The 72,089-nt window shown below is 44.5% G+C and overlaps 1 protein-coding gene across 3 annotated transcripts; it reads left to right on the top strand.

Moving 5' to 3' along the window:
- The first annotated feature begins 26,832 nt into the window (after positions 1–26,832).
- Positions 26,833–46,321, top strand: LOC135054706 (uncharacterized). 3 transcript variants are annotated; one of them, XM_063957989.1, is made up of 15 exons: positions 26,995–27,223; positions 32,500–32,726; positions 32,860–33,043; positions 33,751–35,743; positions 36,950–37,181; positions 37,331–37,655; positions 40,591–40,677; positions 42,214–42,352; positions 42,686–42,987; positions 43,148–43,355; positions 43,459–43,599; positions 43,897–44,030; positions 44,377–44,610; positions 44,758–44,852; positions 45,582–46,321. In XM_063957989.1, the coding sequence occupies exons 6-15, from the start codon at positions 37,624–37,626 to the stop codon at positions 46,121–46,123; spliced, it is 1,914 nt and encodes a 637-aa protein (XP_063814059.1). In that variant the 5' UTR covers positions 26,995–27,223; positions 32,500–32,726; positions 32,860–33,043; positions 33,751–35,743; positions 36,950–37,181; positions 37,331–37,623; the 3' UTR covers positions 46,124–46,321. The 3 variants fall into 3 exon arrangements, with proteins under 3 accessions (XP_063814057.1, XP_063814059.1, XP_063814058.1); XM_063957988.1 differs by having other exon boundaries at positions 26,996–27,223; positions 33,751–33,860; positions 35,628–37,181; XM_063957987.1 differs by having other exon boundaries at positions 26,833–27,223; positions 33,751–37,181.
- The last annotated feature ends 25,768 nt before the right edge of the window (positions 46,322–72,089 follow it).

The following is a 72,089-nucleotide window of genomic DNA, read 5'->3' as shown; positions in this document are numbered from 1 at the left end:
CATATGGTAGATTATGTCTGTACATTTTAGGGCCTCTGGGCCCTCAGGGTATTCATCAGCTGCTGATCCCAAAAGCTATGCAAAGTTGGATTATTCCACGTTACAGTTTAGGCCCCAGGGATACCAGGGGCCCCACGTTTTGGAGCTTGCATTAACAAATCAATATGAGTGTACCCTTCAATTTGTGGGACACTTGCACCAATGGTTAGACCAGAAGACCATTTTAAATAACCACTACTTGGATGAACTGCATGGTAAAATGCATAGATATATATATATGTTGATCCAGCTTGGGCCCCTAAAGATAGTGGCCCCCAAATTTTGCAGATTGCATGGGCATATGCATGGGAGTGCACCCTTAAATTTTAGGATCTATAGCCCCAGTGGTTGGACCAGAAGACTTTGATAAGCAAACCTCTATTTCAAATAACATTAAGGCATTGTGTCTTTATTTTTATGTAGGATAATCTGGTCCCCTGGGCAGTTCTTTAATGCCAGGGACCCCATACTATCAGGAGGCCCTAGGTTCATATTGTAGATGATGTCTGTACATTTTGGGGCCTCTGGGCCCTCAGGGTATTCATCAGCTGCTTATCCCAAAAGCTATGCAAAGTTGGATTATTCTACATGTTACAGTTTAGGCCCCAGGGTTACCAGGGGCCCCACGTTTTGCAGCTTGCATTAACAAATCAATATGAGTGTACCCTTCAATTTGTGGGACACTTGCCCCAATGGTTAGACCAGAAGACCATTTTAAATAACCACTACTTGGATGAACTGCATGGTAAAATGCATAGATATATATATGTTGAACCAGCTTGGGCCCCTAAAGATAATGGGTCCCCAAATTTGCAGATTGCATGGGCATATGAATGGGAGTGCACCCTTAAATTTTAGGATCTATAGCCCCAGTGGTTGGACCAGAAGACTTTGATAAGCAAACCTCTATTTCAAATAACATTAAGGCCTCATGTCTTTATTTTTATGTAGGATTCTCGGGTCCCCTGGGCAGTTCTTTAATGCCACGGACCCCATACTATCAGGAGGCCCTAGGGTCATATGGTAGATGATGTCTGTACATTTTGGGGCCTCTGGGACCACAGGGTATTCATCAGCTGCTGATCCCAAAAGCTATGCAAAGTTGGATTATTCCACATGTTACAGTTTAGGCCCCAGGGATACCAGGGGCCCCACGTTTTGAAGCTTGCATTAACAAATCAATATGAGTGTACCCTTCAATTTGTGGGACACTAGCCCCAATGGTTAGACCAGAAGACCATTTTAAATAACCACTACTTGGATGAACTGCATGGTAAAATGCATAGATATATATGTTGATCCAGCTTGGGCCTCTAAAGATAATGGGCCCCCAAATTTTGCAGATTGCATGGGCATATGAATGGGAGTGCACCCTTAAATTTTAGGATCTATAGCCCCAGTGATTGGACCAGAAGACTTTGATAAGCAAACCTCTATTTAAATAACATTAAGGCCTCATGTCTTTATTTTTATGTAGGATAATCGGGACCCCTGGGCAGTTCTTTAATGCCACGGACCCCATACTATCAGGAGGCCCTAGGGTCATATGGTAGATGATGTCTGTACATTTTGGGGCCTCTGGGCCCTCAGGGTATTCATCAGCTGCTGATTCCAAAAGCTATGCAAAGTTGGATTATTCCACATGTTACAGTTTAGGCCCCAGGGATACCAGGGGCACCACTTTTTGCAGCTTGCATTAACAAATCAATATGAGTGTACCCTTCAATTTGTGGGACACTAGCCCAAATGGTTAGACCAGAAGACCATTTTAAATAACCACTACTTGGTTGAACTGCATGGTAAAATGCATAGATATATATGTTGATCCAGCTTGGGCCCCTAAAGATAATGGGCCCCCAAATTGTGCAGGCTGCATGGGCATATGAATGGGCGTGTACCCTTAAATTTTAGGACATATAGCCTAAGTAGTTGGACCAGAAGACTTTGATAAGCAAACCTCTATTTTAAATAACATTAAGGCCTCATGTCTTTATTTTTATGTAGGATAATCGGGTCCCCTGGGCAGTTCTTTAATGCCACGGACCCCATACTATCAGGAGGCTCTAGGTTCATATGGTAGATGTCTGTACATTATGAGGGCCTCTGGGCCCTCAGGGTATTCATCAGCTGCTGATCCCAAAAGCTATGCAAAGTTGGATTATTCTACATGTTACAGTTTAGGCCCCAGGGTTACCAGGGGCCCCACGTTTTGCAGCTTGCATTTACAAATCAATATAAGTGTACCCTTCAATTTGTGGGACACTTGCCCCAATGGTTAGACCAGAAGACCATTTTAAATAACCACTACTTGGATAAACTGCATGGTAAAATGCATAGATATATATGTTGAACCAGCTTGGGCCCCTAAAGATAAAGGGCCCACAAATTTTGCAGATTTCATCGGCATATGAATGGGAGAGTGCCCTTAAATTTTAGGACATATAGCCCCAGTAGTTGGACCAGAAGACTTTGATAAGCAAACCTCTATTTTAAATAACATTAAGGCCTCATGTCTTTATTTTTATGTAGGATAATCGGGTCCCCTGGGCAGTTCTTTAATGCCAGGGACCCCATACTATCAGGAGGCCCTAGGGTCATATGGTAGATGATGTCTGTACATTTTGGGGATTCTGGGCCCTCAGGGTATTCATCAGCTGCTGATCCCAAAAGCTATGCAAAGTTGGATTATTCCACATGTTACAGTTTAGGCCCCAGGGATACCAGGGGCCCCACATTTTGGAGCTTGCATTAACAAATCAATATGAGTGTACCCTTCAATTTGTGGGACACTTGCCCCAATGGTTAGACCAGAAGACCATTTTAAATAACCACTACTTGGATAAACTGCATGGTAAAATGCATAGATATATATGTTGAACCAGCTTGGGCCCCTAAAGATAAAGGGCCCACAAATTTTGCAGATTTCATCGGCATATGAATGGGAGAGTGCCCTTAAATTTTAGGACATATAGCCCCAGTAGTTGGACCAGAAGACTTTGATAAGCAAACCTCTATTTTAAATAACATTAAGGCCTCATGACTTTATTTTTATGTAGGATAATCGGGTCCCCTGGGCAGTTCTTTAATGCCAGGGACCCCATACTATCAGGAGGCCCTAGGTTCATATGGTAGATGATGTCTGTACATTTTGGGGATTCTGGGCCCTCAGGGTATTCATCAGCTGCTGATCCCAAAATCTATGCAAAGTTGGATTATTCTATATGTTACAGTTTAGGCCCCAGGAATACCAGGGGCCCCACGTTTTGCAGCTAGCATTAACAAATCAATATGATTGTACCCTCCAATTTGTGGGACACTTGCCACAATGGTTAGACCAGAAGACCATTTTAAATAACCACTACTTGGATAAACTGCATGGTAAAATGCATAGATATATATGTTGATCCAGCTTGGGCCCCTAAAGATAGTGGGCCCCCAAATTTTGCAGGCTGCATGGGCATATGAATGGGCGTGTACCCTTAAATTTTAGGATCTATAGCCCCAGTGGTTGGACCAGAAGACTTTGATAAGCAAACCTCTATTTCAAATAACATTAAGGCCTCATGTCTTTATTTTTATGTAGGATAATCGGGTCCCCTGGGCAGTTCTTTAATGCCACGGACCCCATACGATCAGGAGGCCCTAGGTTCATATGGTAGATCAGGGCTGGCCAAACCAGTCCTCGAGATCTACCAACAGTTCACATTTTCCAGACCACCTAGCTGGTGCACAGGTGTAGTCATTACTAATTAAGATGTGCTGCATTCATTCCTAACTGACAATTCTACAGATCTCCAGGAGGCCTGGAAAACATGAACTGTTGGTAGATCTCGAGGACCGGTTTGGCCAGCCCTGTGGTAGATGATGTCTGTACATTTTGGGGCCTCTGGGCCCTCAGGGTATTCATCAGCTGCTGATCCCAAAAGCTATGCAAAGTTGGATTATTCTACATGTTACAGTTAAGGCCGCAGGGTTACCAGGGGCCCCACGTTTTGCAGCTTGCATTAACAAATCAATATGAGTGTACCCTTCAATTTGTGGCAAACTAACCCCATTGGTTAGACCAAAAGACCATTTTAAATAACCACTACTTGGATGAACTGCATGGTAAAATGCATAGATATATATATGTTGAACCAGCTTGGGCCCCTAAAGATAATGGGTCCCCAAATTTGCAGATTGCATGGGCATATGAATGGGAGTGCACCCTTAAATTTTAGGATCTATAGCCCCAGTGGTTGGACCAGAAGACTTTGATAAGCAAACCTCTATTTCAAATAACATTAAGGCCTCATGTCTTTATTTTTATGTAGGATTCTCGGGTCCCCTGGGCAGTTCTTTAATGCCACGGACCCCATACTATCAGGAGGCCCTAGGGTCATATGGTAGATGATGTCTGTACATTTTGGGGCCTCTGGGACCTCAGGGTATTCATCAGCTGCTGATCCCAAAAGCTATGCAAAGTTGGATTATTCCACATGTTACAGTTTAGGCCCCAGGGATACCAGGGGCCCCACGTTTTGAAGCTTGCATTAACAAATCAATATGAGTGTACCCTTCAATTTGTGGGACACTAGCCCCAATGGTTAGACCAGAAGACCATTTTAAATAACCACTACTTGGATGAACTGCATGGTAAAATGCATAGATATATATGTTGATCCAGCTTGGGCCTCTAAAGATAATGGGCCCCCAAATTTTGCAGATTGCATGGGCATATGAATGGGAGTGCACCCTTAAATTTTAGGATCTATAGCCCCAGTGATTGGACCAGAAGACTTTGATAAGCAAACCTCTATTTAAATAACATTAAGGCCTCATGTCTTTATTTTTATGTAGGATAATCGGGACCCCTGGGCAGTTCTTTAATGCCACGGACCCCATACTATCAGGAGGCCCTAGGGTCATATGGTAGATGATGTCTGTACATTTTGGGGCCTCTGGGCCCTCAGGGTATTCATCAGCTGCTGATTCCAAAAGCTATGCAAAGTTGGATTATTCCACATGTTACAGTTTAGGCCCCAGGGATACCAGGGGCACCACTTTTTGCAGCTTGCATTAACAAATCAATATGAGTGTACCCTTCAATTTGTGGGACACTAGCCCAAATGGTTAGACCAGAAGACCATTTTAAATAACCACTACTTGGTTGAACTGCATGGTAAAATGCATAGATATATATGTTGATCCAGCTTGGGCCCCTAAAGATAATGGGCCCCCAAATTGTGCAGGCTGCATGGGCATATGAATGGGCGTGTACCCTTAAATTTTAGGACATATAGCCTAAGTAGTTGGACCAGAAGACTTTGATAAGCAAACCTCTATTTTAAATAACATTAAGGCCTCATGTCTTTATTTTTATGTAGGATAATCGGGTCCCCTGGGCAGTTCTTTAATGCCACGGACCCCATACTATCAGGAGGCTCTAGGTTCATATGGTAGATGTCTGTACATTATGAGGGCCTCTGGGCCCTCAGGGTATTCATCAGCTGCTGATCCCAAAAGCTATGCAAAGTTGGATTATTCTACATGTTACAGTTTAGGCCCCAGGGTTACCAGGGGCCCCACGTTTTGCAGCTTGCATTTACAAATCAATATAAGTGTACCCTTCAATTTGTGGGACACTTGCCCCAATGGTTAGACCAGAAGACCATTTTAAATAACCACTACTTGGATAAACTGCATGGTAAAATGCATAGATATATATGTTGAACCAGCTTGGGCCCCTAAAGATAAAGGGCCCACAAATTTTGCAGATTTCATCGGCATATGAATGGGAGAGTGCCCTTAAATTTTAGGACATATAGCCCCAGTAGTTGGACCAGAAGACTTTGATAAGCAAACCTCTATTTTAAATAACATTAAGGCCTCATGTCTTTATTTTTATGTAGGATAATCGGGTCCCCTGGGCAGTTCTTTAATGCCAGGGACCCCATACTATCAGGAGGCCCTAGGGTCATATGGTAGATGATGTCTGTACATTTTGGGGATTCTGGGCCCTCAGGGTATTCATCAGCTGCTGATCCCAAAAGCTATGCAAAGTTGGATTATTCCACATGTTACAGTTTAGGCCCCAGGGATACCAGGGGCCCCACATTTTGGAGCTTGCATTAACAAATCAATATGAGTGTACCCTTCAATTTGTGGGACACTTGCCCCAATGGTTAGACCAGAAGACCATTTTAAATAACCACTACTTGGATAAACTGCATGGTAAAATGCATAGATATATATGTTGAACCAGCTTGGGCCCCTAAAGATAAAGGGCCCACAAATTTTGCAGATTTCATCGGCATATGAATGGGAGAGTGCCCTTAAATTTTAGGACATATAGCCCCAGTAGTTGGACCAGAAGACTTTGATAAGCAAACCTCTATTTTAAATAACATTAAGGCCTCATGACTTTATTTTTATGTAGGATAATCGGGTCCCCTGGGCAGTTCTTTAATGCCAGGGACCCCATACTATCAGGAGGCCCTAGGTTCATATGGTAGATGATGTCTGTACATTTTGGGGATTCTGGGCCCTCAGGGTATTCATCAGCTGCTGATCCCAAAATCTATGCAAAGTTGGATTATTCTATATGTTACAGTTTAGGCCCCAGGAATACCAGGGGCCCCACGTTTTGCAGCTAGCATTAACAAATCAATATGATTGTACCCTCCAATTTGTGGGACACTTGCCACAATGGTTAGACCAGAAGACCATTTTAAATAACCACTACTTGGATAAACTGCATGGTAAAATGCATAGATATATATGTTGATCCAGCTTGGGCCCCTAAAGATAGTGGGCCCCCAAATTTTGCAGGCTGCATGGGCATATGAATGGGCGTGTACCCTTAAATTTTAGGATCTATAGCCCCAGTGGTTGGACCAGAAGACTTTGATAAGCAAACCTCTATTTCAAATAACATTAAGGCCTCATGTCTTTATTTTTATGTAGGATAATCGGGTCCCCTGGGCAGTTCTTTAATGCCACGGACCCCATACGATCAGGAGGCCCTAGGTTCATATGGTAGATCAGGGCTGGCCAAACCAGTCCTCGAGATCTACCAACAGTTCACATTTTCCAGACCACCTAGCTGGTGCACAGGTGTAGTCATTACTAATTAAGATGTGCTGCATTCATTCCTAACTGACAATTCTACAGATCTCCAGGAGGCCTGGAAAACATGAACTGTTGGTAGATCTCGAGGACCGGTTTGGCCAGCCCTGTGGTAGATGATGTCTGTACATTTTGGGGCCTCTGGGCCCTCAGGGTATTCATCAGCTGCTGATCCCAAAAGCTATGCAAAGTTGGATTATTCTACATGTTACAGTTAAGGCCGCAGGGTTACCAGGGGCCCCACGTTTTGCAGCTTGCATTAACAAATCAATATGAGTGTACCCTTCAATTTGTGGCAAACTAACCCCATTGGTTAGACCAAAAGACCATTTTAAATAACCACTACTTGGATGAACTGCATGGTAAAATGCATAGATATATATGTTGATCCAGCTTGGGCCCCTAAAGATAATGGGCCCCCAAATTTTGCAGGCTGCATGGGCATATGAATGGGCGTGTACCCTTAAATTTTAGGATCTATAGCCCCAGTGGTTGGACCAGAAGACTTTGATAAGCAAACCTTTATTTCAAATAACATTAAGGCATTGTGTCTTTATTTTTATGTAGGATAATCGGGTCCCCTGGGCAGTTCTTTAATGCCACGGACCACATACTATCAGGAGGCCCTAGGGTCATATTGTAGACGATGTCTGTACATTTTAGGGCCTCTGGGCCCTCAGGGTATTCATCAGCTGCTGATCCCAAAAGCTATGCAAAGTTGGATTATTCTATATGTTACAGTTTAGGCCCCAGGAATACCAGGGGCCCCACGTTTTGCAGCTTGCATTAACAAATCAATATGAGTGTACCCTTCAATTTGTGGGACACTTGCCCCAATGGTTAGACCAGAAGACCATTTTAAATAACCACTACTTGGATGAACTGCATGGTAAAATGCATAGATATATATGTTGATCCAGCTTGGGCCCCTAAAGATAATGGGTCCCCAAATTTTGAAGATTGCATGGGCATATGAATGGGAGTGCACCCTTAAATTTTAGGATCTATAGCCCCAGTGGTTGGACCAGAAGACTTTGATAATCAAACCTCTATTTCAAATAACATTAAGGCCTCATGTCTTTATTTTTATGTAGGATAATCGGGTCCCCTGGGCAGTTCTTTAATGCCAGGGACCCCATACTATCAGGAGGCCCTAGGGTCATATGGTAGATGATGTCTGTACATTATGAGGGCCTCTGGGCCCTCAGGGTATTCAACAGCTGCTGATCCCCAATACTTTGCAAAGTTGGATAATTCCACATGTTACAGTTTAGGCCCCAGGGTTACAAGGGGCCCCACGTTTTGCAGCTTGCATTAACAAATCAATATGAGTGTACCCTTCAATTTGTGGGACACTTGCCACAATGGTTAGACCAGAAGACCATTTTAAATAACCACTACTTGGATGAACTGCATGGTAAAATGCATAGATATATATGTTGAACCAGCTTGGGCCCCTAAAGATAATGGGCCCCCAAATGTTGCAGATTGCATGGGCATATGAATGGGAGTGTACCCTTAAATTTTAGGATCTATAGCCCCAGTGGTTGGACCAGAAGACTTTGATAAGCAAACCTCTATTTCAAATAACATTAAGGCCTCATGTCTTTATTTTTATGTAGGATAATCGGGTCCCCTGGGCAGTTCTTTAATGCCACGGACCCCATACTATCAGGAGGCCCTAGGTTCATATGGTAGATGATGTCTGTACATTTTGGGGCCTCTGGGCCCTCAGGGTATTCATCAGCTGCTGATCCCAAAAGCTATGCAAAGTTGGATTATTCTACATGTTACAGTTTAGGCCCCAGGGTTACCAGGGGCACCACGTTTTGCAGCTTGCATTTACAAATCAATATGAGTGTACCCTTCAATTTGTGGGACACTTGCCCCAATGGTTAGACCAGAAGACCATTTTAAATAACCACTACTTGGATGAACTGCATGGTAAAATGCATAGATATATATGTTGATCCAGCTTGGGCCCCTAAAGATAATGGGCCCCCAAATTTTGCAGGTTGCATGGGCATATGAATGGGAGTGCACCCTTACATTATAGGATCTATAGCACCAGTGGTTGGACCAGAAGACTTTGATATGCACACCTCTATTTCAAATAAAATTAAGGCCTCATGTCTTTATTTTTATGCAGGATAATCGGGTCCCCTGGGCAGTTCTTTAATGCCAGGGACCCCATACTATCAGGAGGCCCTAGGGTCATATGGTAGATGATGTCTGTACATTATGGGGGCCTCTGGGCCCTCAGGGTATTCATCAGCTGCTGATCCCAAAAGCTATGCAAAGTTGGATTATTCCACATGTTACAGTTTAGGCCCCAGGGATACCAGGGGCCCCATGTTTTGGAGCTTGCATTAACAAATCAATATGAGTGTACCCTTCAATTTGTGGGACACTTGCCCCAATGGTTAGACCAGAAGACCATTTTAAATAACCACTACTTGGATGAACTGCATGGTAAAATGCATAGATATATATGTTGAACCAGCTTGGGCCCCTAAAGATAATGGGCCCCCAAATGTTGCAGATTGCATGGGCATATAAATGGGAGTGCACCCTTAAATTTTAGGATCTATAGCCCCTGTGGTTGGACCAGAAGACTTTGATAAGCAAACCTCTATTTCAAATAACATTAAGGCCTCATGTCTTTATTTTTATGTAGGATAATCGGGTCCCCTGGGCAGTTCTTTAATGCCACGGACCCCATACTATCAGGAGGCCCTAGGTTCATATGGTAGATGATGTCTGTACATTTTGGGGCCTCTGGGCCCTCAGGGTATTCATCAGCTGCTGATCCCAAAAGCTATGCAAAGTTGGATTATTCTACATGTTACAGTTTAGGCCCCAGGGTTACCAGGGGCCCCACGTTTTGCAGCATGCATTTACAAATCAATATGAGTGTACCCTTCAATTTGTGGGACACTTGCCCCAATGGTTAGACCAGAAGACCATTTTAAATAACCACTACTTGGATGAACTGCATGGTAAAATGCAAAGATATATATATGTTGATCCAGCTTGCGCCCCTAAAGATAGTGGGCCCCCAAATTTTGCAGATTGCATGGGCATATGCATGGGAGTGCACCCTTAAATTTTAGGATCTATAGCCCCAGTGGTTGGATCAGAGGACTTTGATAAGCAAACCTCTATTTCAAATAACATTAAGGCCTCATGTCTTTATTTTTATGTAGGATAATCGGGTCCCCTGGGCAGTTCTTTAATGCCATGGACCCCATACTATCAGGAGGCCCTAGGTTCATATGGTAGATGATGTCTGTACATTTTGGGGCCTCTGGGCCCTCAGGGTATTCATCAGCTGCTGATCCCAAAAGCTATGCAAAGTTGGATTATTCTACATGTTACAGTTTAGGCCCCAGGGTTACCAGGGGCCCCACGTTTTGCAGCTTGCATTAACAAATCAATATGAGTGTACCCTTCAATTTGTGGGACACTTGCCACAATGGTTAGACCAGAAGACCATTTTAAATAACTACTACTTGGATGAACTGCATGGTAAAATGCATAGATATATATGTTGAACCAGCTTGGGCCCCTAAAGATAATGGGCCCCCAAATTTTGCAGATTGCATGGGCATATGAATGGGAGTGCACCCTTAAATTTTAGGATCTATAGCCCCAGTGGTTGGACCAGAAGACTTTGATAAGCAAACCTCTATTTCAAATAACATTAAGGCCTCATGTCTTTATTTTTATGTAGGATAATCGGGTCCCCTGGGCAGTTCTTTAATGCCACGGACCCCATACTATCAGGAGGCCCTAGGTTCATATGGTAGATGATGTCTGTACATTTTGGGGCCTCTGGGCCCTCAGGGTATTCATCAGCTGCTGATCCCAAAAGCTATGCAAAGTTGGATTATTCTACATGTTACAGTTTAGGCCCCAGGGTTACTAGGGGCCCCACGTTTTGCAGCTTGCATTAACAAATCAATATGAGTGTACCCTTCAATTTGTGGGACACTTGCCACAATGGTTAGACCAGAAGACCATTTTAAATAACCACTACTTGGATGAACTGCATGGTAAAATGCATAGATATATATGTTGAACCAGCTTGGGCCCCTAAAGATAATGGGCCCCCATATTTTGCAGATTGCATGGGCATATGAATGGGAGTGCACCCTTAAATTTTAGGATCTATAGCCCCAGTGGTTGGACCAGAAGACTTTGATAAGCAAACCTCTATTTCAAATAACATTAAGGCCTCGTGTCTTTATTTTTATGTAGGATAATCGGGTCCCCTGGGCAGTTCTTTAATGCCAGGGACCCCATACTATCAGGAGGCCCTAGGGTCATATGGTAGATGATGTCTGTACATTATGAGGGCCTCTGGGCCCTCAGGGTATTCAACAGCTGCTGATCCCCAATGCTTTGCAAAGTTGGATAATTCCACATGTTACAGTTTAGGCCCCAGGGTTACCAGGGGCCCCACGTTTTGCAGCTTGCATTAACAAATCAATATGAGTGTACCCTTCAATTTGTGGGACACTTGCCACAATGGTTAGACCAGAAGACTATTTTAAATAACCACTACTTGGATGAACTGCATGGTAAAATGCATAGATATATATGTTGAACCAGCTTGGGCCCCTAAAGATAATGGGCCCCCAAATGTTGCAGATTGCATGGGCATATAAATGGGAGTGCACCCTTAAATTTTAGGATCTATAGCCCCAGTGGTTGGACCAGAAGACTTTGATAAGCAAACCTCTATTTCAAATAACATTAAGGCCTCATGTCTTTATTTTTATGTAGGATAATCGGGTCCCCTGGGCAGTTCTTTAATGCCACGGACCCCATACTATCAGGAGGCCCTAGGTTCATATGGTAGATGATGTCTGTACATTTTGGGGCCTCTGGGCCCTCAGGGTATTCATCAGCTGCTGATCCCAAAAGCTATGCAAAGTTGGATTATTCTACATGTTACAGTTTAGGCCCCAGGGTTACCAGGGGCCCCACGTTTTGCAGCATGCATTTACAAATCAATATGAGTGTACCCTTCAATTTGTGGGACACTTGCCCCAATGGTTAGACCAGAAGACCATTTTAAATAACCACTACTTGGATGAACTGCATGGTAAAATGCAAAGATATATATATGTTGATCCAGCTTGGGCCCCTAAAGATAGTGGGCCCCCAAATTTTGCAGATTGCATGGGCATATGCATGGGAGTGCACCCTTAAATTTTAGGATCTATAGCCCCAGTGGTTGGATCAGAGGACTTTGATAAGCAAACCTCTATTTCAAATAACATTAAGGCCTCATGTCTTTATTTTTATGTAGGATAATCGGGTCCCCTGGGCAGTTCTTTAATGCCACGGACCCCATACTATCAGGAGGCCCTAGGTTCATATGGTAGATGATGTCTGTACATTTTGGGGCCTCTGGGCCCTCAGGGTATTCATCATCTGCTGATCCCAAAAGCTATGCAAAGTTGGATTATTCTACATGTTACAGTTTAGTCCCCAGGGTTACCAGGGGCCCCACGTTTTGCAGCTTGCATTAACAAATCAATATGAGTGTACCCTTCAATTTGTGGGACACTTGCCACAATGGTTAGACCAGAAGACCATTTTAAATAACTACTACTTGGATGAACTGCATGGTAAAATGCATAGATATATATGTTGAACCAGCTTGGGCCCCTAAAGATAATGGGCCCCCAAATTTTGCAGATTGCATGGGCATATGAATGGGAGTGCACCCTTAAATTTTAGGATCTATAGCCCCAGTGGTTGGACCAGAAGACTTTGATAAGCAAACCTCTATTTCAAATAACATTAAGGCCTCATGTCTTTATTTTTATGTAGGATAATCGGGTCCCCTGGGCAGTTCTTTAATGCCACGGACCCCATACTATCAGGAGGCCCTAGGTTCATATGGTAGATGATGTCTGTACATTTTGGGGCCTCTGGGCCCTCAGGGTATTCATCAGCTGCTGATCCCAAAAGCTATGCAAAGTTGGATTATTCTACATGTTACAGTTTAAGCCCCAGGGTTACTAGGGGCCCCACGTTTTGCAGCTTGCATTAACAAATCAATATGAGTGTACCCTTCAATTTGTGGGACACTTGCCACAATGGTTAGACCAGAAGACCATTTTAAATAACCACTACTTGGATGAACTGCATGGTAAAATGCATAGATATATATGTTGAACCAGCTTGGGCCCCTAAAGATAATGGGCCCCCATATTTTGCAGATTGCATGGGCATATGAATGGGAGTGCACCCTTAAATTTTAGGATCTACAGCCCCAGTGGTTGGACCAGAAGACTTTGATAAGCAAACCTCTATTTCAAATAACATTAAGGCCTCATGTCTTTATTTTTATGTAGGATAATCGGGTCCCCTGGGCAGTTCTTTAATGCCACGGACCCCATACTATCAGGAGGCCCTAGGTTCATATGGTAGATGATGTCTGTACATTTTGGGGCCTCTGGGCCCTCAGGGTATTCATCAGCTGCTGATCCCAAAAGCTATGCAAAGTTGGATTATTCTACATGTTACAGTTTAGGCCCCAGGGTTACCAGGGGCCCCACGTTTTGCAGCATGCATTTACAAATCAATATGAGTGTACCCTTCAATTTGTGGGACACTTGCCCCAATGGTTAGACCAGAAGACCATTTTAAATAACCACTACTTGGATGAACTGCATGGTAAAATGCAAAGATATATATATGTTGATCCAGCTTGGGCCCCTAAAGATAGTGGGCCCCCAAATTTTGCAGATTGCATGGGCATATGCATGGGAGTGCACCCTTAAATTTTAGGATCTATAGCCCCAGTGGTTGGATCAGAGGACTTTGATAAGCAAACCTCTATTTCAAATAACATTAAGGCCTCATGTCTTTATTTTTATGTAGGATAATCGGGTCCCCTGGGCAGTTCTTTAATGCCACGGACCCCATACTATCAGGAGGCCCTAGGTTCATATGGTAGATGATGTCTGTACATTTTGGGGCCTCTGGGCCCTCAGGGTATTCATCAGCTGCTGATCCCAAAAGCTATGCAAAGTTGGATTATTCTACATGTTACAGTTTAGTCCCCAGGGTTACCAGGGGCCCCACGTTTTGCAGCTTGCATTAACAAATCAATATGAGTGTACCCTTCAATTTGTGGGACACTTGCCACAATGGTTAGACCAGAAGACCATTTTAAATAACTACTACTTGGATGAACTGCATGGTAAAATGCATAGATATATATGTTGAACCAGCTTGGGCCCCTAAAGATAATGGGCCCCCAAATTTTGCAGATTGCATGGGCATATGAATGGGAGTGCACCCTTAAATTTTAGGATCTATAGCCCCAGTGGTTGGACCAGAAGACTTTGATAAGCAAACCTCTATTTCAAATAACATTAAGGCCTCATGTCTTTATTTTTATGTAGGATAATCGGGTCCCCTGGGCAGTTCTTTAATGCCACGGACCCCATACTATCAGGAGGCCCTAGGTTCATATGGTAGATGATGTCTGTACATTTTGGGGCCTCTGGGCCCTCAGGGTATTCATCAGCTGCTGATCCCAAAAGCTATGCAAAGTTGGATTATTCTACATGTTACAGTTTAGGCCCCAGGGTTACTAGGGGCCCCACGTTTTGCAGCTTGCATTAACAAATCAATATGAGTGTACCCTTCAATTTGTGGGACACTTGCCACAATGGTTAGACCAGAAGACCATTTTAAATAACCACTACTTGGATGAACTGCATGGTAAAATGCATAGATATATATGTTGAACCAGCTTGGGCCCCTAAAGATAATGGGCCCCCATATTTTGCAGATTGCATGGGCATATGAATGGGAGTGCACCCTTAAATTTTAGGATCTATAGCCCCAGTGGTTGGACCAGAAGACTTTGATAAGCAAACCTCTATTTCAAATAACATTAAGGCCTCGTGTCTTTATTTTTATGTAGGATAATCGGGTCCCCTGGGCAGTTCTTTAATGCCAGGGACCCCATACTATCAGGAGGCCCTAGGGTCATATGGTAGATGATGTCTGTACATTATGAGGGCCTCTGGGCCCTCAGGGTATTCAACAGCTGCTGATCCCCAATGCTTTGCAAAGTTAGATAATTCCACATGTTACAGTTTAGGCACCAGTGTTACCAGGAGCCCCACGTTTTGCAGGTTGCATTAACAAATCAATATGATTTTACCCTTCAAGTTGTGGGACACTTGCCCCAATGGTTAGACCAGAAGACCATTTTAAATAACAACTACTTGGATGAACTGCATTGTAAAATGCATAGATATATATGTTGATCAAGCTTGGGCCCCTAAAGATAATGGGCCCCCAAATTTTGCAGGCTGCATGGGCATATGAATGGGCGTGTACCCTTAAATTTTAGGATCTATAGCTCCAGTGGTTGGACCAGAAGACTTTGATAAGCAAACCTTTATTTCAAATAACATTAAGGCATTGTGTCTTTATTTTTATGTAGGATAATCGGGTCCCCTGGGCAGTTCTTTAATGCCAGGGACCCCATACTATCAGGAGGCCCTAGGGTCATATGGTAGATGATGTCTGTACATTATGAGGGCCTCTGGGCCCTCAGGGTATTCAACAGCTGCTGATCCCCAATGCTTTGCAAAGTTGGATAATTCCACATGTTACAGTTTAGGCACCAGTGTTACCAGGAGCCCCACGTTTTGCAGGTTGCATTAACAAATCAATATGAGTGTACCCTTCAATTTGTGGGACACTAGCCCCAATGGTTAGACCAGAAGACCATTTTAAATAACCACTACTTGGATGAACTGCATGGTAAAATGCATAGATATATATGTTGATCCAGCTTGGGCCCCTAAAGATAATGGGTTCCCAAATTTTGAAGATTGCAGGGGCATATGAATGGGAGTGCACCCTTCAATTTTAGGATCTATAGCCCCAGTGGTTGGACCAGAAGACTTTGATAATCAAACCTCTATTTCAAATAACATTAAGGCCTCATGTCTTTATTTTTATGTAGGATAATCGGGTTCCCTGGGCAGTTCTTTAATGCCAGGGACCCCATACTATCAGGAGGCCCTAGGGTCATATGGTAGATGATGTCTGTATGAGGGCCTCTGGGCCCTCAGGGTATTCAACAGCTGCTGATCCCCAATGCTTTGCAAAGTTGGATAATTCCACATGTTACAGTTTAGGCACCAGTGTTACCAGGGGCCCCACGTTTTGCAGGTTGCATTGAAAAATCAATATGAGTGTACCTTTCAATTTGTGGGACACTAGCCCCAATGGTTAGACCAGAAGACCATTTTAAATAACCACTACTTGGATGAACTGCATGGTAAAATGCATAGATATATATGTTGATCCAGCTTGGGCCCCTAAAGATAATGGGCCCCCAAATTTTGCAGATTGCATGGGCATATGAATGGGAGTGTACCCTTAAATTTTAGGATAAATAGCTCCAGTGATTGGACCAGAAGACTTTGATAAGCAAACCTCTATTTTAAATAACATTAAGGCCTCATGTCTTTATTTTTATGTAGGATACTCGGGTCCCCTGGGCAGTTCTTTAATGCCACGGACCCCATACTATCAGGAGGCCCTAGGGTCATATGGTAGATGATGTCTGTACATTTTGGGGCCTCTGGGCCCTCAGGGTATTCATCAGCTGCTGATCCCAAAAGCTATGCAAAGTTGGATTATTCCACATGTTACAGTTTAGGCCCCAGGGATACCAGGGGCCCCACGTTTTGGAGCTTGCATTAACAAATCAATATGAGTGTACCCTTCAATTTGTGGGACACTTGCCCCAATGGTTAGACCAGAAGACCATTTTAAATAACCACTACTTGGATGAACTGCATGGTAAAATGCATAGATATATATGTTGATCCAGCTTGGGCCCCTAAAGATAATGGGTCCCCAAATTTTGCAGATTGCATGGGCATATGAATGGGAGTGCACCCTTAAATTTTAGGATCTATAGCCCCAGTGGTTGGACCAGAAGACTTTGATAATCAAACCTCTATTTCAAATAACATTAAGGCCTCATGTCTTTATTTTTATGTAGGATAATCGGGTCCCCTGGGCAGTTCTTTAATGCCACGGACCCCATACTATCAGGAGGCCCTAGGTTCATATTGTAGATGATGTCTGTACATTTTGGGGCCTCTGGGCCCTCAGGGTATTCATAAGCTGCTGATCCCAAAAGCTATGCAAAGTTGGATTATTATACATGTTACAGTTTAGGCCCCAGGGTTACCAGGGGCCCCACGTTTTGCAGCTTGCATTAACAAATCAATATGAGTGTACGCTTCAATTTGTGGGATACTTGCCACAATGGTTAGACCAGAAGACAATTTTAAATAACCACTACTTGGATGAACTGCATGGTAAAATGCATAGATATATATGTTGATCCAGCTTGGGCCCCTAAAGATAATGGGCCCCTAAAGATAATGGGCCCCCAAATTTTGCAGATTGCATGAGCATATGAATGGGAGTGCACCCTTAAATTTTAGGATCTATAGCCCCAGTGGTTGGACCAGAAGACTTTGATAAGCAAACCTCTATTTCAAATAACATTAAGACCTCATGTCTTTATTTTTATGTAGGATAATCGGGTCCCCTGGGCAGTTCTTTAATGCCACGGACCCCATACTATCAGAAGGCCCTAGGGTCATATGGTAGATGATGTCTGTACATTTTGAGGCCTCTGGGCCCTCAGGGTATTCATCAGCTGCTGATCCCAAAAGCTATGCAAAGTTGGATTATTCCACATGTTACAGTTTAGGCCCCAGGGATACCAGGGGCCCCACGTTTTGCAGCTTGCATTAACAAATCAATATGAGTGTACCCTTCAATTTGTGGGACACTTGCCCCAATGATTAGACCAGAAGACCATTTTAAATAACCACTACTTGGATGAACTGCATGGTAAAATGCATAGATATATATGTTGAACCAGCTTGGGCCCCTAAAGATAATGGGCCCCCAAATTTTGCAGATTGCATGGGCATATGAATGGGAGTGCACCCTTAAATTTTAGGATCTATAGCCCCAGTGGTTGGACCAGAAGACTTTGATAAGCAAACCTCTATTTCAAATAACATTAAGGCCTCATGTCTTTATTTTTATGTAGGATAATCGGGTCCCCTGGGCAGTTCTTTAATGCCATGGACCCCATACTATCAGGAGGCCCTAGGTTCATATGGTAGATGATGTCTGTACATTTTGGGGCCTCTGGGCCCTCAGGGTATTCATCAGCTGCTGATCCCAAAACCTATGCAAAGTTGGATTATTCTACATGTTACAGTTTAGGCCGCAGGGTTACCAGGGGCCCCACGTTTTGCAGCTTGCATTAACAAATCAATATGAGTGTACCCTTCAATTTGTGGGACACTAGCCCCAATGGTTAGACCAGAAGACCATTTTAAATAACCACTACTTGTATGAACTGCATGGTAAAATGCATAGATATATATGTTGATCAAGCTTAGGCCCCTAAAGATAATGGGCCCCCAAATTTTGCAGGCTGCATGGGCATATGAATGGGCGTGTACCCTTAAATTTTAGGATCTATAGCCCCAGTGGTTGGACCAGAAGACTTTGATAAGCAAACCTTTATTTCAAATAACATTAAGGCATTGTGTCTTTATTTTTATGTAGGATAATCGGGTCTCCTGGGCAGTTCTTTAATGCCAGGGACCCCATACTATCAGAAGGCCCTAGGGTCATATGGTAGATGATGTCTGTACATTATGAGTGCCTCTGGGCCCTCATTGTATTCATCAGCTGCTGATCCCAAAAGCTATGCAAAGTTGGATTATTCTACATGTTACAGTTTAGGCCCTAGGGTTACCAGGGGCCCCACGTTTTGTAGCTTGCATTAACAAATCAATATGAGTGTACCCTTCAATTTGTGGGACACTTGCCCCAATGGTTAGACCAGAAGACCATTTTAAATAACCACTACTTGGATGAACTGCATGGTAAAATGCATAGATATATATGTTGATCCAGCTTGGGCCCCTAAAGATAATGGGTCCCCATATTTTGAAGATTGCATGGGCATATGAATGGGAGTGCACCCTTAAATTTTAGGATCTATAGCCCCAGTGGTTGGACCAGAAGACTTTGATAATCAAACCTCTATTTCAAATAATATTAAGGCATTGTGTCTTTATTTTTATGTAGGATAATCGGGTCCCCTGGGCAGTTCTTTAATGCCATGCAAAGTTGGATTATTCTACATGTTACAGTTTAGGCCCCAGGGATACCAGGGGCCCCACGTTTTGTAGCTTGCATTAACAAATCAATATGAGTGTACCCTTCAATTTGTGGGACACTTGCCCCAATGGTTAGACCAGAAGACCATTTTATATAACCACTACTTGGACGAACTGCATGGTAAAATGCATAGATATATATGTTGAACCAGCTTGGGCCCCTAAAGATAATGGGCCCCCAAATTTTGCAGATTGCATGGGCATATGAATGGGAGTGCACCCTTAAATTTTAGGATCTATAGCCCCAGTGGTTGGACCAGAAGACTTTGATAAGCAAACCTCTATTTCAAATAACATTAAGGCCTCATGTCTTTATTTTTATGTAGGATAATCGGGTCCCCTGGGCAGTTCTTTAATGCCATGGACCCCATACTATCAGGAGGCCCTAGGTTCATATGGTAGATCATGTCTGTACATTTTGGGGCCTCTGGGCCCTCAGGGTATTCATCAGCTGCTGATCCCAAAACCTATGCAAAGTTGGATTATTCTACATGTTACAGTTTAGGCCGCAGGGTTACCAGGGGCCCCACGTTTTGCAGCTTGCATTAACAAATCAATATGAGTGTACCCTTCAATTTGTGGGACACTAGCCCCAATGGTTAGACCAGAAGACCATTTTAAATAACCACTACTTGTATGAACTGCATGGTAAAATGCATAGATATATATGTTGATCAAGCTTAGGCCCCTAAAGATAATGGGCCCCCAAATTTTGCAGGCTGCATGGGCATATGAATGGGCGTGTACCCTTAAATTTTAGGATCTATAGCCCCAGTGGTTGGACCAGAAGACTTTGATAAGCAAACCTTTATTTCAAATAACATTAAGGCATTGTGTCTTTATTTTTATGTAGGATAATCGGGTCTCCTGGGCAGTTCTTTTATGCCAGGGACCCCATACTATCAGAAGGCCCTAGGGTCATATGGTAGATGATATCTGTACATTATGAGTGCCTCTGGGCCCTCATTGTATTCATCAGCTGCTGATCCCAAAAGCTATGCAAAGTTGGATTATTCTACATGTTACAGTTTAGGCCCTAGGGTTACCAGGGGCCCCACGTTTTGTAGCTTGCATTAACAAATCAATATGAGTGTACCCTTCAATTTGTGGGACACTTGCCCCAATGGTTAGACCAGAAGACCATTTTAAATAACTACTACTTGGATGAACTGCATGGTAAAATGCATAGATATATATGTTGATCCAGCTTGGGCCCCTAAAGATAATGGGTCCCCAAATTTTGAAGATTGCATGGGCATATGAATGGGAGTGCACCCTTAAATTTTAGGATCTATAGCCCCAGTGGTTGGACCAGAAGACTTTGATAATCAAACCTCTATTTCAAATAATATTAAGGCATTGTGTCTTTATTTTTATGTAGGATAATCGGGTCCCCTGGGCAGTTCGTTAATGCCATGCAAAGTTGGATTATTCTACATGTTACAGTTTAGGCCCCAGGGATACCAGGGGCCCCACGTTTTGTAGCTTGCATTAACAAATCAATATGAGTGTACCCTTCAATTTGTGGGACACTTGCCCCAATGGTTAGACCAGAAGACCATTTTAAATAACCACTACTTGGATGAACTGCATGGTAAAATGCATAGATAATAAGATTTTACTTACCGATAAATCTATTTCTCGGAGTCCGTAGTGGATGCTGGGGTTCCTGAAAGGACCATGGGGAATAGCGGCTCCGCAGGAGACAGGGCACAAAAAGTAAAGCTTTTTCCGATCAGGTGGTGTGCACTGGCTCCTCCCCCTATGACCCTCCTCCAGACTCCAGTTAGGTACTGTGCCCGGACGAGCGTACACAATAAGGGAGGATTTTGAATCCCGGGTAAGACTCATACCAGCCACACCAATCACACCGTACAACTTGTGATCTAAACCCAGTTAACAGTATGATAACAGCGGAGCCTCTGAAAGATGGCTTCCTTCAACAATAACCCGAATTAGTTAACAATAACTATGTACAATTTATGCAGATAATCCGCACTTGGGATGGGCGCCCAGCATCCACTACGGACTCCGAGAAATAGATTTATCGGTAAGTAAAATCTTATTTTCTCTATCGTCCTAGTGGATGCTGGGGTTCCTGAAAGGACCATGGGGATTATACCAAAGCTCCCAAACGGGCGGGAGAGTGCGGATGACTCTGCAGCACCGAATGAGAGAACTCCAGGTCCTCCTTAGCCAGAGTATCAAATTTGTAAAATTTTACAAACGTGTTCTCCCCTGACCACGTAGCTGCTCGGCAAAGTTGTAATGCCGAGACCCCTCGGGCAGCCGCCCAAGATGAGCCCACCTTCCTTGTGGAGTGGGCCTTTACAGATTTAGGCTGTGGCAGGCCTGCCACAGAATGTGCAAGTTGGATTGTGCTACAGATCCAACGAGCAATCGTCTGCTTAGACGCCGGAGCACCCATCTTGTTGGGTGCATACAATATAAACAACGAGTCAGATTTTCTGACTCCAGCTGTCCTTGCAATATATATTTTTAATGCTCTGACAACGTCCAGTAACTTGGAGTCCTCCAAGTCACTTGTAGCCGCAGGCACTACAATAGGCTGGTTCAGATGAAATGCTGACACCACCTTAGGGAGAAAATGCGGACGAGTCCGCAGTTCTGCCCTGTCCGAATGGAAAATCAGATATGGGCTTTTGTAAGATAAAGCTGCCAATTCTGACACTCTCCTGGCAGAAGCCAGGGCTAGAAGCATGGTCACTTTCCATGTGAGATATTTCAAATCCACCTTTTTTAGTGGTTCAAACCAATGAGATTTTAGGAAATCCAAAACCACATTGAGATCCCACGGTGCCACTGGAGGCACCACAGGAGGCTGTATATGCAGCACTCCCTTAACAAGGTCTGGACTTCAGGGACTGAAGCCAATTCTTTTTGAAAGAAAATCGACAGGGCCGAAATTTGAACCTTAATAGATCCCAATTTGAGACCCATTGACAATCCTGATTGCAGGAAATGTAGGAATCGACCCAGTTGAAATTCCTCCGTCGGAGCACTCCGATCTTCGCACCACGCAACATATTTTCGCCAAATTCGGTGATAATGTTGCACGGTTACTTCCTTCCTTGCTTTAATCAAAGTAGGAATGACTTCTTCCGGCATGCCTTTTTCCTTTAGGATCCGGCGTTCAACCGCCATGCCGTCAAACGCAGCCGCGGTAAGTCTTGAAACAGACAGGGACCCTGCTGAAGCAAGTCCCTCCTTAGAGGTAGAGGCCACGGATCTTCCGTGATCATCTCTTGAAGTTCCGGGTACCAAGTCCTTCTTGGCCAATCCGGAACCACTAGTATCGTTCTTACGCCTCTTTGCCGTATAATTCTCAATACTTTTGGTATGAGAGGCAGAGGAGGAAACACATACACCGACTGGTACACCCAAGGCGTTACCAGCGCGTCCACAGCTATTGCCTGCGGATCTCTTGACCTGGCGCAATACCTGTCCAGTTTTTTGTTGAGGCGAGACGCCATCATGTCCACCATTGGTCTTTCCCAACGGGTTACCAGCATGTGGAAGACTTCTGGATGAAGTCCCCACTCTCCCGGGTGAAGATCGTGTCTGCTGAGGAAGTCTGCTTCCCAGTTGTCCACTCCCGGGATGAACACTGCTGACAGTGCTATCACATGATTCTCTGCCCAGCGAAGAATCCTTGCAGCTTCTGCCATTGCACTCCTGCTTCTTGTGCCGCCCTGTCTGTTCACATGGGCGACTGCCGTGATGTTGTCCGACTGGATCAACACCGGTTTTCCCTGAAGCAGAGGTTCTGCCTGGCTTAGAGCATTGTATATTGCTCTTAGTTCCAGAATGTTTATGTGAAGAGACGTTTCCAGGCTCGTCCATACTCCCTGGAAGTTTCTTCCTTGTGTGACTGCTCCCCAGCCTCTCAGGCTGGCGTCCGTGGTCACCAGGATCCAATCCTGTATGCCGAATCTGCGGCCCTCCAATAGATGAGCACTCTGCAACCACCACAGAAGAGACACCCTTGTCCTTGGAGACAGGGTTATCCGCAGGTGCATCTGAAGATGCGACCCTGACCATTTGTTCAACAGATCCCTTTGGAAAATTCTTGCGTGGAATCTGCCGAATGGAATTGCTTCGTAAGAAGCCACCATTTTTCCCAGGACTCTTGTGCATTGATGTACAGACACCTTTCCTGGTTTTAGGAGGTTCCTGACAAGCTCGGATAACTCCTTGGCTTTTTCCTCCGGGAGAAAAACCTTTTTCTGAACCGTGTCCAGAATCATCCCTAGGAACAGCAGACGAGTTGTCGGCATTAACTGGGATTTTGGAATATTCAGAATCCACCCGTGCTGTTTTAGCACTTCCTGAGACAGTGCTAATCCCATCTCTAGCTGTTCTCTGGACCTCGCCCTTATTAGGAGATCGTCCAAGTATGGGATAATTAATACGCCTTTTCTTCGAAGAAGAATCATCATCTCGGCCATTACCTTTGTAAAGATCCGAGGTGCCGTGGACAATCCGAACGGCAGCGTCTGAAACTGATAGTGACAGTTTTGTACAACGAACCTGAGGTACCCCTGGTGTGAGGGGTAAATTGGAACGTGGAGATACGCATCCTTGATGTCCAAGGATACCATAAAGTCCCCCTCTTCCAGGTTCGCTATCACTGCTCTGAGTGACTCCATTTTGAACTTGAACTTCTTTATGTACAGGTTCAAGGACTTCAGATTTAGAATAGGCCTTACCGAGCCATCCGGCTTCGGTACCACAAAAAGAGTGGAATAATACCCCTTCCCTTGTTGCAGAAGAGGTACCTTGACTATCACCTGCTGAGAGTACAGCTTGTGAATGGCTTCCAACACCGTCTCCCTTTCGGAGGGGGACGTTGGTAAAGCAGACTTCAGGAAACGGCGAGGTGGATCTGTCTCTAATTCCAACCTGTATCCCTGAGATATTATCTGCAGGATCCAGGGATCTACTTGCGAGTGAGCCCACTGCGCGCTGTAATTTTTGAGACGACCCCCCACGGTCCCCGAGTCCGCTTGAGAAGCCCCAGCGTCATGCTGAGGCTTTTGTAGAAGCCGGGGAGGGCTTCTGATCCTGGGAAGGAGCTGCGTGTTGCTGTCTCTTCCCTCGACCTTTGCCTCGTGGCAGATATGAATAGCCCTTTGCTCTCTTATTTTTAAAGGAACGAAAGGGCTGCGGTTGAAAAGTCGGTGCCTTTTTCTGTTGGGGAGTGACTTGAGGTAGAAAGGTGGATTTCCCGGCTGTAGCCGTGGCCACCAAATCTGATAGACCGACTCCAAATAACTCCTCCCCTTTATACGGCAAAACTTCCATATGCCGTTTTGAATCCGCATCGCCTGTCCACTGTCGCGTCCATAAAGCTCTTCTGGCCGAAATGGACATAGCACTTACCCGTGATGCCAGTGTGCATATATCCCTCTGTGCATCACGCATATAAAGAAATGCATCCTTTATTTGTTCTAACGACAGTAAAATATTGTCCCTGTCCAGGGTATCAATATTTTCAATCAGGGATTCTGACCAAACTACCCCCGCACTGCCCATCCAGGCAGTCGCTACAGCTGGTCGTAGTATAACACCTGCATGTGTGTATATACTTTTTTGGATATTTTCCATCCTCCTATCTGATGGATCTTTAAGTGCGGCCGTCTCAGGAGAGGGTAACGCCACTTGTTTAGATAAGCGTGTTAGCGCCTTGTCCACCCTAGGAGGTGTTTCCCAGCGCTCCCTAACCTCTGGCGGGAAAGGGTATAATGCCAATAATTTCTTTGAAATTATCAGCTTTTTATCAGGGGCAACCCACGCTTCATTACACACGTCATTTAGTTCTTCTGATTCAGGAAAAACTATAGGTAGTTTTTTCATACCCCACATAATACCCTGTTTAGTGGTACCTGTAGTATCAGCTAAATGTAACGCCTCCTTCATTGCCAAAATCATATAACGTGTGGCCCTACTGGAAAATACGGTTGATTCGTCACCGTCACCACTGGAGTCATCGCCTGTGTCTGGGTCTGTGTCGACCGACTGAGGCAAAGGGCGTTTCACAGCCCCTGACGGTGTTTGAGTCGCCTGGACAGGCACTAATTGATTGTCCGGCCGTCTCATGTCGTCAAACGACTGCTTTAGCGTGTTGACACTATCCCGTAGTTCCATAAATAAAGGCATCCATTCTGGTGTCGACTCCCTAGGGGGTGACATCCTCATATTTGGCAATTGCTCCGCCTCCACACCAATATCGTCCTCATACATGTCGACACACACGTACCGACACACAGCAGACACACAGGGAATGCTCCTAACGAAGACAGGACCCACTAGCCCTTTGGGGAGACAGAGGGAGAGTTTGCCAGCACACACCAAAAGCGCTATATATATATCAGGGATAGCCTTATAATAAGTGCTCCCTTATAGCTGCTTTGTTATATCAAAATATCGCCATAAATGTGCCCCCCCCTCTCTGTTTTACCCTGTTTCTGTAGTGCAGTGCAGGGGAGAGACTTGGGAGCCGTCCTGACCAGCGGAGCTGTGAGAGGAAATGGCGCCGTGTGCTGAGGAGATAGGCCCCGCCCCTTTTCCGGCGGGCTCGTCTCCCGCTATTTAGAAAAATTAGGCAGGGGTTAAATATCTCCATATAGCCTCTAGGGCTATATGTGAGGTATTTTTAGCCTTTATAGGTACTCATTTGCCTCCCAGGGCGCCCCCCTCCCAGCGCCCTGCACCCTCAGTGACTGCCGTGTGAAGTGTGCTGAGAGGAAAATGGCGCACAGCTGCAGTGCTGTGCGCTACCTTTAGAAGACTGCAGGAGTCTTCAGCCGCCGATTCTGGACCTCTTCTGATTTCAGCATCTGCAAGGGGGCCGGCGGCGTGGCTCCGGTGACCATCCAGGCTGTACCTGTGATCGTCCCTCTGGAGCTTGATGTCCAGTAGCCAAGAAACCAATCCATCCTGCACGCAGGTGAGTTGACTCCTTCTCCCCTCAGTCCCTCGCTGCAGTGATCCTGTTGCCAGCAGGAATCACTGTAAAATAAAAAAACCTAGCTAAACTTTCTCTAAGCAGCTCTTTAGGAGAGCCACCTAGATTGCACCCTTCTCGGCCGGGCACAAAAATCTAACTGGAGTCTGGAGGAGGGTCATAGGGGGAGGAGCCAGTGCACACCACCTGATCGGAAAAAGCTTTACTTTTTGTGCCCTGTCTCCTGCGGAGCCGCTATTCCCCATGGTCCTTTCAGGAACCCCAGCATCCACTAGGACGATAGAGAAATATATTTTGATCCAGCTTGGGCCCCTAAAGATAATGGGTCCCCAAATTTTGCAGATTGCATGGGCATATGAATGGGAGTGCACCCTCCTGCTGCATGAATCAGATTCATTCACTGAGTCACTGAGTCTACACAGTGTACAACTGTCTCCCTCACTGGCAGACTCAGGATGAATCATGATTCATGACATGGATCAGGCACAGCAGCAGAGCACTCACTGACTGGTGAGTCGTGACTGCTCCCTCCCCCCTCCCACTGGGTGTCACCTGGTATAGCCTCTGGCCAATCACAACTAAAGACAGCAGAACACACTGACTGAAGGACACAGGACACAGAGTTTCCTCCCTCTGTCTGAGAGAAGCTGCTGCTGCTGCTGTCTCGACTCATGAAACAGTGAGTGACTCGAATCATTCATACTTCCTTATGATTCCAGTCACTGTGTTGAGACAGAGAGTCAGTAGCCATCTCTAGCTAACAGTCCAGACGTTTTACACAAGAGGAATAGGAGACAAATTTACAAGAGCGGTAAGTGCACAGGTCAGATCATGATAGTCAAATACTCTTATGCTATATAACTTCTATTTACTTCATGTCCTAATTACATATCCTGCAATAGTAGTAATTTAACTTTAGGGTGTGTGCAGTGTCTGCTGGTCTATCAGAGCAGATAAATCACATGGATAATACAGCCTCAGTGATGACATTGATGTGTGTATTAGTGTATGAGGTATAACAGGGATATAATATACAGTATAATACAGCTTAGTGATTACATTGTTGTGTGTGTATGAGGTATATAATATACAGTATAATACAGCTCAGGGATTATATTGTTGTGTGTGTATGAGGTATATAATATACAGTATAATACAGCTCAGGGATTATATTGCTGTGTGTATTAGTGTATGAGGTATAACAGGGATATAATATACAGTATAATACAGCTTAGTGATTACATTGCTGTGTGTATTAGTGGTATATAATACAGCTCTGTGATTACATTGTTGTGTGTGTGTGTGTGTGTGTGTGTGTGTGTGTGTGTGTGTGTGTGTGTGAGGTATATAATATACAGTATAATACAGCTCAGTGATTACATTGCTGTGTGTGTGTATATTACAGTGTATGAGGTATAACAGGGATATAATATACAGTATAATACAGATCAGTGATTACATTGCTGTGTGTGTATATTACAGTGTATGAGGTATAACAGGGATATAATATACAGTATAATACAGATCAGTGATGACATTGCTGTGTGTGTATATTACAGTGTATGAGGTATAACAGGGATATAATATACAGTATAATACAGATCAGTGATGACATTGCTGTGTGTGTGTGTATTACAGTGTATGAGGTATAACAGGGATATAATATACAGTATAATACAGCTCAGTGATTACATTGATGTGTGTATTAGTGTATGAGGTATAACAGGGATATAATATACAGTATAATACAGCTCAGGGATTATATTGCTGTGTGTATTAGTGTATGAGGTATAACAGGGATATAATATACAGTATAATACAGATCAGTGATGACATTGCTGTGTGTGTGTGTATATTACAGTGTATGAGGTATAACAGGGATATAATATACAGTATAATACAGCTCAGTGATTACATTGTTGTGTGTGTATGAGGTATATAATACAGCTCAGTGATTACATTGTTGTGTGTGTATGAGGTATATAATATACAGTATAATACAGCTCAGGGATTATATTGCTGTGTGTATTAGTGTATGAGGTATAACAGGGATATAATATACAGTATAATACAGCTCAGTGATTACATTGCTGTGTGTGTATGAGGTATATAATATACAATATAATACAGCTCAGTGATTACATTGCTGTGTGTGTATATATTACAGTGTATGAGGTATAACAGGGATATAATATACAGTATAATACAGCTCAGGGATTATATTGCTGTGTGTATTAGTGTATGAGGTATAACAGGGATATAATATACAGTATAATACAGCTTAGTGATTACATTGCTGTGTGCATTAGTGTATGAGGTATAACAGGGATATAATATACAGTATAATACAGCTTAGTGATTACATTGCTGTGTGTGTGTGTGTGTATTAGTGTATGAGGTATAACAGGGATATAATATACAGTATAATACAGCTTAGTGATTACATTGCTGTGTGTATTAGTGTATGAGGTATAACAGGGATATAATATACAGTATAATACAGCTTAGTGATTACATTGCTGTGTGTATTAGTGTATGAGGTATAACAGGTAAATAATATACAATATAATACAGCTCAGTGATTACATTGTTGCGTGTGTGTGTGTGAGGTATATAATATACAATATAATACAGCTCAGTGATTACATTGCTGTGTGTGTATGAGGTATATAATACAGTGATTACATTGCTGTGTGTGTATTAGTGTATGAGGTATAACAGGGATATAATATACAGTATAATACAGCTCAGTGATTACATTGTTGTGTGTGTATGAGGTATATAATATACAGTATAATACAGCTCAGGGATTATATTGCTGTGTGTATTAGTGTATGAGGTATAACAGGGATATAATATACAGTATAATACAGCTCAGTGATTACATTGCTGTGTGTATTAGTGTATGAGGTATAACAGGGATATAATATACAGTATAATACAGCTCAGGGATTATATTGCTGTGTGTATTAGTGTATGAGGTATAACAGGGATATAATATACAGTATAATACAGCTCAGTGATTACATTGCTGTGTGTATTAGTGTATGAGGTATAACAGGGATATAATATACAGTATAATACAGCTTAGTGATTACATTGCTGTGTGTATTAGTGTATGAGGTATAACAGGTAAATAATATACAATATAATACAGCTCAGTGATTACATTGTTGCGTGTGTGTGTGAGGTATATAATATACAGTATAATACAGCTCAGTGATTACATTGCTGTGTGTGTATGAGGTATATAATACAGCTCTGTGATTACATTGCTGTGTGTGTATTAGTGTATGAGGTATAACAGGGATATAATATACAGTATAATACAGCTCAGTGATTACATTGTTGTGTGTGTATGAGGTATATAATATACAGTATAATACAGCTCAGGGATTACATTGCTGTGTGTGTATATATTGCAGTGTATGAGGTATAACAGGGATATAATATACAGTATAATACAGCTCAGTGATTACATTGCTGTGTGTGTATGAGGTATATAATATACAATATAATACAGCTCAGTGATTACATTGCTGTATGTGTATATATTACAGTGTATGAGGTATAACAGGGATATAATATACAGTATAATACAGCTTAGTGATTACATTGCTGTGTGCATTAGTGTATGAGGTATAACAGGGATATAATATACAGTATAATACAGCTTAGTGATTACATTGCTGTGTGCATTAGTGTATGAGGTATAACAGGGATATAATATACAGTATAATACAGCTTAGTGATTACATTGCTGTGTGTATTAGTGTATGAGGTATAACAGGTAAATAATATACAATATAATACAGCTCAGTGATTACATTGTTGCGTGTGTGAGGTATATAATATACAGTATAATACAGCTCAGTGATTACATTGCTGTGTGTGTATGAGGTATATAATACAGTGATTACATTGCTGTGTGTGTATTAGTGTATGAGGTATAACAGGGATATAATATACAGTATAATACAGCTCAGTGATTACATTGCTGTGTGTGTATGAGGTATATAATACAGCTCAGTGATTACATTGTTGTGTGTGTATGAGGTATATAATATACAGTATAATACAGCTCAGGGATTATATTGCTGTGTGTATATTAACTCAGTCCTCAGGACTCCACACAGTGCATGTTTTGCAGGTCTGCTCACAGAATCTCAAGTAAAATAATTAACTCCACCTGCAGACCTTTTAAAATGTCTAAGTAATTAATACACCTGTGCACCTGCTGGGTAACCTGCAAAACATGCACTGTGTGGGGTAATGAGGACTGAGTTTGCAGACCTATGCTGTAAATGGTGTTGGGTGTAATATGAGGGGAGTGGGGTTTTGAATAATATATATGGTAATAGGGGGGGGGGTGTATTATGTAATATGGTGCTTTGTGTAAAATGTTGGATGAGGTGCTGTTTATAATGTAATGAATTATGGGCTAGATCACAGGTTCTCAAACTCTGTCCTCAGGACCCCACACGGTGCATGCTTTGCTGGTCTCCTCACAGAATCACAAGTAAAATACTTAGCTCCATCTGTGATCCTTTTAAAATGTGTCAGTGAGTAATTAATACACCTGTGCACTTGCTGGGTTACCTGCAAAACACGCACTGTGTGAGGTCCTGAGGACCGAGTTTGAGAACCCCTGGGCTAGATGCATCATCGCTAGGAAAGTGATAAAAAGGAGAGTGAAAAAGTGCCAGCCATTCAGCTCCTACCTGCCATTTTTCAAACACAGCCTGTGACATGGCAGGTAGGAGCTGAGTGGCTGGCACTTTTTTCACTCACCATTTTATCACTTTCCAAGCGATGATGTATCTAGCAGTGTGTGTGTGATATGGATTAGGTGTGTGTCGGAAAAAAAAAAATACCCCCACCATTACACACGCCTCCCCCACCATTACACACGCCTCCCCCACCATTACACACGCCTCCCCCACCATTACACACACACACCTACCCCACCATTACACACACACACCTACCCCACCATTACACACACACACACCTACCCCACCATTACACACACACACCTACCCCTCCAGTACACCTACCTACCCCTCCATTACACACCCCACCGTTACACACACACCTACCTACTCCACCATTACACACACGCCTACCTTACCCCTCCATTGCACACACGCCTACCTTACCCCGCCATTGCACACACGCCTACCTTACCCCGCCATTGCACACACACACGCCTACCTTACCCCGCCATTGCCCACACACACGCCTACCTTACCCCGCCATTGCACACACACACGCCTACCTTACCCCGCCATTGCACACACACACACACGCCTACCTTACCCCGCCATTGCACACACACACGCCTACCTTACCCCGCCATTGCACACACACACGCCTACCTTACCCCGCCATTGCACACACACACACGCCTACCTTACCCCGCCATTGCACACACACACACGCCTACCTTACCCCGCCATTGCACACACACACACGCCTACCTTACCCCGCCATTGCACACACACACACACACACACGCCTACCTTACCCCGCCATTGCACACACACACACGCCTACCTTACCCCGCCATTGCACACACACACACGCCTACCTTACCCCGCCATTGCACACACACACACGCACGCCTACCTTACCCCGCCATTGCACACAAACACACGCCTACCTTACCCCGCCATTGCACACACACACACGCCTACCTTACCCCGCCATTGCACACACACACACGCCTACCTTACCCCGCCATTGCACACACACACACGCCTACCTTACCCCGCCATTGCACACACACACACGCCTACCTTACCCCGCCATTACACACACACACGCCTACCTTACCCCGCCATCACACACACACACACGCCTACCTTACCCCGTCATTACACACACAGGCAAGTATGGGTGTAACAGTGATAATATGCTGTGATTACATTGGTGTGTATTAAAGTATTTCAGGCATAACATGGGAAATTTCCTGAGTTTTGATGAGTGTAAAAGGTTGGTTACTCTGTGCCAATTATTTGTCACTGTGTTTGTGTGTAAAAATATTTGTAAACCTTAAGATAGTGTTCCTATTACACCTATACACAGGTATAAGCTGCAAAATATTACAAGCCAGATGGTTTGGCGTACATGTGAAGCTTGGGCATTGGCAGACTCTTCGGATGTTAAGAGGCTCTTCACCAAACATCTAGCACATACCAACTTGACAGTAGATCGACATCATAGGGAAAAGACATGACAGAATATGTCTTGGCTCAAGACTGGTCACCCAGCTTGGATATGTGTAAATCGGTTGAGACACAAAGCAGTTCAAGGTGAAATATATTTCATTACATTAGTTCATTCTCCATGCCTTCACCATATTTATCCTGTCATTTTCAAAGCCTTGTATGATATAAATTACTATTTAGTATGTGCATTATACATCCTGGTTCTGTTTCCAAACAGGGAAGGACTACAAGACGGAAACTCTATAGAGACTCTAGAAAAATGACTTGCAGAACCTGCTAAGAGGTCCCTGTAAATGTAAAACAGAACAACACAAGTTGACTGCAAATGCAGATCACCATACTATTGGCATCAAGTAGAATACAATGGATAGATCATCGGAACAAGAAGAGGACCGAAAAGAGTAAGTTTGGCAAAGTACATTATTTTATTTTTTCTTTTGTGACCAGCTTCAACATTGATTCTCACCCAATTATTGCACATCCACTAAGGCAGGCATGTTCAAACTGCGACCCTCCAGCTGTTGTGAAACTACATATCCCAGCATGCCCTGACAGTTTTGCTGTCAGAGAATGCTAAAGCTGTGTCAGGGCATGCTGGATGTGTAGTTTCACAACAGCTGGAGGGCTGCAGTTTGGACATGCCTGCACTAAGGGCTCTTGAGTAACTCTATTTTAAGTAAATTTTCACCAGTGTCTGATTAGTCTCTCTTGTATACTGTGTATTTGTATAGGAAGACAGAAGGACTAATTTTAGCTTTTTATATTGTAGATTACAAAGAGCAGAGTCATAACTAGTCCTATTGTGGGCCCTAAGGCTAATGTTTGTAAGGCCCCCTAAGTAACTGTTTTAACTGTTTTAAAAACTTGCACCAGTGTCTGATTATGCTTAATGTCACTTGCAGTAACACTTAATTAGCCATTGCAATATATGCAAGTCCCAACAATGACACCTAACCATAAGTGTCCCAGGAAAGTCTGTCTTTTGTCTTTCTGTCTATGCAAACCCTTCTACAACTGACAACCGCCTACAACAGTTCTGTGTCATTTTTACTTGTGTTTATTTACGTATTATTGATCCAAAGTTTTTTTTTTTTCTGGTCCTACCCAGGTGGACTGTCCTCAATGCGTCCCTGACCACACTGCTGAGGCAGGAGGACCAGGGCTCCACGGCGATGTTGGTGGCCCACCCGACCCAACACGGACCAAGGAGTCTAACTTGTGAGTCGGATGGCTCGCAGTGAAACCCCGTCAAAATGACGTCCACTTTTTGACCTGACTTCCAGGATCTTTAGTTTCTTCTATGGAGTAGAAGACACTGGGTCTTCACTAGGACACCTGGAGCACTTTGGCGCTATTTGCAGTTTTACTGTACCAGCTGTGTACTTACATGTGCATGGCTTAATATTTGAGACAAGTGTATGCTACTGGTAGGATTAACCAGGAAGATTTTGGTGTCGGCGATATTGTTAGTTGCGGTGAATGTGAGAGACGGTACAGCCAATTGTCAAAATCATGCTCTGTCCCATGCTCAGTCTACCCCATCTGGCACCCCTGTCTGTTTGCCCCTCACCTTTAGAATGTAAGCTCTCATGAGCAGGGCCCTATTCCCTCATGTGCTTATCCTTTTCTTACTCTAATAATCCTCAACTGCTCAACTCCTGCAGTTTTTAGCCACCTTGATAGTTATCTCTGTGTCATCTGCCGATATAGCTATGTTTATTTACACTGTACTTGTCCTATCTGTCTTCAACTGTAAGTCACTGATTTCCAGTTTTGAGTATGTGCATATGTACTCTGTCATTGGGTGCTGTGGAACCCTTGTGGCACCATATAAATAAAGGAGAATAGGGGTAAATAGGTTTTTAAACACACTAAATGATCAGAGGATCTAAAATAGAAAAGCCAATGGCAAGGTAAAACAAACCCTAAAATGTATTAAATACATAAACAGCAAAAGAGTGAAGGAGTATAGGCACTTTAAAAGACAAGTTGGGCATCCTAATCAAAGACAGGAATGACATAGCAGAAAAATAAAACCGATCGGCAGCTTAAAGATAAACTGATAGTATTTTATCTGGAAGCTGTGCTCATTTCATGCAGACTGACAGTCTGCTACCACTTTGGGCAGAAAATTGGCTCCTGAAATGAAGGCATGCTGCCACCTTTTTGGGGGAGCTATGAAGCCAGGATTTGTTGGATCTGTGGAGGCTGGCTTGCACAAGTCCATGGGTTATGCAGCCAGCCAATGGTGATGCTGGTGATCTGATGCTGTGTCATAGGATGCAGCATGGATTACTAGAGTAAGCAGGAGGCAGCGCCATATTGGTGCTATTGCAAGCAGCAGCGACGGCAACTCCATTCTTATCTGAATCGGGCCCTCTGTTTCCTTCTCACTCCAGGTGAACTCCAAGTTTTGACCTCTCATTATTAGAGTGGCTCAGAACAGTTATTTCAGCATGCTATGTATACTTATATCCTTGGATTTTGTACAGGACATGGAAAAAACAATGGATTACTTTAAGAAACTTAAAGAAATGGGACAGGCACACCAGACAGTGGCTAATTATAAGTCTCAACAAGTTTTATATGGCAGAGCAGCACCGAGACAAGTGGCAAAACCAGATGTCATGAATTGCGTCCACACATGGAATAAAGTAAAGACCAAGAGAGCTGTCCAGAAAGGTGGAGTTATTTGACTGCCATGGAGAATATAAGTGCCAAAAAGGCATAAAGCCAATTCTGATAAGTCCCAGTAGGATGCCTTTGATTTAGTCTTTCAAAAGATCAACTACCTCTTCCATTGAACCATCCGTAAAAAAGATGTCTCATAGGAGATAATTTTGAATAAGTAAGACTCAAGTCTCCCCTTCATCCCCAGCACTCTGTATCCTGTGTCATCCTCTTTACTAGTTTCTACTTTAGGAATTTATCCTTTTAATATTTAATTAAGAATTGTGACTGAAAAGATTTTTTTTTTCCTTTCAGTTATGTCTATTTCCAGAAAATTGGGCCCATGTTCTTCCCAAACAATGCACAGGACAGTATATAGTTAATTTCAACAGGTGAAATGTTTCCAATGACTTGGCAAGATTCCACCAAAGGTGGGTGAAGAGGACTTGTATGTAACAGAACTACAGTATATTGATTGAATTTCATAAATGGGAGTGAGTTTATCATCTGGGATAAGCAACTTATTGTATTCATACTAGTTAGCATTTCCCATATTTCAATATTTTCTAAATTAAATCTGACACCTGTGACAAGCCAGAAAATGTTCTGTCATGGAAACCTGTGTCATCTTGGTAAACAGCTGATGATGAGGATATTTGCAAGGTATGTGGGAAGCAAAGAAACCAACATGGAAAGGTTTTAAATTATTCAATCTGGTGACTGAATCCTGTATGGTAAACAACCATTGCATCTGAGGAACAAGCTCAGCAATTGTCAAGGTAAATACTATATATTAGGTGGAAATGCACTAGAAATTTAATACAGGTTGAGTATCCCATATCCAAATATTCCGAAATACGGAATATTCCGAAATACGGACTTTTTTGAATGAGCGTGAGATAGTGAAACCTTTGTTTTCTGATGGCTCAATGTACACAAACTTTGTTTAATACACAAAGGTATTAATAATATTGTATTAAATGACCTTCAGGCTGTGTATATAAGGTGTATATGAAACATAAATGAATTGTGTGAATATACACACACTTTGTTTAATGCACAAAGTTATAAAAAATATTGGCTAAAATGACCTCAGGCTGTCTGTATAAGGTGTATATGTAACATAAATGCATTATGTGCTTAGATTTAGGTCTCATCACCATGATATCTCATTATGGTATCTAATTATTCCAAAATACGGAAAAATCCGATATCCAAAATACCTCCGGTCCCAAGCATTTTGGATAAGGGATACTCAACCTGTATAATTAAATAGAATAATACAATCCATATTCCCTCCCACATGTACACGCACACACTCATGTTAGGGTTTTTTTTTTTGGTGGGGGGGGGAAACCAAATAACCTACCAGTATATTCTTGGTTTGTGGGAGGAATCCGGAGTACCCGGAGGAAAACCATGCAAGTACAGGGAGAATATACAAACTCCACACAAGCCCATGTTGGGAATGGAAGTTATCATTGGTAACAAATTCTACATTATACATCAAAATAGACCAATTCACTTTATGAATTTATTTTTTCACACCTGTAGAGTATTGTCTGTGTTTTGTACTGTGTTTTATAGTCGTGCTCTTCAATTTTCTTCAGGTGTTTTTTGTTTTTTAAATTCTACAGGAAGTTTCCAGGCAAGGGCTCCAGAGAAGGCAAGTTGACCAATGACTGGATATGGACAAGGATATCCTGAGAGAAACATATCAGCCAATGCCTGCTCTATCTCAGCTGCTGACTGCATTTGCTATTTGCTGGAGTATATCCCATCCAGTTATTTCACCATAAGGAATATGGCCCATAATGATTTCAGAACATCCAAGTTGTGGACAACAGACCCAAATGGAAGCTATCATTGGTAACTAATTCTACATTATACATCAAAATAGCGCAAATCACTTTATGTATTTTTTTTTCACACCTGTAGAGTTTTATCTGTGTTTGTACTGTGTTTTATAGTCATGCTCTTAAATCTACTTCAGGTGGTTTTATTTATTTTTTCTACAGGAAATTTCCAGGCGAGGGATCCAGAGAAGGCAAGTTGTCGACACCCAAACAATCATTGGTCAAGGATATCCTGAGAATGAGGAACATATCAGCCAAATGAAAACCACAGCAACTAATATAAAACATGACAAAAGAGGCATTTTCTTTAAATTATTAATTTTCTTCTAACATTAAGCACTTGTGTTTTCTACTTTCTGATAGGGCAACTTCTGTTATTACTGGTGGCCACAGAAGACCTGATCTGAGGAAGAACTTCTATTTAATTATGATATTAAGTTATCTTTTGGAGGGATATGAGCAGACTTGGCATGGCTGAATGCTTTGGGTGGGGTTTACTGGTTTTTAATTTTTCTTATCTTTTAACAGTTTAAGGACAACACATCTGGAATTTCCTACCTGAGAGTAGTAATAGCAGACTCTAAAATTGATTTTAAGAATAGGCTAGATAATTTCCTAATGGACAACTCTATACAGTGTTACGGTGGGTAAACTGTGCATTATAGTAAAAAAAAAAAATAGAAGAGGAATAGACCTAACGGCTACAAATTCATCACAGCTATAACTAATCTTAAATATTACAGTGTAGGAAATCACTAACAGGTTGAACTCTATTGACAAATTGTCCAGCTATATAGGAATAGCCTGAGGTCATGGGGCATCTAACAATGATTGAGCACTTTGTGGAGAAGTGGATTGGGTTTTTATCTAATCAGTTCCTCAAGTGTTTCCTGCTGAACCATGCAACTGAACTAGTAAGTTGCATCTTTGTCAGTGCCCAACTCTATTTGCACAAACCTACAAGAACCTGACCAATTAGACCAGGAGAATCTAAACGGGGTTGGAGAGGTAGGTCTTTATGTAAAGCTATTTTTAAAACCTGATATATGGAAAGACATTTCATGCTGAATCCTACGAGACAGCATCAGATTACCTGCATCACCATTGGCTGGCTGTGTGATCCATGGAGATGTGCAAGCCGGCCTCCGCAGATCCATCAAATCCTGGCTTCATAACTCTCCCAAAAAGGTGTCAGCATGCCCCCAAATTGTCTGGTGTGTACTTGGTGATATGCGGTGGGGTGAGGCAGAGCCTTTCCTGTCATACTAACATATGCACCAGAGTTTCCACTGTGTAAAGAATATGTAAAATAGAGAATGTTTTGAAATATCTTTTGTATTCTAATAATTTTTAGAGTCAAATCTCTGCAGTAAAATTTATGGCAGGAGATGCAGTGCCTCACCTTGCAATCTTTTCTGCACCGTTCCGATCAAAACTTGCAATTTCCAGGGTAGTTATATGGCATCACAAAGGATCCACAGTGTCTGTTAAAGGTACATATCCAAATGAGCAAAATAAGAAAATGTGCTAGTAACATTTTACTAGAGTTTTACTAGACATTGCTGGAACTTTTTTCAGCAAAATATTTTCTGTAAGGTCTTATTATCCCAACCTAGAAAATCAGTGTGAACGGTGTTTTTTTGTTCAGTATGTAAGATAGGTCAGACTCCTGTGTGTCTGCCTCTTTTGAATATTTAAGATAAGACTGGGCCCATCTGTACCTTGATGCTAATTGTAGTAGTGTTTTTCAATCACTTATACAGTAAAACACCTTTACTTCTGGTGGCAAAAATTAGACACTTTAAAATGTAAAGTTTTTTTGACATCTATGCTTTAAGTTCTACCCTTGACTATCTGCTTTTTCTTCAATAGAACAAATTCCAGATTCAATTTTATTTGTAAATTAGCTCTGTGTAACCCAATCAGTCTGCTCTTAACTGTGACTGAGTTGACACCTTTCAGCCAATTACCCTACCAATACATTGTTTGTGTGGAGACAGCAGTTGACAAAATTGTTTATGGTTTTTCTTGTATATACAATCCAACATAAATGTGTAGCAAAGCAGATAGACATTATAGGAAGAGAACTCTACAAGACATATGTATTTGGATTAATTGTTATATTACAGTTTCTACTGTCATTTCCTTACAATAAAACTTTTTTTTTTTTTTATATTTATTCAACTAATGAGTGAGACCTAGTTTGTTCAACTTTCTATACTTAATGTTTGGACACTTTCTGACCATGTTTTCTGTAGAAGGATTTTGTTCCTGAAGAGATTTAAAATCGCAGGTGCTCTTGCAATCCAATATCATGTCTGAGTGTATACATTCAATATCCTAGCAGTCAGGATCCCAGTGCATGAGATACTTGCACCAAAATAACAACACTTCGGATTGCTGTTTATTGAAGTGTTTCAGGCATAACATGGATATACAGTGCAGTATAATGCAATCGGGGATTATATTGCTGTTTTATATTAGTGTATGGTTTGGCTGACTGATCTCCTGACTGCCGGTTAGCTTGGACATCAGGATACTGGCAGGGAGGGGCGAGTGCAGCAAGCCCTTTGCGGGCTTGCTGCAGGGCCGGCTCTACCATTAGGCAGCTTTAGGCGGCTGCCTAGGGGTGCCAGCTCCTGGGGGGCGCCACTGAATTCATCTAGCAAAAAACTGAAGGCTGTCTCTGTATGCGGCCTCCTCCTTTTACACCGCGTTGGCTGCTGCTGTGGGTCTAATCAAGTGTAGCTACCACTATCAGGCTGTACCACATAGTGTCTCAGTGCTTCCTCTGCGCCGACATGAGTAACAAGTCATGTGAAGGCACATAGGATGTGGATGTAACTATGGCTCCCGAGGGGCACCCCCATGGCTGCTCCTAATAGCCCTGATGCACCTCCTGCAGGGGGCACCGGGTTGAAGCTTTGCCTAGGGTGCATAGATACCTTGCATCGGCCCTGGCTTGCTGCACTCGTCATGCTGCAGGCTCAGTGGCAACCTGTGGTCGCCACAGGTTCTAGTCTGACTCTATGGGTTTGTGGAAATAGTACCTGTTGGTCAGCATGCCAACCATCGAGATAGTGAGGGGGTGGGATTTTTGGAGAGGTCATGTGACCGTCGGTCTGCTGACTGCCACTCACCTGAATTTCTATGAGGTATATAATGGATAATATACAGTATAATTCATATCAGGCATTACATAGGTGTGTATTACAGTATAGAAAGGGGGCCAATTTATCAAACGATCCTTATGTTTTTTTTTATTATTAAATTTTACCAAGGATGATTGCATATTGCAATGCAATCTGGATGCTAATATAGTACCCAGATCTCATTGCAAATGCAATCACTGCTAAATAAGCCCCAATAAAGACTAAGGAAGAGAAAGTAGTTTTTTTTTTTTTTTTATCTTTTGGTTCTAGGGGGATGGGTGCATTCTTTCAAGCACCTTATAGCTCTCTGAAAACATGTACAAGTTTCATTTTCATCATGGGGAACAAGAAAAGAAAGTAAGTATTTACAGCTCTGTAAATGTACATTTTCTTCAAATTAATGTGTCTGGTTTCTTGTATGGAAAGAGTACACTGAAATGTATTTGTGTTTTTATGGTTTATTTATATATTTTCTGTGTAAAAACTAGGCATTTTGAGGTGTATTAGTGTATGGCCTGTGTGTGTGTATGTGTGTGTGTGTGTGTGTGTGTGTGTGTGTGTATATGTGTATGTATATATAATATAAAATTTATATATATATTATTATAATATATTTTTCAACCCTCTTTGAACCTTTAATTCTTTGTAAGGCTATTCATATGCCTATCCCATGCATGTTTTAAATTGCTCTACAGTCTTGGCCTCTACCACCTCTGATGAGAGGCTATTCCACTTATCCACTACCCTTCCTGTGAAGTAATTGTTTCTTATTTCCCCTGAACCCCCCCTCCAGTCTCACTGTATGTCCTTGTTCTAATTCTTATCTCCCTTTTGAAGAATGTTTCCCTTTCAGCCAATTACCCTGGAGAAAAGATCTGTTTCTTTAGAGGCAGCAGTAGGCAAAATTGTTCATGGTTTTATCTTGTATATTTTATGAGCCCATTTTATGTTCTGTAGGGAGGTGGATAGTCTGAGGGGAAATCCAATTCAATCCCACATAAATGTGTAACAAAGCAGACATTATAGGGAAAACTTTTTTTTACAAGACGTATGTATTATATTTGGCTTAATTGTTATATTACTGTTTCTACTGTAATGTCCTTACAATAAAACTTTGTAATATTTAAACAACTAATGTATGAGATGGTTTGTACAACTTTCTACACTTACTGCACTGGCATATCTATAATGGGTGCAGTGTGTGCACTGCACATGGGCCCCTGGTTCCAGAGGGGGCACACACTGCACCCATTTCTTCTAAATGCTTACCTTTTTCTGGTGTCCCAGATGTGGGTCCCCTCCTCCCACAAGTCCGTAGCTGGCAGCAGCACTAGAGACTCTGGCACAGTGCCAGTCTACAGCACATGCACAGGTCTCTTAAAATTGGCCACTGCAATATTTTGGAGACTTGTGCATGAGTTGTAGACTCTGGCACTGTGCCAGTCTGGGTGTAGTATGGCTGACCGCCGGTCAGCTTTCCAACGCCGGGATCCTGGCAGCATACCGACGCCGGGATCCTGGCGGGGAGGGTCGAGTGCAGCAAGCCCCTTGCGGGCTCGGTGGCGACCTGCGGTCGCCACAGGTTCTATTCCCACTCTATGGGTGTCGTGGACACCCACGAGTGGAAATAGTCACTGTTGGTAAGCATGCCAACCATCGGGAAAGTGAGCTGCTGGGCTCGTGGAGGAGGTCATGTGACTGTCAGTCAGCTGACCAGCGGTCACATGAATACCACCCACCAGTCTCTAGCGCTCAGACAGAGCTGCCGGCTATGGGATGAGAGAGGAGGGGGCCCGCACGCAGAGACTGCACATGGGTCCCATCCTCTCTAGATACACCCCTTACTTAATGTTTGGACATTTTCTGACCATGTGTTCTGTAAAACCACTGCAGACCCAAATGGACTGTGACAGTGCGGAAGAATATGCACACAGCTGGAATGTATTCCAAGCATTCTATGCGTACACCATTAATAAAGGGTTTCAGGAATTATTTGGTGAAGACATTGGAAGTGTGCAACAGCAAACAAGAGGTAATGCCTTTTTTTTTTTTTTTCCTGCATATACTTTCCATTTCCAATTACATGGGGTAACATGTAAAGCCAATCTCCACTGTTATCACCCTGATGTGTTACTGCCCTTAGGTAATATATTAAGGCAAATATTTTGCCTCCGTGGCTCCCAAGGTCTTTACCCATTTGCAAGGAAACAATGTGTTTGTGTGTGTTTTTTATTTTTATATAAACAGCATGTCTTGCAGTCAGTAACAATTTGATTCTCATACCATTGTAGTACAGTATTACTCATCTAATAAAGTCAGCTGACTATTTTGCCAAACTTAATTCTCCCCTTTGCTTTATATACAGGTGGAAAATGTTGCACGGTATTTGTATTTCATGGACCCACAAAAAGCTTCCATGGAGTTTGTGGAGAACATAGAAAAAACTAATCTCTACTTCACAAAGCTTGGAGAAACAGGTCTCTGTAGCCAAACACAATTTAATTATTTAAAAAGTATACGGAGATTTATACAATATCAGACAACAGCCACCAATCTTGGAGCAACTGATCCACAGCTATTTCAAGCCTGCAGACATTTTCTTAAAGTAATCAATGCAATTCAGAAAAAACTGTGTAAAGGTGTATCGAGGGAAAAGGTCATCAAAAAGTAAGATCAACCAATTTGAATGTCATGTCAGTTACTATGATCTCCTCCATTTGTACCTTTTTGAACTTGTACCGGTTGAGATTGGACTTTATATTAATTTGTGATCTTTCATTTTACTTCAATCATTTTTTAATCAACCTTTTAATCATATGATCTGCAGGTACAAAAGATTGACAAAAGATCCATTGCAGCCACTGGATTGTAATCAGCTACTAGATGTTGCAAAACCAGATTTCCTGAATTGCATCTACAGGGCTGATATCGGTGATAAACTGTTGGTCAAAGATAAGATCTGTATTCTGTACTATCTAGAGGCATTACTTATCTTGAAACACCTCCAAAGACCTGGAGTGGTTGCTAATATGACTGTAAGCAATATTTGATATTGATTATTGAAACTTACAATATTAATGTTAAATATAAAGTATAAATGTGATATTTAATGTTGATATTGAATCCTCATGTTCTCAGGTTGAGGAATGGCATGAAAGGGTTCGTCACACCTTCACATCAGAATGTATTTCCGAAATCCTTGTTATCATAGGAGTTAAAAACCATAAAACTGCTGCAAATCAAGTGGAGACGTTTGCGCTCACAGAAGAAGAAGAAATGGTATGTATGTATCATTGTGTTTTACAGTTGGAAACAGTGATAAAACAAAACTGGGTACTAACAGATTGACGTAGAGGTAGGAGGGCCCTGCTCACAAGCTTACAGCCTATAGGGAAATAGGCATTGATACACGAGGATAGATTTTAGATCAAAATGATAGAATATGAGCTTTAAAAGAAAATTAAAATATTAATGAATATTAACACCATTATTTCTATTTAATATAATATATTTAATATAATATAATATATTTAATATATTATAATATAATATTTTTTTATTTTATTTCCCCCCTAGTGGTTCAAAACTTATTTTGATGTGGTACGGCCTTCATTAGTAAAAGAAGATAATCCCCAAGAAGCATTTTTTATATCAACATCGGGAAATAAAATATATAAAGTTTCTAACGACCTTCGTCACTTTCATGTAAAGTAAGTAGTCTGGTAAGTTATACACATTTATGGTGGCCCAAATATAGTAACTATGCAGTTAATTGTAATATTTATGGTGTAATTTAACTGTAAAATATAATCTAGATTAATTTTGTGTAATATTATACACCTGCCTATTTTTAGTGCACTAGATACTAGACACAATAACGTACTGAGTTTGTCAACAGATACTGATCACATACCTTCACATTGCCACCCATTATCTGCCCACACACAACACATATGGCAGCATGTCCTGTAGTTATGAAGGCAGTAAACAAACTTGACAATAGATAAATATTAAGTTTTTGTAACCTAAATATATTTTTCCTATAACACTTTCTAGGCATAGACTGCAAAATATTACAAGCCAGATGGTACGGAGGGCATGTGAAACTTGGATTTTATCTCAGTACTCTGATGTTCAGAAGAGTCTCTTTGCCAAATATCTGGGACATACCAACTTGACAGCAGATCGACATTATAGGGAAAAGACATTACATAACATATGTCTTGGCTCAAGACTGGTCACCCAGCTTGGATATAAGAGTGAAGGAGTGGACACACAAAAAAGTTCAGGGTGAATTCCTTATTTCATTACATCAGTTCATTCTCCATGCCTTCACTATTGTATCCTGTATTTTCTGAAGCCTTGTATCTGTTATAATTTCTTTTTTTCTTTTTTTTTTTCAATCATATGTATTGTACGTCTTATTTTTTCAAGCAGGGAAGAACTTCAAGACCAATCATTGTCACATTGGCATCACTGTAAAAAAGAAAGGAAAGATCGACACTATAAGAAGAGAGTAAAGAATATAATCAGTAAGTATAACTGGTCCTCATTCGGTAACAATTGCAGATTGATATAAAGGGCTATCTTCACAAAAGGCCCTCATTCAGTAAAGGGCCCTATACACGGGAGAGGTGCGCTGAGCGATGCAGGGGAGGATGGGGAGCTGCTCATTTCACCCAGCGGGTGAAATGGGTGACGTGCTAGATTGAGCCTGCATGCAGGCCAATCTAGCACTGGCGATAGCGACGTTCAGGGCTGCACATCGTTATCGCTGAGGGGGATACACACGAGTGATCTGTGCGAAAAATCTAAGCAATCTGGTCAGATTGCTTAGATTTTAAGCATGGATCTCTCTGGGTAACCCCCTTTTAGGGTTGCTCTTTTTATAAACGACCAAACAGCCACTGTTCGGCAATCTGCACACTCGCTTTGCATTGCACGTTCGCAAATATTCATTATTCAATCACAAGATTGACAGCATTTGGCATTTATGGAGTGGTTACGGACCCTTTTTGTAGCAGTGGTTGGGACAGGTGCGGTTACTAGACGGTTGCTAAATGAGGGCCATTATTAAATTTGTATGCGATAAGCATCAACATTGCCAACATCTCATTGCACATCCACTAATATTTATATAAAATAGTTATATGCTCATGAAAAAAAAATTAGAAAACTTTGATTTAGATGTTTGTTTACTTTTTTTTAAAGTATCTAGAAGAAACTTGTGCAAATTATTTTATTTTTTTATTATCCAACAGGGGCATTCCCAGCACAGCGCCCATCAATTGTCAAGTTAACAAAGTACATAAAAAAAAAAAAATGGAAATTTAGTGTAAATGAGGTAAAACTTCTTGTGGAAACATGGAAGCCCAGGCCATTTCAGTGTTGGAAACACTGCAAGGATTTGAAAAAACATATCCGCTTGCAGAATTGGAAAGGGCTGAAAACTACCACAGATAAAGAAAGTGGAAGAAAGAAAGTGAAGTCTAAGAGGGCTTTCCTTAAAGGGGAAGCAATATGTGACTTCCATGGAGAACAGATAGGTGCCAAAAAAGGCAGAAAAATGCAAAAAAATAAAAAGAACTGTCATGACCTCTATTTTTATAAGGATACAGAAGGCAAGTCATGGTGTATCAATCCATCCTGTACATGCCACACTCGGACATATTCCAAATTAATGTGGAAATCCAGTACAGAATTTAATGTGATCCCAACATACACAACCAAATTTGGTATTCTCCTCCTAGCTGCAGAAAACATTCCAGCCAATCAGAATTTAAAATATTATGTTGAAAAATAGGTTGGCAATAATCAATGTTATCTTTTTATTATGATTCTTTTTACTATTGTTTGTCCTCAAACACTGGACTAATGACAGGTCAGTTCTGCTGTGTAGCTTGAATACATAGAAAGCTTCGAATAGTTCAGAACAAATAACCACTCAATTGTTTGCAAAGTGTATGTCTTTATGTATGTAAATAAAATTATATATTCCTTATCGGCTTTCCCGTGTTTGATATTAATGGTTTAGAGACAAATGCAGGATTTCTAGAGGGGTTTTCTAAATGCTTGATTTTATGGTAAGTGTAGCCAGCCCATGAATGACATTACCATGTAACAAGTTAAAGTCTGCTTCAAAGTGCAGTGTATGTTAAACATCAGACATATACAGGGCCAAACGATCAAAGTAACCTGTTATATGTGGCAGTAGGGCCATCCATACACTGTCCTATGTATGTAATACGTAAGACATCTAAAATCATACCTCTCCAGGAGGGACAAAATGCTCTGCTTCTGGACTTAATTTATGATTGCCAGAACCTGTTTTGAACAGGTTAACAGATAAGAAAGGTGTTTTAACACAAGTGATGCCAATCTTAAATTAAGAGGAACGTCCAGGAGAAGAGCATTATGTCCCTCCTGGAGAGGGTCATGTTAGGAGGTAAGTAAAGAGAAGGGACATACACAGGGGCTGCAGTATATACATGTGGGCATTATACATGGTTGCAGGAGTCAGGTGAGATACTGGAGGTAGGATTCAGAGGTTGGGAGTTGGGGACAGGAGGTGCTGGGGGCTTTGGTTACACAAATATTGTGTTTAACTGGTGAATGAGCAGGGGTGTATCTAGGGGTCCGATCGCCCCTGGCAAAGTCATCCCCCCCCCCCCCCCCCCTTCCTTCTCAAGTGCGCACACACACATTTGAAATAAGGAAGGCATGTCAAAAAAGGAATGTGGCCTTGTGGGGAAGGGGAATGACCACACAACAGTACCACCAATTCAAATTATGCCACTCAGTAGCACATTACACTGCACAGTAGTGTCCAATACTCGCATTACAACACACAGTAGTGTCTCTTATTTATGTAATGCCACACAGTAGTACCCCGATAGAAAACACCTTCTATACAGGGCATATGGGGAATGGAAATGTGGACCAGTGCTAATAAATGTATTAGTAATTTTATATGAGGAATGCGTTCAAACCACATTTGCCATTAGTATATCTGATACTGCCCATAGGCGCACATATACACTTACATACATAGTCTCACACAAAACAAATACATATGATATACAGTACAGTCACACATACAGTATACACAAATACAGTCACATACATACTGTACATACTCTAGCTACACACTTATTCACATACATGGTCACACACACAAATACAGTAGATACTTACACACACAAACATACATATATACATAGTTGCACACATACATAAATTCAGTCACAGACAGACTATATAGTGTCTCCCCCACATTACAGACAGGGTACGCTGACCGCATATACTTTAGTAGCTTGTTGTCCTCTCTCCCTCTTCTCCATGCTGCTGCGCTGCCTGGCAGTGAGTGCCGTGTAGCCTCACCCCCGTGCTTCAACTTCGTCCACTGCCATAGCCCAATGCAGGGCAGTGCAGTCCTGTGCCTCGACCCCCCCCCCCCCCCCCAACTAACCATAATCCAGCTCTGACTGGTGACTGTCACTGCCGGCACAAGTGTACAGCGGCACAGAACCGCACTAGTGATCAATCAGACTTAAAGTAAACTACAGCTCCTAGCAGCCCTAGAGCTGCTTGGAGCTGTAGTTTATGTTGAGTCTGATTACAAGTGAGGTGCAGTGCGCTGCTGCCGGACACTGGTGCCGGCACTAACATACAGTTACCAAGTCTGACAATTCTACTTGGTTCTACCCCCTGGCCATGGATGGCACTGCCGGACGGTGCCCCCTCCTTGCCAGGTGCCACTGGTGAGTGCCATCCTGGCTGATAGGTAGATACATCCTTGGTCACCAGGAAGCCACAGACCAGGATGCCACAGGCTGAGAGTTATTCAGTGGCAGGAGCAAGCTCCCCAGCAGCGCAGAGTATATCAGGATACGAGTGATGTGTCAGCGAGGACAGGGCTGCAGGCGACCTGGGCAGTGTCATGATGTGAGGATAGAAAGAGGCTCACCTGGAAGCCACAGACCAGGATGCCACAGGCTGAGAGTTATTCAGTGGCAGGAGCAGGCTCCCCAGCAGCGCAGAGTATATCAGGAGTAGAGTTATATGTTGGTAAGGACAAGGCTCCATGTGAAAGGGGCAGTGACATGATGTGATTATTAGGGGAATGTGGTCACCAGGACGCCAAAGGCTGAGAGGTACACAGAGGGAGGATCAGTGTTTCCAGCAGCAAAGATCAGAATCCCCAGTCTGCATCATCCTTTTCCCTCTGCCACCATAGGCAACATACACCTGCCACCCCATCCTGCTCCTTTCTCCCCAACAATCACCCAAGTACCTGTCCCACATCATGCAACCCGCTATTTTAGCTTTTTGGAGAAAATTTCCCTTTGGCTATCTTGGAAAATCTAAGAGATCAGCAATTTTGATGGAAATAGGAGCAGACATAGATTTACCTTTATCTTGGAATAGATGACAAAAAGCAGCACAGAGGATAACAGGAGACGAGTGATGTGTCAGCGAGGACAGGGCTGCAGGTGACCTGGGCAGTGTCATGATGTGAGGAGAGAAAGAGGGCAACAGGAAGCCACAGACCAGGATGCCACAAGCTGAGAGTTATTCAGTGGCAGGAGCAGGCTCCCCAGCAGTGCAGAGTATGTCAGGAGTAGATTATGTGTTGGTAAGGACAAGGCTCTATGTGAAAGGGGCAGTGACATGATGTGATTATTAGGGGAATGTGGGCACCAGGGCGCCATAGGCTCAGAGGTACACAGAGGGAGGATCAGTGTTTCCAGCAGCAAAGATCAGAATCCCCAGTCAGCATCATCCTTCTCCCTCTGCCACCCTAGGCAACATACACCTGCCACCCCATCCTGCTCCTTTCTCCCCAACAATCACCCAAGTACCTGTCCCACATCATGCAACCCGCTATTTTAGCTTTTTGGAGAAAATTTCCCTTTGGCTATCTTTGAAAATCTGAGAGATCGACAATTTTGATGGAAATAGGAGCAGACATAGATTTACCTTTTTCTTGGAATAGATGACAAACAGCAGCACAGAGTATATCAGGATACGAGTGATGTGTCAGCGAGGACAGGGCTGCAGGCGACCTGGGCAGTGTCATGATGTGAGGATAGAAAGAGGCTCACCTGGAAGCCACAGACCAGGATGCCACAGGCTGAGAGTTATTCAGTGGCAGGAGCAGGCTCCCCAGCAGCGCAGAGTATATCAGGAGTAGAGTTATATGTTGGTAAGGACAAGGCTCCATGTGAAAGGGGCAGTGACATGATGTGATTATTAGGGGAATGTGGTCACCAGGACGCCAAATGCTGAGAGGTACACAGAGGGAGGATCAGTGTTTCCAGCAGCAAAGATCAGAATCCCCAGTCAGCATCATCCTTCTCCCTCTGCCACCCTAGGCAATATACATCTGCTACCCCAGCCTGCTCCTATCTCCCCAACAATCACCCAAGTACCTGTCCCACATCATGCAACCCGCTATTTTAGCTTTTTGGAGAAAATTTCCCTTTGGCTATCTTTGAAAATCTGAGAGATCGACAATTTTGATGGAAATAAGAGCAGACATAGATTTACCTTTTTCTTGGAATAGATGACAAAAAGCAGCAGAGAGTATATCAGGAGTAGAGTTATGTGTTGGTAGAGACAAGGCTCCATGTGAAAGGGGCAGTGACATGATGTGATTATTAGGGGAATGTGGTCACCAGGACGCCAAAGGCTGAGAGGTACACAGAGGGAGGAGCAGTGTTTCCAGCAGCAAAGATCAGAATCCCCAGTCAGCATCATCCTTCTCCCTCTGCCACCCTAGGCAACATACATCTGACTCCCCATCCTGCTCCTTTCTCCCCAACAATCACCCAAGTACCTGTCCCACATCATGCAACCCGCTATTTTAGCTTTTTGGAGAAAATTTCCCTTTGGCTATCTTTGAAAATCTAAGAGATCGACAATTTTGATGGAAATAAGAGCGGACATAGATTTACCTTTTTCTTGGAATAGATGACAAAAAGCAGCAGAGAGTATATCAGTAGACGAGTGATGTGTCAGCGAGGACAGGGCTGCAGTCGACCTGGGCAGTGTCATGATGTGAGGATAGATAGAGGATCACCTGGAAGCCACAGACCAGGATGCCACAGGCTGAGAGTTATTCAGTGGCAGGAGCAGGCTCCCCAGCAGTGCAGAGTATGTCAGGAGTAGAGTTATGTGTTGGTAAGGACAAGGCTCCATGTGAAAGGGGCAGTGACATGATGTGATTATTAGTGGAATGTGGGCACCAGGGCGCCATAGGCTGAGAGGTACACAGAGGGAGGAGCAGTGTTTCCAGCAGCAAAGATCAGAATCCCCAGTCAGCATCATCCTTCTCCCTCTGCCACCCTAGGCAACATACATCTGACTCCCCATCCTGCTCCTTTCTCCCCAACAATCACCCAAGTACCTGTCCCACATCATGCAACCCGCTATTTTAGCTTTTTGGAGAAAATTTCCCTTTGGCTATCTTTGAAAATCTGAGAGATCGACAATTTTGATGGAAATAGGAGCGGACATAGATTTACCTTTTTTCTTGGAATAGATGACAAACAGCAGCACAGAGTATATCAGGATACGAGTGATGTGTCAGCGAGGATAGGGCTGCAGGCGACCTGGGCAGTGTCATGATGTGAGGATAGAAAGAGGCTCACCTGGAAGCCACAGACCAGGATGCCACAGGCTGAGAGTTATTCAGTGGCAGGAGCAGGCTCCCCAGCAGCGCAGAGTATATCAGGAGTAGAGTTATATGTTGGTAAGGACAAGGCTCCATGTGAAAGGGGCAGTGACATGATGTGATTATTAGGGGAATGTGGGCACCAGGACAGCCAAAGGCTGAGAGGTACACAGAGGGAGGAGCAGTGTTTCCAGCAGCAAAGATCAGAATCCCCAGTCTGCATCATCCTTTTCCCTCTGCCACCCTAGGCAACATACACCTGCCACCCCATTCTGCTCCTTTCTCCCCAACAATCACCCAAGTACCTGTCCCACATCATGCAACCCGCTATTTTAGCTTTTTGGAGAAAATTTCCCTTTGGCTATCTTGGAAAATCTCAGAGATCAGCAATTTTGATGGAAATAGGAGCAGACATAGATTTACCTTTATCTTGGAATAGATGACAAAAAGCAGCACAGAGGATAACAGGAGACGAGTGATGTGTCAGCGAGGACAGGGCTGCAGGTGACCTGGGCAGTGTCATGATGTGAGGAGAGAAAGAGGGCAACAGGAAGCCACAGACCAGGATGCCACAAGCTGAGAGTTATTCAGTGGCAGGAGCAGGCTCCCCAGCAGTGCAGAGTATGTCAGGAGTAGATTATGTGTTGGTAAGGACAAGGCTCTATGTGAAAGGGGCAGTGACATGATGTGATTATTAGGGGAATGTGGGCACCAGGGCGCCATAGGCTCAGAGTTACACAGAGGGAGGATCAGTGTTTCCAGCAGCAAAGATCAGAATCCCCAGTCAGCATCATCCTTCTCCCTCTGCCACCCTAGGCAACATACACCTGCCACCCCATCCTGCTCCTTTCTCCCCAACAATCACCCAAGTACCTGTCCCACATCATGCAACCCGCTATTTTAGCTTTTTGGAGAAAATTTCCCTTTGGCTATCTTTGAAAATCTAAGAGATCGACAATTTTGATGGAAATAAGAGCGGACATAGATTTACCTTTTTCTTGGAATAGATGACAAAAAGCAGCAGAGAGTATATCAGTAGACGAGTGATGTGTCAGCGAGGACAGGGCTGCAGTCGACCTGGGCAGTGTCATGATGTGAGGATAGATAGAGGGTCACCTGGAAGCCACAGACCAGGATGCCACAGGCTGAGAGTTATTCAGTGGCAGGAGCAGGCTCCCCAGCAGTGCAGAGTATGTCAGGAGTAGAGTTATGTGTTGGTAAGGACAAGGCTCCATGTGAAAGGGGCAGTGACATGATGTGATTATTAGTGGAATGTGGGCACCAGGGCGCCATAGGCTGAGAGTTACACAGAGGGAGGAGCAGTGTTTCCAGCAGCAAAGATCAGAATCCCCAGTCAGCATCATCCTTCTCCCTCTGCCACCCTAGGCAACATACATCTGACTCCCCATCCTGCTCCTTTCTCCCCAACAATCACCCAAGTACCTGTCCCACATCATGCAACCCGCTATTTTAGCTTTTTGGAGAAAATTTCCCTTTGGCTATCTTTGAAAATCTGAGAGATCGACAATTTTGATGGAAATAGGAGCGGACATAGATTTACCTTTTTTCTTGGAATAGATGACAAACAGCAGCACAGAGTATATCAGGATACGAGTGATGTGTCAGCGAGGATAGGGCTGCAGGCGACCTGGGCAGTGTCATGATGTGAGGATAGAAAGAGGCTCACCTGGAAGCCACAGACCAGGATGCCACAGGCTGAGAGTTATTCAGTGGCAGGAGCAGGCTCCCCAGCAGCGCAGAGTATATCAGGAGTAGAGTTATATGTTGGTAAGGACAAGGCTCCATGTGAAAGGGGCAGTGACATGATGTGATTATTAGGGGAATGTGGGCACCAGGACAGCCAAAGGCTGAGAGGTACACAGAGGGAGGAGCAGTGTTTCCAGCAGCAAAGATCAGAATCCCCAGTCTGCATCATCCTTTTCCCTCTGCCACCCTAGGCAACATACACCTGCCACCCCATCCTGCTCCTTTCTCCCCAACAATCACCCAAGTACCTGTCCCACATCATGCAACCCGCTATTTTAGCTTTTTGGAGAAAATTTCCCTTTGGCTATCTTGGAAAATCTAAGAGATCAGCAATTTTGATGGAAATAGGAGCAGACATAGATTTACCTTTATCTTGGAATAGATGACAAAAAGCAGCACAGAGGATAACAGGAGACGAGTGATGTGTCAGCGAGGACAGGGCTGCAGGTGACCTGGGCAGTGTCATGATGTGAGGAGAGAAAGAGGGCAACAGGAAGCCACAGACCAGGATGCCACAAGCTGAGAGTTATTCAGTGGCAGGAGCAGGCTCCCCAGCAGTGCAGAGTATGTCAGGAGTAGATTATGTGTTGGTAAGGACAAGGCTCTATGTGAAAGGGGCAGTGACATGATGTGATTATTAGGGGAATGTGGGCACCAGGGCGCCATAGGCTCAGAGGTACACAGAGGGAGGATCAGTGTTTCCAGCAGCAAAGATCAGAATCCCCAGTCAGCATCATCCTTCTCCCTCTGCCACCCTAGGCAACATACACCTGCCACCCCATCCTGCTCCTTTCTCCCCAACAATCACCCAAGTACCTGTCCCACATCATGCAACCCGCTATTTTAGCTTTTTGGAGAAAATTTCCCTTTGGCTATCTTTGAAAATCTGAGAGATCGACAATTTTGATGGAAATAGGAGCAGACATAGATTTACCTTTTTCTTGGAATAGATGACAAACAGCAGCACAGAGTATATCAGGATACGAGTGATGTGTCAGCGAGGACAGGGCTGCAGGCGACCTGGGCAGTGTCATGATGTGAGGATAGAAAGAGGCTCACCTGGAAGCCACAGACCAGGATGCCACAGGCTGAGAGTTATTCAGTGGCAGGAGCAGGCTCCCCAGCAGCGCAGAGTATATCAGGAGTAGAGTTATATGTTGGTAAGGACAAGGCTCCATGTGAAAGGGGCAGTGACATGATGTGATTATTAGGGGAATGTGGTCACCAGGACGCCAAATGCTGAGAGGTACACAGAGGGAGGATCAGTGTTTCCAGCAGCAAAGATCAGAATCCCCAGTCAGCATCATCCTTCTCCCTCTGCCACCCTAGGCAATATACATCTGCTACCCCAGCCTGCTCCTATCTCCCCAACAATCACCCAAGTACCTGTCCCACATCATGCAACCCGCTATTTTAGCTTTTTGGAGAAAATTTCCCTTTGGCTATCTTTGAAAATCTGAGAGATCGACAATTTTGATGGAAATAAGAGCAGACATAGATTTACCTTTTTCTTGGAATAGATGACAAAAAGCAGCAGAGAGTATATCAGGAGTAGAGTTATGTGTTGGTAGAGACAAGGCTCCATGTGAAAGGGGCAGTGACATGATGTGATTATTAGGGGAATGTGGTCACCAGGACGCCAAAGGCTGAGAGGTACACAGAGGGAGGAGCAGTGTTTCCAGCAGCAAAGATCAGAATCCCCAGTCAGCATCATCCTTCTCCCTCTGCCACCCTAGGCAACATACATCTGACTCCCCATCCTGCTCCTTTCTCCCCAACAATCACCCAAGTACCTGTCCCACATCATGCAACCCGCTATTTTAGCTTTTTGGAGAAAATTTCCCTTTGGCTATCTTTGAAAATCTAAGAGATCGACAATTTTGATGGAAATAAGAGCGGACATAGATTTACCTTTTTCTTGGAATAGATGACAAAAAGCAGCAGAGAGTATATCAGTAGACGAGTGATGTGTCAGCGAGGACAGGGCTGCAGTCGACCTGGGCAGTGTCATGATGTGAGGATAGATAGAGGATCACCTGGAAGCCACAGACCAGGATGCCACAGGCTGAGAGTTATTCAGTGGCAGGAGCAGGCTCCCCAGCAGTGCAGAGTATGTCAGGAGTAGAGTTATGTGTTGGTAAGGACAAGGCTCCATGTGAAAGGGGCAGTGACATGATGTGATTATTAGTGGAATGTGGGCACCAGGGCGCCATAGGCTGAGAGGTACACAGAGGGAGGAGCAGTGTTTCCAGCAGCAAAGATCAGAATCCCCAGTCAGCATCATCCTTCTCCCTCTGCCACCCTAGGCAACATACATCTGACTCCCCATCCTGCTCCTTTCTCCCCAACAATCACCCAAGTACCTGTCCCACATCATGCAACCCGCTATTTTAGCTTTTTGGAGAAAATTTCCCTTTGGCTATCTTTGAAAATCTGAGAGATCGACAATTTTGATGGAAATAGGAGCGGACATAGATTTACCTTTTTTCTTGGAATAGATGACAAACAGCAGCACAGAGTATATCAGGATACGAGTGATGTGTCAGCGAGGATAGGGCTGCAGGCGACCTGGGCAGTGTCATGATGTGAGGATAGAAAGAGGCTCACCTGGAAGCCACAGACCAGGATGCCACAGGCTGAGAGTTATTCAGTGGCAGGAGCAGGCTCCCCAGCAGCGCAGAGTATATCAGGAGTAGAGTTATATGTTGGTAAGGACAAGGCTCCATGTGAAAGGGGCAGTGACATGATGTGATTATTAGGGGAATGTGGGCACCAGGACAGCCAAAGGCTGAGAGGTACACAGAGGGAGGAGCAGTGTTTCCAGCAGCAAAGATCAGAATCCCCAGTCTGCATCATCCTTTTCCCTCTGCCACCCTAGGCAACATACACCTGCCACCCCATTCTGCTCCTTTCTCCCCAACAATCACCCAAGTACCTGTCCCACATCATGCAACCCGCTATTTTAGCTTTTTGGAGAAAATTTCCCTTTGGCTATCTTGGAAAATCTCAGAGATCAGCAATTTTGATGGAAATAGGAGCAGACATAGATTTACCTTTATCTTGGAATAGATGACAAAAAGCAGCACAGAGGATAACAGGAGACGAGTGATGTGTCAGCGAGGACAGGGCTGCAGGTGACCTGGGCAGTGTCATGATGTGAGGAGAGAAAGAGGGCAACAGGAAGCCACAGACCAGGATGCCACAAGCTGAGAGTTATTCAGTGGCAGGAGCAGGCTCCCCAGCAGTGCAGAGTATGTCAGGAGTAGATTATGTGTTGGTAAGGACAAGGCTCTATGTGAAAGGGGCAGTGACATGATGTGATTATTAGGGGAATGTGGGCACCAGGGCGCCATAGGCTCAGAGTTACACAGAGGGAGGATCAGTGTTTCCAGCAGCAAAGATCAGAATCCCCAGTCAGCATCATCCTTCTCCCTCTGCCACCCTAGGCAACATACACCTGCCACCCCATCCTGCTCCTTTCTCCCCAACAATCACCCAAGTACCTGTCCCACATCATGCAACCCGCTATTTTAGCTTTTTGGAGAAAATTTCCCTTTGGCTATCTTTGAAAATCTGAGAGATCGACAATTTTGATGGAAATAGGAGTGGACATAGAATTACCTTTTTTCTTGTAATAGATGACAAACAGCAGCACAGAGTATATCAGGATACGAGTGATGTGTCAGCGAGGATAGGTCTGCAGGCGACCTGGGCAGTGTCATGATTTGAGGAGAGAAGGAGGGTCACCTGGAAGCCACAGTCCAGGATGCCACAGGCTGAGAGTTATTCAGTGGCAGGAGCAAGCTCCCCAGCAGTGCAGAGTATGTCAGGAGTAGAGTTATGTGTTGGTAAGGACAAGGCTCCATGTGAAAGGGGCAGTGACATGATGTGATTATTAGTGGAATGTGGGCACCAGGACGCCACAGGTTGAGAGGTACACAGAGGGAAGAGCAGTGTTTCCAGCAGCAAAGATCAGAATCCCCAGTCAGCATCATCCTTCTCCCTCTGCCACCCTAGGCAACATACACCTGCCATACCAGCCTGCTCCTTTCTTCCCAACAATCACCCAAGTACCTGTCCCACATCATGCAACCCGCTATTTTAGCTTTTTGGAGAAAATTTCCCTTTGGCTATCTTTGAAAATCTAAGAGATCGACAATTTTGATGGAAATAAGAGCGGACATAGATTTACCTTTATCTTGGAATAGATGACAAAAAGCAGCAGAGAGTATATCAGGATACGAGTGATGTGTCAGCAAGGATAGGTCTGCAGGCGACCTGGGCAGTGTCATGATTTGAGGAGAGAAGGAGGGTCACCTGGAAGCCACAGTCCAGGATGCCACAGGCTGAGAGTTATTCAGTGACAGGAGCAGGCTCCCCAGCAGCGCAGAGTATATCAGGAGTAGAGTTATATGTTGGTAAGGACAAGGCTCCATGTGAAAGGGGCAGTGACATGATGTGATTATTAGGGGAATGTGTGCACCAGGACAGCCAAAGGCTGAGAGGTACACAGAGGGAGGAGCAGTGTTTCCAGCAGCAAAGATCAGAATCCCCAGTCAGCATCATCCTTCTCCCTCTGCCACCCTAGGCAATATACATCTGCTACCCCAGCCTGCTCCTATCTCCCCAACAATCACCCAAGCACCTTTCCCACATCATGCAACCCGCTATTTTAGCTTTTTGGAGAAAATTTCCCTTTGGCTATCTTTGAAAATCTGAGAGATCGGCAATTTTGATGGAAATAGGAGCAGACATAGATTTACCTTTTTCTTGGAATAGATGACACAAAGCAGCGCAGAGTATATCAGGATACGAGTTATGTGTCAGCGAGGATAGGGCTGCAGGCGACCTGGGCAGTGTCATGATTTGAGGAGAGAAAGAGGGGCACCTGGATGCTACAGACCAGGATGCCTCAGGCTGAGAGTTATTCAGTGGCAGGAGCAAGCTCCCCAGCAGCGCAGAGTATATCAGGAGTAGATTTATATGTTGGTAGAGACAAGCCTCCATGTGAAAGGGGCAGTGACATGATGTGATTATTAGGGGAATGTGGGCACCAGGACGCCAAATGCTGAGAGGTACACAGAGGGAGGAGCAGTGTTTCCAGCAGCAAAGATCAGAATCCGCGGTCAACATCATCCTTCTCCCTCTGCCACCCTAGGCAACATACATCTGCCACCCCAGCAAGCTCCTATCTCCCCAACAATCACCCAAGTACCTGTCCCACATCATGCAACCCGCTTTTTTAGCTTTTTGGAGAAAATTTCCCTTTGGCTATCTTTGAAAATCTAAGAGATCTGCAATTTTGATGGAAATAGGAGCAGACATAGATTTACCTTTTTTCTTGGAATAGATCACAAAAAGCAGCACAGAGTATATCAGGAGACGAGTGATGTGTCAGCGAGGATAGGGCTGCAGGCGACCTGGGCAGTTTCATGATGTGAGGAGAGATGGAGGGTCACCTGCTGGAAGCCACAGACCAGGATGCCACAGGCTGAGAGTTATTCAGTGGCAGGAGCAGGCTCCCCAGCAGCGCAGAGTATGTCAGGAGTAGAGTTATATGTTGGTAAGGACAAGGCTCCATGTGAAAGGGGCAGTGACATGATGTGATTATTAGGGGAATGTGGGCACCAGGGCGCCATAGGCTCAGAGGTACACAGAGGGAGGAGCAGTGTTTCCAGCAGCACAGATCAGAATCCCCAGTCAGCATCATCCTTCTCCCTCTGCCACCCTAGGCAACATACACCTGCCACCCCAGCCTGCTCCTTTCTCCCCAACAATCACCCAAGTACCTGTCCCACATCATGCAACCCGCTATTTTAGCTTTTTGGAGAAAATTTCCCTTTGGCTATCTTTGAAAATCTAAGAGATCGACAATTTTGATGGAAATAGGAGCAGACATAGATTTACCTTTTTTCTTGGAATAGATGACAAAAAGCAGCACAGAGTATATCAGGAGACGAGTGATGTGTCAGCGAGGATAGGGCTGCAGGCGACCTGGGCAGTTTCATGATGTGAGGAGAGATGGAGGGTCACCTGCTGGAAGCCACAGACCAGGATGCCACAGGCTGAGAGTTATTCAGTGGCAGGAGCAGGCTCCCCAGCAGCGCAGAGTATATCAGGAGTAGAGTTATATGTTGGTAAGGACAAGGCTCCATGTGAAAGGGGCAGTGACATGATGTGATTATTAGGGGAATGTGGGCACCAGGACAGCCAAAGGCTGAGAGGTACACAGAGGGAGGAGCAGTGTTTCCAGCAGCAAAGATCAGAAACCCCAGTCTGCATCATCCTTTTCCCTCTGCCACCATAGGCAACATACACCTGCCACCCCAGCCTGCTCCTTTCTCCCCAACAATCACCCAAGTACCTGTCCCACATCATGCAACCCGCTATTTTAGCTTTTTGGAGAAAATTTCCCTTTGGCTATCTTTGAAAATCTAAGAGATCGACAATTTTGATGGAAATAGGAGCAGACATAGATTTACCTTTTTTCTTGGAATAGATGACAAAAAGCAGCACAGAGTATATCAGGAGTTAGTGATGTGTCAGCGAGGATAGGTCTGCAGGCGACCTGGGCAGTGTCATGATTTGAGGAGAGAAGGAGGGTCATCTGGAAGCCACAGTACAGGATACCACAGGCTGAGAGTTATTCAGTGGCAGGAGCAGGCTCCCCAGCAGTGCAGAGTATATCAGGAGTAGAGTTATATGTTGGTAGAGACAAGGCTCCATGTGAAAGGGGCAGTGACATGATGTGATTATTAGGGGAATGTGGGCACCAGGGCACCATAGGCTCAGAGGTACACAGAGGGAGGATCAGTGTTTCCAGCAGCAAAGATCAGAATCCCCAGTCAGCATCATCCTTCTCCCTCTGCCACCCTAGGCAACATACATCTGCCTCCCCATCCTGCTCCTTTCTCCCCAACAATCACCCAAGTACCTGTCCCACATCATGCAACCCGCTATTTTAGCTTTTTGGAGAAAATTTCCCTTTGGCTATCTTTGAAAATCTAAGAGATCGACAATTTTGATGGAAATAGGAGCGGACATAGATTTACTTTTTTTCTTGGAATAGATGACAAAAAGCTGCACAGAGTATATCAGGAGATGAGTGATGTGTCAGCGAGGATAGGTCTGCAGGCGACCTGGGCAGTGTCATGATTTGAGGAGAGAAGGAGGGTCATCTGGAAGCCACAGTCCAGGATACCACAGGCTGAGAGTTATTCAGTGGCAGGAGCAGGCTCCCCAGCAGCGCAGAGTATATCAGGAGTAGAGTTATATGTTGGTAAGGACAAGGCTCCATGTGAAAGGGGCAGTGACATGATGTGATTATTAGGGGAATGTGGGCACCAGGACAGCCAAAGGCTGAGAGGTACACAGAGGGAGGAGCAGTGTTTCCAGCAGCAAAGATCAGAAACCCCAGTCTGCATCATCCTTTTCCCTCTGCCACCCTAGGCAACATACACCTGCCTCCCCATCCTGCTCCTTTCTCCCCAACAATCACCCAAGTACCTGTCCCACATCATGCAACCCGCTATTTTAGCTTTTTGGAGAAAATTTCCCTTTGGCTATCTTGGAAAATCTAAGAGATCAGCAATTTTGATGGAAATAGGAGCAGACATAGATTTACCTTTTTCTTGGAATAGATGACACAAAGCAGCACAGAGGATAACAGGAGACCAGTGATGTGTCAGCGAGGACAGGGCTGCAGGCGACCTGGGCAGTGTCATGATGTGAGGATAGAAAGAGGCTCACCTGGAAGCCACAGACCAGGATGCCACAGGCTGAGAGTTATTCAGTGGCAGGAGCAGGCTCCCCAGCAGTGCAGAGTATGTCAGGAGTAGAGTTATATGTTGGTAGATACAAGGCTCCATGTGAAAGGGGCAGTGACATGATGTGATTATTAGGGGAATGTGGGCACCAGGGCACCATAGGCTCAGAGGTACACAGAGGGAGGATCAGTGTTTCCAGCAGCAAAGATCAGAAACCCCAGTCTGCATCATCCTTTTCCCTCTACCACCCTAGGCAACATACATCTGCCTCCCCATCCTGCTCCTTTCTCCCCAACAATCACCCAAGTACCTGTCCCACATCATGCAACCCGCTATTTTAGCTTTTTGGAGAAAATTTCCCTTTGGCTATCTTTGAAAATCTAAGAGATCGACAATTTTGATGGAAATAGGAGCAGACATAGATTTACCTTTTTTCTTGGAATAGATGACAAAAAGCAGCACAGAGTATATCAGGAGATGAGTGATGTGTCAGCGAGGATAGGTCTGCAGGCGACCTGGGCAGTGTCATGATTTGAGGAGAGAAAGAGGGGCACCTGGATGCTACAGACCAGGATGCCTCAGGCTGAGAGTTATTCAGTGGCAGGAGCAAGCTCCCCAGCAGCGCAGAGTATATCAGGAGTAGATTTATATGTTGGTAGAGACAAGCCTCCATGTGAAAGGGGCAGTGACATGATGTGATTATTAGGGGAATGTGGGCACCAGGGCGCCATAGGCTGAGAGGTACACAGAGGGAGGAGCAGTGTTTCCAGCAGCAAAGATCAGAATCCCCAGTCAACATCATCCTTCTCCCTCTGCCACCCTAGGCAACATACATCTGCCACCCCAGCCTGCTCCTATCTCCCCAACAATCACCCAAGTACCTGTCCCGCATCATGCAACCCGCTTTTTTAGCTTTTTGGAGAAAATTTCCCTTTGGCTATCTTGGAAAATCTAAGAGATCTGCAATTTTGATGGAAATAGGAGCAGACATAGATTTACCTTTTTTCTTGGAATAGATGACAAAAAGCAGCACAGAGTATATCAGGAGACGAGTGATGTGTCAGCGAGGATAGGGCTGCAGGCGACCTGGGCAGTTTCATGATGTGAGGAGAGATGGAGGGTCACCTGCTGGAAGCCACAGACCAGGATGCCACAGGCTGAGAGTTATTCAGTGGCAGGAGCAGGCTCCCCAGCAGCGCAGAGTATGTCAGGAGTAGAGTTATATGTTGGTAAGGACAAGGCTCCATGTGAAAGGGGCAGTGACATGATGTGATTATTAGGGGAATGTGGGCACCAGGGCGCCATAGGCTCAGAGGTACACAGAGGGAGGAGCAGTGTTTCCAGCAGCACAGATCAGAATCCCCAGTCAGCATCATCCTTCTCCCTCTGCCACCCTAGGCAACATACACCTGCCACCCCAGCCTGCTCCTTTCTCCCCAACAATCACCCAAGTACCTGTCCCACATCATGCAACCCGCTATTTTAGCTTTTTGGAGAAAATTTCCCTTTGGCTATCTTGGAAAATCTAAGAGATCGACAATTTTGATGGAAATAGGAGCAGACATAGATTTACCTTTTTTCTTGGAATAGATGACAAAAAGCAGCACAGAGTATATCAGGAGATGAGTGATGTGTCAGCGAGGATAGGGCTGCAGGCGACCTGGGCAGTTTCATGATGTGAGGAGAGATGGAGGGTCACCTGCTGGAAGCCACAGACCAGGATGCCACAGGCTGAGAGTTATTCAGTGGCAGGAGCAGGCTCCCCAGCAGCGCAGAGTATATCAGGAGTAGAGTTATATGTTGGTAAGGACAAGGCTCCATGTGAAAGGGGCAGTGACATGATGTGATTATTAGGGGAATGTGGGCACCAGGACAGCCAAAGGCTGAGAGGTACACAGAGGGAGGAGCAGTGTTTCCAGCAGCAAAGATCAGAAACCCCAGTCAGCATCATCCTTCTCCCTCTGCCACCCTAAGCAACATACACCTGCCACCCCAGCCTGCTCCTTTCTCCCCAACAATCACCCAAGTACCTGTCCCACATCATGCAACCCGCTATTTTAGCTTTTTGGAGAAAATTTCCCTTTGGCTATCTTTGAAAATCTAAGAGATCGGCAATTTTTATGGAAATAGGAGCAGACATAGATTTACCTTTTTTCTTGGAATAGATGACAAAAAGCAGCACAGAGTATATCAGGGTACGAGTGATGTGTCATAGAGGATAGGTCTGCAGGCGACCTGGGCAGTGTCATGATTTGAGGAGAGGAGGAGGGTCACCTGCTGGAAGCCACAGACCAGGATGCCTCAGGCTGAGAGTTATTCAGTGGCAGGAGCAGGCTCCCCAGCAGCGCAGAGTATATCAGGAGTAGAGTTATATGTTGGTAAGGACAAGGCTCCATGTGAAAGGGGCAGTGACATGATGTGATTATTAGGGGAATGTGGGCACCAGGACAGCCAAAGGCTGAGAGGTACACAGAGGGAGGAGCAGTGTTTCCAGCAGCAAAGATCAGAAACCCCAGTCTGCATCATCCTTTTCCCTCTGCCACCCTAGGCAACATACACCTGCCACCCCAGCCTGCTCCTTTCTCCCCAACAATCACCCAAGTACCTGTCCCACATCATGCAACCCGCTATTTTAGCTTTTTGGAGAAAATTTCCCTTTGGCTATCTTTGAAAATCTAAGAGATCGACTATTTTGATGGAAATAGGAGCAGACATAGATTTACCTTTATTCTTGGAATAGATGACAAAAAGCAGCACAGAGTATATCATGAGATGAGTGATGTGTCAGCGAGGATAGGTCTGCAGGCGACCTGGGCAGTGTCATGATTTGAGGAGAGAAGGAGGGTCATCAGGAAGCCACAGTCCAGGATACCACAGGCTGAGAGTTATTCAGTGGCAGGAGCAGGCTCCCCAGCAGTGCAGAGTATATCAGGAGTAGAGTTATATGTTGGTAGAGACAAGGCTCCATGTGAAAGGGGCAGTGACATGATGTGATTATTAGGGGAATGTGGGCACCAGGGCACCATAGGCTCAGAGGTACACAGAGGGAGGATCAGTGTTTCCAGCAGCAAAGATCAGAATCCCCAGTCAGCATCATCCTTCTCCCTCTGCCACCCTAGGCAACATACATCTGCCTCCCCATCCTGCTCCTTTCTCCCCAACAATCAAACAAGTACCTGTCCCACATCATGCAACCCGCTATTTTAGCTTTTTGGAGAAAATTTCCCTTTGGCTATCTTTGAAAATCTAAGAGATCGACAATTTTGATGGAAATAGGAGCGGACATAGATTTACCTTTTTTCTTGGAATAGATGACAAAAAGCAGCACAGAGTATATCAGGAGATGAGTGATGTGTCAGCGAGGATAGGTCTGCAGGCGACCTGGGCAGTGTCATGATTTGAGGAGAGAAGGAGGGTCATCTGGAAGCCACAGTCCAGGATACCACAGGCTGAGAGTTATTCAGTGGCAGGAGCAGGCTCCCCAGCAGCGCAGAGTATATCAGGAGTAGAGTTATATGTTGGTAAGGACAAGGCTCCATGTGAAAGGGGCAGTGACATGATGTGATTATTAGGGGAATGTGGGCACCAGGACAGCCAAAGGCTGAGAGGTACACAGAGGGAGGAGCAGTGTTTCCAGCAGCAAAGATCAGAAACCCCAGTCTGCATCATCCTTTTCCCTCTGCCACCCTAGGCAACATACACCTGCCTCCCCATCCTGCTCCTTTCTCCCCAACAATCACCCAAGTACCTGTCCCACATCATGCAACCCGCTATTTTAGCTTTTTGGAGAAAATTTCCCTTTGGCTATCTTGGAAAATCTAAGAGATCAGCAATTTTGATGGAAATAGGAGCAGACATAGATTTACCTTTTTCTTGGAATAGATGACACAAAGCAGCACAGAGGATAACAGGAGACCAGTGATGTGTCAGCGAGGACAGGGCTGCAGGCGACCTGGGCAGTGTCATGATGTGAGGATAGAAAGAGGCTCACCTGGAAGCCACAGACCAGGATGCCACAGGCTGAGAGTTATTCAGTGGCAGGAGCAGGCTCCCCAGCAGTGCAGAGTATGTCAGGAGTAGAGTTATATGTTGGTAGATACAAGGCTCCATGTGAAAGGGGCAGTGACATGATGTGATTATTAGGGGAATGTGGGCACCAGGGCACCATAGGCTCAGAGGTACACAGAGGGAGGATCAGTGTTTCCAGCAGCAAAGATCAGAAACCCCAGTCTGCATCATCCTTTTCCCTCTACCACCCTAGGCAACATACATCTGCCTCCCCATCCTGCTCCTTTCTCCCCAACAATCACCCAAGTACCTGTCCCACATCATGCAACCCGCTATTTTAGCTTTTTGGAGAAAATTTCCCTTTGGCTATCTTTGAAAATCTAAGAGATCGACAATTTTGATGGAAATAGGAGCAGACATAGATTTACCTTTTTTCTTGGAATAGATGACAAAAAGCAGCACAGAGTATATCAGGAGATGAGTGATGTGTCAGCGAGGATAGGTCTGCAGGCGACCTGGGCAGTGTCATGATTTGAGGAGAGAAAGAGGGGCACCTGGATGCTACAGACCAGGATGCCTCAGGCTGAGAGTTATTCAGTGGCAGGAGCAAGCTCCCCAGCAGCGCAGAGTATATCAGGAGTAGATTTATATGTTGGTAGAGACAAGCCTCCATGTGAAAGGGGCAGTGACATGATGTGATTATTAGGGGAATGTGGGCACCAGGGCGCCATAGGCTGAGAGGTACACAGAGGGAGGAGCAGTGTTTCCAGCAGCAAAGATCAGAATCCCCAGTCAACATCATCCTTCTCCCTCTGCCACCCTAGGCAACATACATCTGCCACCCCAGCCTGCTCCTATCTCCCCAACAATCACCCAAGTACCTGTCCCGCATCATGCAACCCGCTTTTTTAGCTTTTTGGAGAAAATTTCCCTTTGGCTATCTTGGAAAATCTAAGAGATCTGCAATTTTGATGGAAATAGGAGCAGACATAGATTTACCTTTTTTCTTGGAATAGATGACAAAAAGCAGCACAGAGTATATCAGGAGACGAGTGATGTGTCAGCGAGGATAGGGCTGCAGGCGACCTGGGCAGTTTCATGATGTGAGGAGAGATGGAGGGTCACCTGCTGGAAGCCACAGACCAGGATGCCACAGGCTGAGAGTTATTCAGTGGCAGGAGCAGGCTCCCCAGCAGCGCAGAGTATGTCAGGAGTAGAGTTATATGTTGGTAAGGACAAGGCTCCATGTGAAAGGGGCAGTGACATGATGTGATTATTAGGGGAATGTGGGCACCAGGACGCCAAATGCTGAGAGGTACACAGAGGGAGGAGCAGTGTTTCCAGCAGCAAAGATCAGAATCCGCGGTCAACATCATCCTTCTCCCTCTGCCACCCTAGGCAACATACATCTGCCACCCCAGCAAGCTCCTATCTCCCCAACAATCACCCAAGTACCTGTCCCACATCATGCAACCCGCTTTTTTAGCTTTTTGGAGAAAATTTCCCTTTGGCTATCTTTGAAAATCTAAGAGATCTGCAATTTTGATGGAAATAGGAGCAGACATAGATTTACCTTTTTTCTTGGAATAGATCACAAAAAGCAGCACAGAGTATATCAGGAGACGAGTGATGTGTCAGCGAGGATAGGGCTGCAGGCGACCTGGGCAGTTTCATGATGTGAGGAGAGATGGAGGGTCACCTGCTGGAAGCCACAGACCAGGATGCCACAGGCTGAGAGTTATTCAGTGGCAGGAGCAGGCTCCCCAGCAGCGCAGAGTATGTCAGGAGTAGAGTTATATGTTGGTAAGGACAAGGCTCCATGTGAAAGGGGCAGTGACATGATGTGATTATTAGGGGAATGTGGGCACCAGGGCGCCATAGGCTCAGAGGTACACAGAGGGAGGAGCAGTGTTTCCAGCAGCACAGATCAGAATCCCCAGTCAGCATCATCCTTCTCCCTCTGCCACCCTAGGCAACATACACCTGCCACCCCAGCCTGCTCCTTTCTCCCCAACAATCACCCAAGTACCTGTCCCACATCATGCAACCCGCTATTTTAGCTTTTTGGAGAAAATTTCCCTTTGGCTATCTTTGAAAATCTAAGAGATCGACAATTTTGATGGAAATAGGAGCAGACATAGATTTACCTTTTTTCTTGGAATAGATGACAAAAAGCAGCACAGAGTATATCAGGAGACGAGTGATGTGTCAGCGAGGATAGGGCTGCAGGCGACCTGGGCAGTTTCATGATGTGAGGAGAGATGGAGGGTCACCTGCTGGAAGCCACAGACCAGGATGCCACAGGCTGAGAGTTATTCAGTGGCAGGAGCAGGCTCCCCAGCAGCGCAGAGTATATCAGGAGTAGAGTTATATGTTGGTAAGGACAAGGCTCCATGTGAAAGGGGCAGTGACATGATGTGATTATTAGGGGAATGTGGGCACCAGGACAGCCAAAGGCTGAGAGGTACACAGAGGGAGGAGCAGTGTTTCCAGCAGCAAAGATCAGAAACCCCAGTCTGCATCATCCTTTTCCCTCTGCCACCATAGGCAACATACACCTGCCACCCCAGCCTGCTCCTTTCTCCCCAACAATCACCCAAGTACCTGTCCCACATCATGCAACCCGCTATTTTAGCTTTTTGGAGAAAATTTCCCTTTGGCTATCTTTGAAAATCTAAGAGATCGACAATTTTGATGGAAATAGGAGCAGACATAGATTTACCTTTTTTCTTGGAATAGATGACAAAAAGCAGCACAGAGTATATCAGGAGTTAGTGATGTGTCAGCGAGGATAGGTCTGCAGGCGACCTGGGCAGTGTCATGATTTGAGGAGAGAAGGAGGGTCATCTGGAAGCCACAGTACAGGATACCACAGGCTGAGAGTTATTCAGTGGCAGGAGCAGGCTCCCCAGCAGTGCAGAGTATATCAGGAGTAGAGTTATATGTTGGTAGAGACAAGGCTCCATGTGAAAGGGGCAGTGACATGATGTGATTATTAGGGGAATGTGGGCACCAGGGCACCATAGGCTCAGAGGTACACAGAGGGAGGATCAGTGTTTCCAGCAGCAAAGATCAGAATCCCCAGTCAGCATCATCCTTCTCCCTCTGCCACCCTAGGCAACATACATCTGCCTCCCCATCCTGCTCCTTTCTCCCCAACAATCACCCAAGTACCTGTCCCACATCATGCAACCCGCTATTTTAGCTTTTTGGAGAAAATTTCCCTTTGGCTATCTTTGAAAATCTAAGAGATCGACAATTTTGATGGAAATAGGAGCGGACATAGATTTACTTTTTTTCTTGGAATAGATGACAAAAAGCTGCACAGAGTATATCAGGAGATGAGTGATGTGTCAGCGAGGATAGGTCTGCAGGCGACCTGGGCAGTGTCATGATTTGAGGAGAGAAGGAGGGTCATCTGGAAGCCACAGTCCAGGATACCACAGGCTGAGAGTTATTCAGTGGCAGGAGCAGGCTCCCCAGCAGCGCAGAGTATATCAGGAGTAGAGTTATATGTTGGTAAGGACAAGGCTCCATGTGAAAGGGGCAGTGACATGATGTGATTATTAGGGGAATGTGGGCACCAGGACAGCCAAAGGCTGAGAGGTACACAGAGGGAGGAGCAGTGTTTCCAGCAGCAAAGATCAGAAACCCCAGTCTGCATCATCCTTTTCCCTCTGCCACCCTAGGCAACATACACCTGCCTCCCCATCCTGCTCCTTTCTCCCCAACAATCACCCAAGTACCTGTCCCACATCATGCAACCCGCTATTTTAGCTTTTTGGAGAAAATTTCCCTTTGGCTATCTTGGAAAATCTAAGAGATCAGCAATTTTGATGGAAATAGGAGCAGACATAGATTTACCTTTTTCTTGGAATAGATGACACAAAGCAGCACAGAGGATAACAGGAGACCAGTGATGTGTCAGCGAGGACAGGGCTGCAGGCGACCTGGGCAGTGTCATGATGTGAGGATAGAAAGAGGCTCACCTGGAAGCCACAGACCAGGATGCCACAGGCTGAGAGTTATTCAGTGGCAGGAGCAGGCTCCCCAGCAGTGCAGAGTATGTCAGGAGTAGAGTTATATGTTGGTAGATACAAGGCTCCATGTGAAAGGGGCAGTGACATGATGTGATTATTAGGGGAATGTGGGCACCAGGGCACCATAGGCTCAGAGGTACACAGAGGGAGGATCAGTGTTTCCAGCAGCAAAGATCAGAAACCCCAGTCTGCATCATCCTTTTCCCTCTACCACCCTAGGCAACATACATCTGCCTCCCCATCCTGCTCCTTTCTCCCCAACAATCACCCAAGTACCTGTCCCACATCATGCAACCCGCTATTTTAGCTTTTTGGAGAAAATTTCCCTTTGGCTATCTTTGAAAATCTAAGAGATCGACAATTTTGATGGAAATAGGAGCAGACATAGATTTACCTTTTTTCTTGGAATAGATGACAAAAAGCAGCACAGAGTATATCAGGAGATGAGTGATGTGTCAGCGAGGATAGGTCTGCAGGCGACCTGGGCAGTGTCATGATTTGAGGAGAGAAAGAGGGGCACCTGGATGCTACAGACCAGGATGCCTCAGGCTGAGAGTTATTCAGTGGCAGGAGCAAGCTCCCCAGCAGCGCAGAGTATATCAGGAGTAGATTTATATGTTGGTAGAGACAAGCCTCCATGTGAAAGGGGCAGTGACATGATGTGATTATTAGGGGAATGTGGGCACCAGGGCGCCATAGGCTGAGAGGTACACAGAGGGAGGAGCAGTGTTTCCAGCAGCAAAGATCAGAATCCCCAGTCAACATCATCCTTCTCCCTCTGCCACCCTAGGCAACATACATCTGCCACCCCAGCCTGCTCCTATCTCCCCAACAATCACCCAAGTACCTGTCCCGCATCATGCAACCCGCTTTTTTAGCTTTTTGGAGAAAATTTCCCTTTGGCTATCTTGGAAAATCTAAGAGATCTGCAATTTTGATGGAAATAGGAGCAGACATAGATTTACCTTTTTTCTTGGAATAGATGACAAAAAGCAGCACAGAGTATATCAGGAGACGAGTGATGTGTCAGCGAGGATAGGGCTGCAGGCGACCTGGGCAGTTTCATGATGTGAGGAGAGATGGAGGGTCACCTGCTGGAAGCCACAGACCAGGATGCCACAGGCTGAGAGTTATTCAGTGGCAGGAGCAGGCTCCCCAGCAGCGCAGAGTATGTCAGGAGTAGAGTTATATGTTGGTAAGGACAAGGCTCCATGTGAAAGGGGCAGTGACATGATGTGATTATTAGGGGAATGTGGGCACCAGGGCGCCATAGGCTCAGAGGTACACAGAGGGAGGAGCAGTGTTTCCAGCAGCACAGATCAGAATCCCCAGTCAGCATCATCCTTCTCCCTCTGCCACCCTAGGCAACATACACCTGCCACCCCAGCCTGCTCCTTTCTCCCCAACAATCACCCAAGTACCTGTCCCACATCATGCAACCCGCTATTTTAGCTTTTTGGAGAAAATTTCCCTTTGGCTATCTTGGAAAATCTAAGAGATCGACAATTTTGATGGAAATAGGAGCAGACATAGATTTACCTTTTTTCTTGGAATAGATGACAAAAAGCAGCACAGAGTATATCAGGAGATGAGTGATGTGTCAGCGAGGATAGGGCTGCAGGCGACCTGGGCAGTTTCATGATGTGAGGAGAGATGGAGGGTCACCTGCTGGAAGCCACAGACCAGGATGCCACAGGCTGAGAGTTATTCAGTGGCAGGAGCAGGCTCCCCAGCAGCGCAGAGTATATCAGGAGTAGAGTTATATGTTGGTAAGGACAAGGCTCCATGTGAAAGGGGCAGTGACATGATGTGATTATTAGGGGAATGTGGGCACCAGGACAGCCAAAGGCTGAGAGGTACACAGAGGGAGGAGCAGTGTTTCCAGCAGCAAAGATCAGAAACCCCAGTCAGCATCATCCTTCTCCCTCTGCCACCCTAAGCAACATACACCTGCCACCCCAGCCTGCTCCTTTCTCCCCAACAATCACCCAAGTACCTGTCCCACATCATGCAACCCGCTATTTTAGCTTTTTGGAGAAAATTTCCCTTTGGCTATCTTTGAAAATCTAAGAGATCGGCAATTTTTATGGAAATAGGAGCAGACATAGATTTACCTTTTTTCTTGGAATAGATGACAAAAAGCAGCACAGAGTATATCAGGGTACGAGTGATGTGTCATAGAGGATAGGTCTGCAGGCGACCTGGGCAGTGTCATGATTTGAGGAGAGGAGGAGGGTCACCTGCTGGAAGCCACAGACCAGGATGCCTCAGGCTGAGAGTTATTCAGTGGCAGGAGCAGGCTCCCCAGCAGCGCAGAGTATATCAGGAGTAGAGTTATATGTTGGTAAGGACAAGGCTCCATGTGAAAGGGGCAGTGACATGATGTGATTATTAGGGGAATGTGGGCACCAGGACAGCCAAAGGCTGAGAGGTACACAGAGGGAGGAGCAGTGTTTCCAGCAGCAAAGATCAGAAACCCCAGTCTGCATCATCCTTTTCCCTCTGCCACCCTAGGCAACATACACCTGCCACCCCAGCCTGCTCCTTTCTCCCCAACAATCACCCAAGTACCTGTCCCACATCATGCAACCCGCTATTTTAGCTTTTTGGAGAAAATTTCCCTTTGGCTATCTTTGAAAATCTAAGAGATCGACTATTTTGATGGAAATAGGAGCAGACATAGATTTACCTTTATTCTTGGAATAGATGACAAAAAGCAGCACAGAGTATATCATGAGATGAGTGATGTGTCAGCGAGGATAGGTCTGCAGGCGACCTGGGCAGTGTCATGATTTGAGGAGAGAAGGAGGGTCATCAGGAAGCCACAGTCCAGGATACCACAGGCTGAGAGTTATTCAGTGGCAGGAGCAGGCTCCCCAGCAGTGCAGAGTATATCAGGAGTAGAGTTATATGTTGGTAGAGACAAGGCTCCATGTGAAAGGGGCAGTGACATGATGTGATTATTAGGGGAATGTGGGCACCAGGGCACCATAGGCTCAGAGGTACACAGAGGGAGGATCAGTGTTTCCAGCAGCAAAGATCAGAATCCCCAGTCAGCATCATCCTTCTCCCTCTGCCACCCTAGGCAACATACATCTGCCTCCCCATCCTGCTCCTTTCTCCCCAACAATCAAACAAGTACCTGTCCCACATCATGCAACCCGCTATTTTAGCTTTTTGGAGAAAATTTCCCTTTGGCTATCTTTGAAAATCTAAGAGATCGACAATTTTGATGGAAATAGGAGCGGACATAGATTTACCTTTTTTCTTGGAATAGATGACAAAAAGCAGCACAGAGTATATCAGGAGATGAGTGATGTGTCAGCGAGGATAGGTCTGCAGGCGACCTGGGCAGTGTCATGATTTGAGGAGAGAAGGAGGGTCATCTGGAAGCCACAGTCCAGGATACCACAGGCTGAGAGTTATTCAGTGGCAGGAGCAGGCTCCCCAGCAGCGCAGAGTATATCAGGAGTAGAGTTATATGTTGGTAAGGACAAGGCTCCATGTGAAAGG

Source organism: Pseudophryne corroboree, chromosome 3, assembly GCF_028390025.1.
Source record: "Pseudophryne corroboree isolate aPseCor3 chromosome 3, aPseCor3.hap2, whole genome shotgun sequence".
Classification (NCBI taxonomy): Eukaryota; Metazoa; Chordata; class Amphibia; order Anura; family Myobatrachidae; genus Pseudophryne; species Pseudophryne corroboree.
This window is presented reverse-complemented; position numbering and strand designations above follow the sequence as displayed.

What these genes read in the sequence shown, in the direction of transcription:
- LOC135054706 (XM_063957987.1), top strand. Translation starts at nt 37,624, where the DNA reads ATGAGCAGACTTGGCATGGCTGAATGCTTTGG. An exon ending in GGCATGGCTGAATGCTTTGG is followed by an intron (nt 37,656 to 40,590) that starts GTGGGGTTTACT and finishes TTTTGGTTCTAG; the next exon opens with GGGGATGGGTGCATTCTTTC. An exon ending in GACACACAAAAAAGTTCAGG is followed by an intron (nt 44,611 to 44,757) that starts GTGAATTCCTTA and finishes TTTTTCAAGCAG; the next exon opens with GGAAGAACTTCAAGACCAAT.